Source organism: Pongo pygmaeus, chromosome 17 (assembly GCF_028885625.2).
Source record: "Pongo pygmaeus isolate AG05252 chromosome 17, NHGRI_mPonPyg2-v2.0_pri, whole genome shotgun sequence".
Taxonomy (NCBI): domain Eukaryota; kingdom Metazoa; phylum Chordata; class Mammalia; order Primates; family Hominidae; genus Pongo; species Pongo pygmaeus.
This window is the reverse complement of record NC_072390.2, coordinates 79,615,127-79,687,215: the sequence shown is the minus strand read 5'-3', so window position 1 is coordinate 79,687,215 and position 72,089 is coordinate 79,615,127.

Sequence of the window (72,089 nt, the reverse complement as noted above, 5' to 3'; positions counted from 1 at the left end):
GTCAATCCTTGGTTGGCCTTTCTGTACCTGGCATCTTTTAGAAGCATAGCAAGGCACATTTCCACAGAGTGGAAAGAGAGCCAAATGCATGCTAAGCAAGTCATAAATATAAGACTTACTGTTTCCAGAGTATTGGTGATTTTCTATGACCTGAAAATAAAAATCAAAATAACATTCAAGCATCCTCACTCATTTGAGAGTAACACTTGGGTAGTTTTGATGGAACTGGGTCATTGCCTTTAAGGATTATGATTTCTAAACTGGAAATGATATATATTCAAAGAAGCTGCAAATATCTAGGATTTTGGGGGGGGTGGGCGGAGAAGCATTTCTTCAGTGAAATTGATTCTGTGATAAATATTTTTTTTTATTCTCAGGATTTCTGATCTAAATCCATACATTATAAACTGAGCTCCTCAAAGCTTTAAAAATTGACAAGACTCTAAGAAAATGAATGGACTTGAAAGAAACCATCTCTTTTAAGGCAGGCTTGGACTAGGTGGTAGCAATGAATCTGTAACATCCAAATTTAAATGCTTTCTAGAAAATGTGTAGGACCTACTTTTTATCTTTCTTGTAAACTTGAGGTGCTGTTTAAGAATCTCATTGCCAACAGGATCAAAAGAATTTCTCACCCTTATGTATATTTTACTTTCCTTTCAACTATTTATTTTTCTTAAGAAAATGCCTTAACTTTCTTCAGTGAATATATTCTTGTCTGGCTTTTTTGAACAGCACACTAACAATGAATTTATAATATATGGACAAACTCTAACAACTTCTTTGTTGTTGAAGACTTTAACTAAATTCGTTTCTTTTCAAAAGCCATATTTTTGATAGTAGACTGGGGAAACAGTACTACAGCTTTGGGGAAAAATTATCGACATATATTCACCAAAAAAAGTCTTCTTAATCCTGATCTAAACTACAATAATGTGTCTTATCCGCTGAAGTCCAAACTCATTTTTTCAACTTCCAACTTGAAATATCCACATGGATGAAAGTTATTTTGTTTACAGCAGAACTCCAGACTTCCAAATTCAAACCTGCTCTTTTACCGGCCATTTCCAGCTCAGCAAATGGAACTAGTTTCCGTTGCAAAATGAATTCAGGCAGGAGAATCGCTTGAACCTGGGGGCTGGAGGTTGCAGAGAGCTGAGACTGCACCACTGCACTCCAGCCTGGGCGACAGGGTGAGACTCCATCTCGAATAAATAAATAAATCCTAAGAGCTGTTTTTCATTTCTCTTTTTTCTCTACCTTTTCTCTAATCTACACCTTCACTATGTTTTATCAAGTCTATTTCCAAAGTGCATAGTTTATATTTTTCCCCATTTTTTGCCAAGACCCCAGTTCAAGCCACTTCAAGCCACTATCGTCTATCTCAGGACTATTGTGTTCGTGTTGTCATTGGTTTTTTGACTTCTATTCTTTAAAATCCCTCCTTAGAATGCACTGGTGAGGCAGAAGAGGGACAGTGGGTAGGGGTGGGAGAATGGGGAGGGAGTGGGGCAATTTAGAAATGTAAATCAGATCATTTTAATTTTCACCACTAATTGAAATTTTACACTGTCTTCTTATTTCATTTGGAGTAAAGTCCACTGTCACTAATATGGACCCTGACAATATCTCATAGTTTGCATGCTACCACAATCTCCTTCTCTGCTGTTATTCTAGCTCCACTGAGCACCCTGCTGTTCCTCAATCATACAGTTTTGTTCTTTCCTGAGGGTCTTTGCTGTTGTTGCTGTGTCTGCCTGAGCCCCCTTCTCCCAGTTCTTCCGTGAGAACCACATTTCACATAAAGAATCTCCCACTCATTCCCAGTCCCTGTAAATCACATCATGGCTGTTCCTTAACTCATTTATCAGTCGGTGAAATTATCTGTTTTATGCATGTGCTTACTTGCTGTTTCCCTTCAGACCCTACAATGTAAGTTCCACTAGAGCAGAAACTTTCTCATCCACTATGAAGACCATGAGCCTATCAGAGTGCCTGGCATATATATTAATTAATAAAAACATATTGGTCCAATAAATGATGAACCAATAAGATACCTTGCTATTAGTACCAAGGGTAGTGCCACACATAAGACCCTTACTTAATTTCAGAGTTCACATATCTGGTTTGAATAAATTCATTAACTTATGACTTAATTGTCACTTAGGCTAAGGATAAACATCTTCTCAAACACTTTTTATATATATATATTTTTATTATACTTTAAGTTCTAGGGTACATGTGCACAACGTGCAGGTTAGTTACATATGTATACATGTGCCATGTTGGTGTGCTGCACCCATTAACTCGTCATTTAGCATTAGGTATATCTTCTAATGCTATCCCTCCCCGCTCCCCCCACTCCACAACAGTCCCCAGAGTGTGATGTTCCCCTTCCTGTGTCCATGTGTTCTCATTGTTCAATTCCCACCTATGAGTGAGAACATGCGGTGTTTGGTTTTTTGTCCTTGCGATAGTTTGCTGAGAATGATGGTTTCCAGTTTCATCCATGTCCCTACAAAGGACATGAACTCATCATTTTTTATGGCTGCATAGTATTCCATGGTGTATGTGTGCCACATTTTCTTAATCCAATCTATCATTGTTGGACATTTGGGTTGGTTCTAAGTCTTTGGTATTGTGAGTAGTGCCACAATAAACATACGTGTGCATGTGTCTTTATAGCAGCATGATTTATATTCCTCTGGGTATATACCCAGTAATGGGATGGCTGGGTCAAATGGTATTACTAGTTCTAGATCCCTGAGGAATCGCCACACTGTCTTCCACAATGGTTGAACTAGTTTACAGTCCCACTGACTAAAGAACTTCTGCACAGCAAAAGAAACTACCATTAGAGTGAACAGGCAACCTACAGAATGGGAGAAAATTTTTGCAATCTACTCATCTGACAAACACTCTTAACTGCTGCTTAAAAACACAGATAAGTTCATGTACTTCAACACTCTCCCCCCCCCCCAAAAAAAAAGTTTAAGTAATCAAGTGTTATAACGTTTATTAGTTTTCACAATACAATGCTAAAATCACATCTTGAACTCTGTTTATAAATCAAAAGCTTTAGGTATTTGATTTAATATCCATTTGATTTAATGCCCATAGTTTTCTACTGTTGGTATTTTCAGTTCGTGGAACATCTTTGTTGCTCTGCATGTGTTGTTTATGTCTGGAAGCATGCATGAAGCCTCCACTGGTAGCAAGAGGAGATAAGCTAGTCCACAGCCAGGTGACGAGACATCTAAATATGGCCGCAATAAATCAGGAATAAAATGTAGCTACACCAGCAGAGTTTTGTATTTTCACCCCTGCCAGAAACAACAAAATACATTTTCTTGTCTGAAAACAAGCCTTACATGGAAAATTGATTGCAACAAAGAGAACTGGTTTTAGGTTTGGTTTAAATATTACCAAACAGGTTCTTTAATATAGAAGTCATGATAAATTCCACAAGACAAAAACACCATGGCAATAAAAGGTTAATATCTTATGTTTTATTTTAATCAGAGAATCTACTAAAACAGTACTCACAGATAAAAGTTGGTAAGTTTGTGAATGCATATGAGAATACAAGTCATTCATACTTCAATGGTAACAAATCTACTTTAAAATTAATACCTCTCTGTCACAAATCCAGTGTGGAGATCCTAAATATTTAATTATGATATTATTTTGTTTAACACAAATTTGAATGCTTAGATCAACAGATATAAAATTACATTTCAACTGATATAATAAAACAGGAGCCAAGTGCAGTGGCCCATACTTGTAGTCTCAGCTACTCAGGAGGCTCAGATGGGAGGATCACTTGAGCCCAGGGGTTTGAGGCCAGCCTAGGCAACATAGAGAGACCCCAGCTTTAAACAAACAAGCAAGCAAACAAAAATAATAAAGTAAAAGAAAAAAATTATAAAACTATATATATATAGTTCATTGAAAGTACATATAGGCAATTATATTTAGAATCACTATTAACACTCATAACTTTTTACCACTCCTAAATCAGAATGAAATAAAAAATTATGAGTAAAATAACATGTTTAACACCTATTGTGTGTTTTGAGTGAACATTGTACATATCAATATTATTTTTATAAGTCAGGTTTACTGAGGTATAATTTACGTACAGAAAAACCTACCCCTTTTATGTGTACAGTTCGCTAAGTGTGTAAAATCGTGTAAACAATCAAGATATAGAATATTCCATCATCCCAGAAAGTTCCTTTGTGCCTTCTTGTAATTAGACCCTTACTACTTCTAGCTCTTGAAACCACTGATATGATTTATACTATGATTTTTTTCTTTCCTAAAATTATGTATACATGTAACCATATATGATGTAGCCATTTGCCTCTGGCTTCTTTCACTTAACATAATGTTTTTGACATTTAGCCATATTGTTGATTATATCCATAATTCATTATTTTTCATGGCTGAGTAGTATTTCATTGGTATGGGATATAATAAAATTTTTTCATCCATCCACTAGTGGATAGACATTTGGGATCTCTGGTTGTGAGTAATTATGGATAAAGCTGCTATAAACAGTCATATACTGGTTTTTGCGGAAACATTTTCATATCTCTTGAGTAAATTGCTGGGGTTACCAAGTCTTATGATAAGTATATATTTAACTTTATAAGAAATTGGCAATTTTTCAAAGTAGTTGTATCAGTTTGCATTCTCACCAGCAATATATGAGTTCACTGCTCACCAATACTCGGTATTGACATTTAAAAAACAATTTCAGCCATTTTAATAGGTGTGAAGTGGCATATCATTATGGGTTTAGTTCATATTTCTCAATAACTAATGAAGTTGGGCATCTTGACATGTGTTTATTTGTCATCAGAATCGCTTTAATTAACAATAGTGTTGTTGCTTAATGCATTCACCTTTCCCACTGCCTAGACAGAGCTGATTTATCAAGACAGGGGAATTGCAATGGAGAAAGAGTAATTCATGCAGACCCGGCTGTGTGGAAAACCAGAGTTTTATTATTACCCCAATCAGTCTCCCTGAGAAAACTCAAGGATTGAATCAGAGTTTTTAAAGATAATTTGGTGGGAATGGGCTCAGGAAGTGGGGAATGCTGACTGATGGAGTTGAAGATTAAATCATAGAGGGTCAAAGTGAGTTCTTCTTGCTGTCTTCTGTTCCTGAGTGGATTTGCGGAACTGATTGAGCCAGATTATGGATCTGAGTGGTGTCAGCTGGTGCATCGGGAATGCAGAGTCTGCAAAATATCTCAAACACCAATCTTAGGCTTTACAACAGTGATGATATTCTTAGGAGCAACCTGGGGAGATTCGGCCTCTTGCAGCCAGAGGCCACATGGCCCCTAAACAGTAATTTTTAATCTTGTAGCTAATTTGTTAATCCTACAAAAGCAGACCGGTTCCCAGGCAAGATAGAGTCAGTGAGGTCTTATCTCTTTCACTGTCATAATTGCCTCAGTTATAATTTTCTGCAAGGGTGGTTTCAATATCCTACATTTCCAGATAATTTACAATTCATAAATGTCCCTTTTATACAAGTATATCACTTATATTGACATAAAGCTAAATGCCTCTCTGAAGTAAGTAAGGTAAGGATTATTTGATTTTTAAAACAGTAGTATGAATCTGGAGATTATGTGGATTTTCGTGAGAAGTATTCAAGTGAATCCAGAGGTAAAGGTCTTAGTTTCATGCGCGTCTACGTGAAGAGACTACCAAACAGGCTTTGTGTGAGCAACAAGGCTGTTTATTTCACCTGGGTGCAGGCGAGCTGAGTCCGAAAAGAGAGTCAGCAAAGGGAGATGGGGTGGGGCCGTTTTACAGGATTTGGGTAGGTAAAGGAAAAAGGGGGGTTGTTCTCTGGTGGGCAGGAGTGGGGGTCACAAGGTACTCAGTTGGGGAGCTTTTGAGCCAGGATGAGCCAGGAGAAGGAATTTCACAAGACAATGTCATCAGTTAAGGCAGAAACAGGCCATTTTTACTTCTTTTGTGGTGGAATGTCATCAGTTAAGGCAGGAACTGGCCATCTGGATGTGTATGTGCAGGTCACAGGGGATGATGGCTTAGCTTGGGCTCAGAGGCCTGACATTCCTGTCTTCTTATATTAATAAGAAAAATAAAATGAAATAGTGGTAAAGTGTTGGGACAGTGAAAATTTTTTGGGGGTGGTATGGAGAGATAATGGGCAATGTTTCTCAGGGCTGCTTCCAGTGGGATTAGGGGCAGCGTGGGAACCTAAAGTGGGAGCGATTAAGCTGAAGGAAGATTTTGTGGTAAGGGGTGATACTGTGGGGTTGTTAGAAACATTTGTCATTTAGAATTATTGGTGATGGCCTGGATACAGTTTTGTATGAATTGAAAAACTAAACAGAATAAGAGAAGGAGAAACACAGGTATTAAAGGACTAAGAATTGGGAGGACCTAGGACATCTCATTAGAGAGTGCCTAAGGAGGTTCAGCATAGCCTTGCCAGTAAAGATTATCTATTTACTTTAAGAGTTAAGAGTGGTGGTTTGGGGATAGCACCAGGAGATATCAGCTGTGCTGGCTTGGAGAAACAGTGTAAACTGGCAGTGTAAACAAGAGCAGGGCATGTATGAGTAGTTGAGAATGGTGAATAGGAGTATGACTAGACAGAAGATAGTAGGGATGACAAGTTTTTTGCAGCACAGTCCAAGTTGGTCTGGTGTCTGGAATGAGACTGGGGCCTAATAAAAAGGAGCTCAAATGGGCTGTACCTTGTAGCATTCCAAGGACAGGCCTGAATTCTGAGAAGTGAAAGTGGTAAAAGTATTGTCCAGTCCTTTTTAAGTTGGTGGCTGAGCTTGGTGAGGTGTGTTTTTAAAAGACCTTTAGTCCGTTCTACTTTTCCTGAAAACAGAGGCCCATAAGGGATATAAAGGTTTCACTGAATACTAAGAGCCTGAAAAACTGCTTAGCTGATTTGACTAATAAAGGCTGGTCTGTTACCAGACTGTATTGAGGTGGGAAGGCTAAACTGAGGAATTATGTCTGCCAGAAGGGAAGAAATGACTGCGGTGGCCTTCTCAGACCCTATAGGAAAGACCTTTACTTATTCAGTGAAAGTGTCTACCTAGACCAAGAGGTATTTTAGTTATCTGACTCGGGGCATGTTGAGTAAAGCTAATTTGCCAGTCCTGGGTGGGGGGCAAATCCTCGAGCTTGATGTGTAGGGAAGGGAGGGGGCCTGAATAATCCATGAAGAGTAGTAGAATAGCAGATGGAACACTGAGAAGTTATTTCCTTGAGGATAGATTTCCACGATGGAAAGGAAATGAGAGATACTAAGAGGGGGGCTAGTGGCTTGTACTATAGCATAGCCTACCTTTGCTGGTGTGTGGCGATTAGGCCTGGTGGAACCACCATCAACAAATCAAGAGTGATCAGGGTGAGGAACAGGAAAGAAGGAAATATGGGGAAATGGGGTGAATGTCAGGTGGATCAGAAAGATACAGTCATGGGGGTCAGGTGTGGTATCAGGAATAATGTGGGAGGCCGGATTGAAGTCCAGGCCAGGAACAATGTTAATTGTGGGACTTAACAAAGAGTGAGTGCAGCTGAAGGAGCCAGAGAACAGAAAGTATATGCATCAGGTGTGAGGAAGAAAATAGATTTTGGAAGTTATGAGAAATGTAGGGAGTGAGTTGAGCATAGTTTGTGATTTTGAGGGCCTCTAAAAGTATGAGGGCGGCAGTAGGCACTGCACGGAGACATGATGGCTAGGCCAAAACAGTAAGGTCAAGTTGTTTGGACAGAAAGGCTACAGGGTGTGGTCCTGGCTCTTGTGTAAGAATTCTGACCACACTAACCATGCCTAGGAAGGAAAGTAGTTGTTGTTTTGTAAAGGATTGAGGTTTGGGAGATTAATCGGACACGATCAGCAGGGAAAGCACATGTGTTTTTATGAGAATTATGCCGAGATAGGTAACAGATGAGGATGAAATTTGGGCTGGACTGAAGTAATGGGGGCTGTCTGTGAAGCCTTGCAGTAGTACAGCCCAGGCAATTTGCTGAGCCTAATGGGTGTCAGGGTCAGTCTAAGTGAAAGCAAAGAGGCTGGGACAAGGGGTGCAGGGGAATAGTGAAAAAAGCATCTTTAAGATGGAGAACAGAATAGTGAGTTGTGGAGGAAGGTATTGAGGACAAAAGAGTGTACAAGTTGGGCACCACAGGATGGACAGGCAAAACAATTTGGTTGATAAGGCGCAGATCCTGAACTAATCTGTAAGACTTGTCTGGTTTTTGGACAGGTAAAATGGAATTGTAAGGAGAGTTTATAGGTTCTAGAAGCCCATGCTGTAGCAGGCGAGTGATAACAGGCTTTAATCCTTTTAAAGCATGCTGTGGGATGGGATATTGGCATTGAGCAGGGTAAGGGTGATTAGGTTTTAATGGGATGGTAATGGGCATGTGATCAGTTGCCAGGGAAGGAGTAGAGATGTCCCATACTTGTGGGTTAAGGTGGGGGGATACGAGAGGAAGACGCAAAGGAGGCTTTGGGTTGGGGAGAAGGGCAGCAATGAGATGCAGCTGTAGTCCAGGAATAGTCAGGGAAGCAGATAATTTGTTTAAAGTATCTCAGCCTAATAAGGCAACTGGGCAGGTGGGGATAACTAAAAAAGAGCGCATAAAAGAGTGTTGTCCAAATTGGCACCAGAGTGGGGGAGTTTTCAGGGGTTTAGAAGACTGGCCATCAATACCCACAACAGTTATGGAGGCAAGGGAAACAGGCCCTTGAAAAGAAGGTAATGTGGAGTGGGTAGCCTCCGTATTGACTAAGGGGACGGACTTACCTTCCCCTGTGACAGTTACCTGAAGCTCGGCGTCTGTGATGGTCTACGGGGCTTCCGAGGTGATCGGGCAGCATCAGTCTTCAGCCGCTAAGCCGAGAAGGAGTCAGAGAGCCTTGGGCCAGAGTTCCAGGGGCTCTGGGAGTGGCTGCCAGGTGAGTTGAACAGTCCGATTTCCAGTGGGGTCCTGCACAGATGGGACATGGCTTAGGAGGAATCCTGGGCTGCAGGCATTCCTTGTCCTGGTGGTCAGATTTCTGGCACTCGTAGCAAGCTCCTGGGGGAGGAGGTTCTGGAGGAACGCCTGGCTGCTACCGTTCAGGCATTTGGAAGTTCTTGTGTGCTAGAGATGTGGCTGGGGTTTGTCTCACAGTGAAGGCAAGGAATTGCAACTTTTTTCTATTATTGTACACCTTGAAGGCAAGGTTAATTAAATCCTGTTGTGGGGTTTGAGGGCCGGAATTTAATTTTTGGAGTTTTATTTAATGTCGGGAGCAGATTGGGTAATAAAATGTATTTTGAGAATAAGATGGCCTTTTGACCTTTTAGGGTCTAGGGCTGTGAAGTGTCTCAAGGTTGCTGCCAAACGAGCCATGAACTAGGCTGGGTTTTTTATATTTGATGAAAAAGAGTCTAAACGCTAACTGATTTGGAAGAGGTTGGATAAAGAAAAAGGAGCATTAACCTTGACTACGCCTTTAGCTTCAGCCACCTTTTTAAGAAGAAATTGCTGGGCAGGTGGGGGAGGGCTACTCATGGAATGAAACTGTAAACCCGACCAGGTGTGAGGAGGGGAGGTGATAAAAGGATTATAGGGTAGAGGAGTGGAGGCTGAGGAAGAATTGGGATTAGCTCAGCCTGGCAAGGAGCAGCCTGGGGAGGAGGGGAGAGGTCAGATGAGTCTGTAGAAAAGGAAGATTAGAAAGACTCAGTGACGCTTGGGGTTGGGACAGAGGGGACAGGTGGAAGGGAATGAAGGAAGATTTGGGACGAGTTACACTGGGCACAGAGACTAGGGAGGGACCAATGTGTAAAAGAATGCCTGGAAGTCAGGCACCTCAGACTGTTGGCCCATTTTATGACAAGAATTATTTAGATCTTGCAGGATGGAAAAATTGAAAGTGCCGTTTTCTGGCTATTTGGAAACACTGTCGAGCTTGTATTGGGGTCAAGCGGCATTGCAGAAGAAAATAAGGCATTTAGGTTTTAGGTCAGGTGTGAGTTGAAGAGGTTTTAAGTTCTTGAGAACACAGGCTAAGGGAGAAGGAGGAATGGAGGGTGGAAGGTTGCCTATAGTGAAGGAGGCAAATTTAAAGAAAAGGGAGAGTAGAGACATGGAGGGAAGCAGTTCGGGGGTTCTTACCCTCCAGAAAAGTGGGAAAGGGATTGGGGCGCAGATACAAGGTGGAGGTGTGGAAATAAGTGATCAGGGTGCAGAGATATGAGGTTGGGGTGTGGAAATAAGGGATCGGGGTGCAGAGATATAAGAGGTCAGGGCATGGAAATAAGGGATTGGGGCACAGAGATAGGAGGTTGGGGTACTTGCCCTTCCACCAGAAAAGCGGGACTTGCCGCTAAGGGTGAAGGAGAAGGGGTTGAGGGGGTTCTTGCCTGTCCCCCAGAAAAGCAGAGAAGGGGTAAAGACACAGAAGGGGTTGGGGTATTTGCCCCTTCCCCAGAAAAGTGGGACTTGCCGCTAAGGGTGAAGGACCAAGGCAAGCGTCCCTGCATGGTCTGACACCTCTGAAACCTGGGTAAATAGAGAGGTGTCCCTGCAATGATTAAACACCAAGGGAAGTCTACCTTCCCTAGTCTGTGACCGGCACTGGAGTTTTGGGTTCATGGATAAAACGTGTCTCCTTTGTCTCTACCAGAAAATGAAAGGAATTGAAATTAAGAGAAAGGAGAGATTGAAGTGTGGCGCCAAGATTGAAAGGAGAAAGAGGTTGAGGGATAGTGAGAGAGGTTGGAGAAGAGAGTAAAAAGAGGCCGCTTACTGAATTTGAAATTGGTGAGATGTTCCTTGGGCTGGTGGGTCTGAGAACCTGAGGTCATAGGTGGATCTTTTTCACAGAGCAAAGAACAGGAGAACAGGGGATTGATCTTCCAAGGGAGGTCCCCCGATCCGAGTCATGGCACCAAATTTCATGCGCGTCCATGTGAAGAGATCATCAAACAGGCTTTGTGTGAGCAACATGGCTGTTTATTTCGCCTGGGTGCAGGTGAGCTGAGTCCGAAAAGAGAGTCAGCGATGGGAGATGGGGTGGGGCCGTTTCACAGGATTTGGGTAGGTAAAGGAAAAAGGGGGGTTGTTCTCTGGTGGGCAGGAGTGGGGGTCACAAGGTACTCAGTGGGGGAGCTTTTGAGCCAGGATGAGCCAGGAGAAGGAATTTCACAAGACAATGTCATCAGTTAAGGCAGGAACAGGCCATTTTTACTTCTTTTGTGGTGGAATGTCCTCAGTTAAGGCAGGAACCCGCTATCTGGATGTGTACGTGCAGGTCACAGGGGATATGATGGCTTAGCTTGGGCTCAGAGGCCTGACACTTAGCATTTCCATGAAAGAACAAAAACAGAATAATTTAAAGTAGAACTTAGAATCCTTACTAAACCATAATCCTTAAAAGTCAGGTTCATTTTTCTTTCTTTCTTTCTGTCTCAATATTATTTTGAAGATTTCCATGATCTGTTAGTAATAAAATGTATATACTTTAAAAGAGAAAAACAAATTCAAACAATATGACTTACCACTATAAATCTATTAGTGAGACCCAAATCCGAAGGAGTGCAGACACTAAATGCTGGGGAGGATATGGAGCAACAGGAACTCATTTATTCCTGCTGGGAATGCAAAATGCTGTAGCTACTGAGGAAGAAAATTTCTCAGCTTCTTACAACTAAACATACTCTTACCATATGATCCAGATATTGCACTCCTTGATATTTACCCAAATGAACTAAAAACATGTCCACACAAAAACCTGCAAATGGATGTTTATAACAGCTTTATTCATAATTGTGAACACTTGGAAGCAACCAAATGTCTCTCAGTAGGTGAATGGATAAACTGTAGTACATCCAGGCAGTGGAATATAATATAGTTCTTAAAAAAAAAAAAAAGCTATCAAGCAACAAAAAAACACTGAGGAACTTAAAATGCACATTTACTAAATGAAAGAATTTCCTTTGAAAAGGCTACATACTGTATAATTCCAACTATGACATTATCAAAAGGGCAAAAATATGGAGACATAAAATATATCGGTGAGACCAGAGGTTAGGGGGAGAGGGGGATGAGTAGGTAGAGCACAGATTATTTTTAGGGCAGCAGAACTATTCTTTGTGGTACTGCAATGGTAGATATATGCCATTATACATTTGTCAAAACTTAGATCCACACCACCAGAAGTAAACCTTAATGTAAACTATGAACTTTGGGTGATAATGATGTACTAATATAGATTCACTGCAGTCTGTGGACTGCAGAATGTCCACAGTGGGGAGGTTGTGTATGTATGGGAATCAGAGTGGATATGGGAACACTATATTTACTCAATATTGCTGTGAACCTGAAACTATCCTAAAAACTAGAATCTATTAATAAAATCTTGCCAGTGTGTTCTGATTTGAAGAAACATGTTACAATATCTTGGAAAAAACTACTCTTGCATATATACAAAATGCGTATACACATATCATTTGTGGCAAGCAGAGTTGGCATTTTATTCTAGTATGTTTTTAAATCGATAAGTTGTAAATTATTGACTGTCAACAAAAAGATAGATAAATATAGACATAGAGATACGCTTCTTTCTTTTTTTGTTGTTTTTTTTTTAACTTGTCTTTTATGTTCAGGGGTACAATTGCAGGTTAGTTGCTTAAGTAAACTTGTGTCATAGGGGTTTGTTGTACAGAATATTTCATCACCAGCTATTAAACCCAGTACCCATTAGTTATTTTTTTGTACCCTCTCAGGGGCTGAAGAGACATGCTTATTTCTAATTTTCATTAGGTTTGATTGAGTCTCAGCAGACACATAAATTCTTATAGAACAAAAAGTCAGATTCCAAATTCCGATTAGTACCTACACTTGCTCTCCTTGTCTCAATGTCATTTATACTTGTATTTTACTTTTGGTGATTGTACTTAATTCTGTGTATGCCTCCTAGATTGAACCAAGATATCATCATTGCCTCTTGCTTCTACTATAAAAAGAATAACATTCAGGAAAATATTTTCAATATTTCTTTTTTTTAAATAAGACAGAATATCCCTATGTTTTCATTTTCATGGAAAATTTTCCTCAAGTATGCTTCTTCTAGGATTTCCTGGTTCCGAAATCTCCAATAAGTACTATCTAGTGTAACATTTTCTTTTATTTTATATTAAAGATATGTACCTTATAATGATCTTTTGGCTTACCCATAGAAAGTATTACAGTTTAAGCTGTTAGACAAAAAAGCAGTTTTCAGAAAACATTCATGGGAGAAATATATGTATTTGATGAATAAGGTTTTTCTTAGGATTTTCATACATTTGTAAGGAAACTAAGAGAAAAATAAAGTTTAGTTTTTCTCTAGGAAAAGTTAATAGGTAAAAATATTTCATAAGGAAACAATACATTCAACTTCCATTAATACAACAAAAGAATAAATCTTTACATAAACTATGTTTAATGTTTAAAACTCATTAAATTCATATCATACCTATTATAATCAGGCCAAGAAGGAAACTCACATGTTCCCTTGAGTAGATTGATTTTTCCTATGATATTTAAATGAATGGATGGTGTATTATAGTCATAAATAACATCAAAGTGTACTATTCATGTGCTGGGATTAAAGTTCTGCTGTTACTGTGAAGTTAATCATCTTCACAATTATACAATCAGATGAAGAACTTTGAGTATTTTTTAGAAGGAGAAGAAAAACCCCTAAGGCTCTTTTTCTTCACACTTGCAAAAAGAACTTCTGTGAAGAAAAGAAAAGGAGCTTTTTAACTATCCACCCTTAGGGAAACTTTTGGACACCATGGGCATTTACAAAACACAGCAAAAATGAAGAAATTAAAATACTCTGGATTGCCAGGTTTTTCTCAAGGAAAATAAAACTAAACATAGGTTAAGATGAGTTAGAATAAGGAGTACTTACATTTCAAAAAATAACAATCTCCCATAGAATGTATACTATCATTTTTTTCTGATAAAAGAAAATGATCATCAAAAGGAAAAATAAAGTTTTTGTTTGTTTGTTTTGTCATTTCTGCACCTTTTTGGATGATAAAGGAAAAAAATAAAAGCATAAAGCTAAGTTAAAAGATTATTTCCCATTCATAGCTAATTCATGCATCTGATAAGAAGAAACCTCTTTCATACTCAGTCCATAAAGTAAATGTCCTAGTGATACCAAATTAAGAGGAGGTGTATTAGATACTATGAATTATTCACAGGAAGTTCTAGAGAGCTGAACAACATACTATTAATTCAGCTTTAATATTAAAATCCAATTGCAGTAAACAAGTATGCTTTTTCTAAATATCTACGTGGTCAATATCTTTTCTTTCTCAAAAGAATTTCCTCTTATTCAAAACTATTTTAAAAAAATGGAGGATTAGGCTTTTGACTTCTCTAGACAATGAAAAGAAATCGCCAATCTACTTCAAGTACGTATTGAACTTTCTCTTCAGCTTTATCATGTTTACCATAGAAGGCAACAAATATGGCCTCTTATCAAATCTATAGGTGGAGAATTAGAAGCTTAGAACAATCCGTCATGTCTGCACAAAGCAATATCTCTTGAAATGTTTAATATTCCATGTTTTCATTTTTTAAGCAATATTTGCTCAATTTAAAATGTTTAAAATTAGGTAGCATGAGCAGCTGTGTAAGTAAGTATTCTAAACATTGACTTTGTTGTTGATGGATGGTTATGTTTGGTTAGTTTATTTCAAGCAGGCTAAGCCTAGGATGCCTTCTGCCTGCAGGTGGTCTATTTGCATGCAGTGCTCAATACTTCCTTGCTTTCACCTGACTCTTCCTGTTGCTTTTGCTCCCTAGAGCAAAAGAGCTGCCTTACTAGCTGAGTTGCAGCCCAAAGAGAAGTAGCTAAGTAATGAATTGTGAAGAAATGTCTCACTGGCAACAGGTTAAAGTAACCAGGAAGCAACTAGATATAAAAGCTGCTTGCAAAGGTGACCTTCTATTGAGTGGTGCAGACATCTCACCTTAATGCTTAGTGCCATAACGCTCCTTAACATCAGATAGAAGCATGTCTTCCAGCCTCTGGTGGGGGAAATTGCCCAGTACTTCAAATGAGATCTGCATTTCTAGACTGCAACTACTGGGGCTTTGCCAGAACCAAGTGAGTCCTACTTGGCAATCCTGTTTGAAGACACCAGCGTGGGTGGGTGCTATGCATGTCAATCATATAACAATTACCCTAAAGAACTTCAGCTAAAGAATGTGCTTAAGTTTTACCATGATAAGGAAACATTCTATTATTAAATAAGGCCGGGCGTGGTGGCTCACACCTGTAATCCCAGCACTTTGGGAGGCCGAGGCAGGTGGATCATGAGGTCAGGAGTTCAAGACCAGCCTGGCCAAGATGGTGAAACCCCATCTCTATTAAAATACAAAAAATTAGTCAGGCCTGGTGGCAGGCACCTATAATCCCAGTTACTCGGGAGGCTGAGGCAGAGAATTGCTTGAACCCAGGAGGTGGAGACTGCAGTGAGCTGAGATTGCGCCATTGCACTCCAGCCTGGGGGACAGAGCAAGACTCTGTCTCAAAAAAAAAAACAAACAACAACAAAAAACACAAACAGCAAACCAGAAACTAAAACAATGTATCTTTCTCCTGTATCAGGAAGACATTTTCGTTGTTGTTCATTGGGTCAAAAGATAACTAAATATAGGAAAACAGGAGATAGAACCACACATTAGGATTTTTGCTTTTAATTTCTGTGTAAATTTTTAATATAAATATGAAAGCATGAGGCACTAATGCAAGTCAAAATAGTGAACAAGATTGAGCATTTCAACTTCATGACATAAATAAACCTGTTAATGTTTTTTTTAACATGCCAGCATTGGGATCTTTTAAAGAGACTAAATATCTTCTTGCTAGAAATTAAATGATGTTTGTGGTATTTTATCATATAATAGATTCCATTCATACACTCTATGTTTCTAACTGAATTGTCCTAGACAAATGTACGTGTTTCTGAAGTTGTCTGTCTTCTGTGTTCTTCCATGAAGTTTGTTATTAAAATATATTGAACTAAGAAAACATTTCTTCCATACAAATTTCCTGCTAGGACCATACACAATATACAGTTTTTACACATCATCAGTATCCTCACCTATTCTTGCTCTCCCAATTCTCTGGTTCCCAGATTTATTTCACAGTACATCCACACATGGGAATGGGGAATCTCAACCTGTCTTTCATAATATTGGGAGCTCACTAGATGCACATTGTGCTAAATGTGTAGTTATAACAAAGAAAAAATTATATATGTATATTCAAACAGTTTTAAATGCTGGGCACTCAGCTTAGCACAAGAGTTATCTCTCAAGAGGTTAATTATTTTACTTAGAATGTATTAAGTCAATAGTATATTGTGGCCGGGAGCGGTGGCTCATGCCTGTAATCTCAGCACTTTGGGAGGCTGAGGTGGGCAGATAACTTGAGGTCAGGAGTTCAAGACCAGCCTGGCCAACATGGTGAAACTCCTTCTCTACAGAAAATACAAAATTTAGCCGGATATGGAGGTGGACACCTGTAATCCCAGCTACTGGGGAGGCTGAGGCAGGAGAATCGCTTGAACCCCAGAGGCGGAGGTTGCAGTGAGCTGAGATGACACCATTGCACTGCAACCTGGGAGACAGAGCGAGACTCTGTCTCAAAAAAGAAAACAACAACAAAACCAATAGCATATTGTTAAATTCCAAATGAATTCTACATGGAGGGAATTGAGAAGTGAAAACTCTTTTCCTAGGTAGAATAGAAAAGAACGTGTTTGTTTGTTTTTGTTTTTTTACAGAGACCAAGTATGGGAAATGGTTAAAACCAACTCAGATTAAGGAATTAGAAAGTTGTATTCAAGACAAAGTGTGCTCGCAACTTTTGAGAGAAAGGCCAGCTCATCTTAGGAAACAGTTAAACATTGGTTAATAAAAGGCTTATGCTGTTAACATAATGAAGTATTGATTAAAGGGGAAATTAATGATATGATACTTTAGTATAATGTAAAATCAATTTAAGGAAATTTAATTGTATTTGTATAGCTGTTACTTATATGCTTTCTATTAAGTGAAAGTGAAGTTTTTAAAGGTAGTCTGAGATATTCTACATGGTAAATGATGGGAATGGAATCTCAAACCAGAGAATGCTATGGAGCAATATTTACTTTATTCATGCCTGGGTTTTGGATAAAGTTCTTAATTGCCAGGTTTATCATGGGAAAGATAAAGGAATAATGAAAGAAGCTTTACCAAGAGACAATGGACTGGACTGGAAGACTGGTTATATCTGAGAAACAAAGGAGGAAACTGAGGCAGAGATGGTGCTGAAGTTTCAAATGTGCATGGTGATCTATGGAGAGAGAGTTGTACTGGCAGCTGGGAAGTCATCTGGAAAGTGAACTTAAAAAGGAACAAGATGAATTATGTTGAAGATATGCCTGAACTGAGCAAAGAATTGGAAATCCAAGGGGATCATAGCACAATATTATTTCTGAGTTGAAATGGACTTTAAAAACTATAAGGCTGTGTCTTCATTTGATCTATCGATCCCCTTAAACATCCCTAGCAAATCATCATTCCACCTGTGTTTGACATTTTTTTAATGACAGGAAAATTCCCTGTTTTTCCACGAATTTAATGTTTTTTTTTTTTTTTTTGCCAATTCAATTTTTTATAAATGTTCCTCTTATACTGATCCAAAAGTATGCCTCCTTAAAATTCTAAGCTTTGGTGGTAACTGTTCCCTGTGGAAACACAAAATAAACTTAATCCTTCTTTCACATAACGGCCCTTCAAATAATTGAAGGCACTTTTCATGTCCCATTGAGTCTTCTCTTCTTTAGGTTAAACATCGTTTGATGTGCTTTCAATGCTTTCACTGTGTCTTTCTTTAAAGTGTAGTGCCTAGAACTAAACCGAGATTTAAGAGAAAGAATAGAGCTAAATTTAAAGAAAAAAAATTAAGACATTATTATGAAGATTTCTGAAGCTGTGACCCAGGGAGAATGTTCAAGGGAAAAACAAACACACAGCAGAAAGCAGAACCAAGGACTGAAGATTACACCTCAGCAAATGACACACGAGACTTACAAAGAAAAGAATAAACAATCAAGGCAAGAGATAGATGAGACAGACACAAAGAAAGTGAGCACAGGCCAGGGCCAGCACAGTTAAAGAAAAAGAGGGTTTTATGATGATTACAGCAATACAAATATAAAATGCTACAGAGAAACTGCTATAAAAACACTGAACAAAGGCCATTGGGTCATTTATTAATTATCTTATGGGTTTTAGGAGAATTGGGCTCAAGGAAATCATATTTCAGAAACTTACATTGTTGAATCTAGAAAACATCGACAGTAAAAGGAATGAAAAAAAATGATACAACTACTAGAGTAATCCTGTTTGAACTTAGAGGTCCAGATGAAGGGGCACTTCTTCAAGTAAACTTTACCCCAGACACTTTTCCAAAAGCAACCAGCATCTCTGATTCGTGATTCTGGAACACCTGTGCAATGCCCTGCTGGAGCATTCCTTATCATGATTTGCAGGTCCTCCCCTGTCCCCACCGGATTATACAATTTTGATGACAGAAACTTGTTCTTAACCACCTCTCTGTCCTCAGCATTCAGCCTAATGTCGGAAGAATAGAAGATGGCTGATAAATGTTTGCTGAATCAGAAATGGAATGATCTCTAATGCAAGAAGTTCAAGGCAAGTGCTCCGCCCAGTTCTCGAGTGCAGTGGTGCCATCCTGGCTCACTGCAACCTCTGCCCCCGGGTTCAAGCAGTTCTCCTGCCTCAGCCTCCTGAGTAGCTTAGCTGGTATTACAGGTGCCCACCACTGTGCCTGGCTAATTTTTTGTATTTTTAGTAGAGATGGGGTTTCAGCATTTTGGTCAGGCTGGTCTTGAACTCCTGACCTCAAGTGATCCGCCCACTTCTCAGCCTCCCAAAGTGCTCAGATCTTATTTCCTGTTTCTCTAAGAACTTTTCCCATTTCCTGTGTGCTTTTGCTTCCAATTGCCTGTACCTGACACCACTTTGGATTGCAGTTTTAGGGTTAATGGATCCACTTTGCACATGCTTGGACGGCAGAAGTATTTTGGGTTTCATCCATCCCTCTCAGGTGGTCCATAACATATTATACCTAGGCGCAAGAGCAAGAAAACCCTAAGCCCTGGCCTCTGGAAGAAATCACCCTGTGGCATGAGTTACACTCCAGAGTTGCCTTGAGGGACAAGACCCAAACGATCTTCTTGGGGACTTTTGAATTCACATCCATGCTTGGCCTCTCTTTCTACCGCAATTTCTTATCAGTTTGTCCTCTGAGTACCTTCTTGATAAATCACTAGCACACCAATGCCTTATCCCTGGATCTGCTTCTAGTAAACCTGATTTATAATGAAACTCCTCTTAATATGGGTAATAACTAATAATATTGAAATGCAGAGAAGATGGGTCAGTCAGAAAGATGTTTCAATTAAATATATTATTGTCTAGCTAAGGATTTATACCCTTTGAATGCCATCTCCGTGTCTCTCTCACTCCCCAGCCTCTGGTAACCACACCATTCTACTTGCTGCTTTTTTTTGTTTAATTGTTTTAGATTCCACATATAAGTAAGAACACTTGGTACTTATCTTTCTGTTTGTGTTATTTCACTTAGCATAATGTTCTCCAATCTCATCCATGTTGCACAAAGGACAGAATTTCTTCTTGTTTTAAGGCCGAATGGCATTCCATTGTGTACATGTAACCACATTTTCTATATCCATTCATCCCTGGACGCTTATTTAGACAGGAGAAAGATTGTTTTTTTTTTCCAGATCAATTGCACAGCATGGAGAATATAACAAATAACTGAATTCTCTGCATTTCAATATCACTAAAAATATAAAGATCTAATGCCCTCAGTACAAAAAAGTGTTAAATATTTGAGGTATAGAAACTTTAGTTAGCTTAATTTATTATTTCTAAATTATATTCAAAAAATCATAACATCCCCTTTACCTCATAAATATATGCAACTATAATTTGTCATTACATAATAAAATTTGAAATTAAAACTTAAAAATATGTCATTGTGTAAACTTTACATTACAGAAAATTGATGCAATAGCTGAGTACAAGGTCAAATCTTGGGGGAAAAGGCTTGCCACTAAACATTCTAAGCTTTGACCTGGAGAAGAAAGAAAAAGGAACATTTTGATTGAGTAGGAATATATCCTCTCATTCTTTGAAAATCCTGAAGAATTTGCCAATTCCTTAGGATGAAAAATAAATTTCAGTTACGTAAATATAGACCTGAGTACAGATATAAAGCTTGACATGATGATGGAACTGAAAATCTGAAATAGATCTAGGCCAGGTACAGTGGCTCACGCCTGTAATCCCAGCACTTTGGGAGGCCAAAGTGGATGGATCACTTGAGGTCAGAAGTTCGAGACCAGCCTGGCCAACATGGTGAAACCCCGTCTCTCCCAAAAATACAAAAAAATTAGCCAGGCATGGTGGCACACACCTGTAGTAGTGCCAGCTACTCAGGAGGCTAAGGCATGAGAATCGCTTGAACCCGGGAGGTAGAGGTTGCAGGGAGCCGAGATTGTGTCACTACATTCCAGGCTGGGCAACAGAGTGAGACCCTGCCACAAGAAAAAAAAAAAATTGAATAAGTACATACAGAATATAATAAATTTTTTTTAAAAATAGTCCTTTAAGTTTCAAATTCCAGTTGTTTTGAGGAGTTTCTAAATCCCACACTGAGTGACAAAAGGCAATGTGACATATATTAATATTATGCTCCAAAGCTCAGTGAGATACATAGCATTAAAGACCCTATGATACTTTAACAAACACTTCAAAGTCATTCATTGAACATTTTTGTCAGATTCTTGTTTATGGCATGGATACCAAACTAAGTTAAATCTAGGCTTGTACCATGTTAGCCTATGGCCAAGAGCAAGGAATTATTTAAGTACATTGAATTATAAGAAGAAGTTTATCTTATTGTGTCCGGAATTTATTCCTTCCGGTGGGTTCTTGGTCTCGCTGACTTCAGGAATGACATCACAGACCTTCGCATTGAGTGTTACAGGTGTGTCCGGAGTTTGTTCCTTTAGATGTTCAGATGTGTCTGGAGTTTCTCCCTTCCAGTGGGTTTGTGGTCTCGCTGACTTCAGGAGTGAAGCTGCGAAGGCGAGTGTTACACCTCTTAAAGTGGTGAGGACCCAAAGAGTGAGCAGCAGTAAGATTTATTGTGAAGAGCCCACATCCTGCTGATTGGTCCATTTCACGGAGCGCTGAATGGTCCATTTTACAGAGTGCTGATTGGTCCATTTTACAGAGTGCTAATTGGTGCATTTACAATCCTTTAGCTAGACACAGAGTGCTGATTGGTGCATTTTTACAGAGTGCTGGTTGGAGCATTTACAATCCTTTAGTTAGACACAAAGTGCTGATTGGTGTGTTTTTACAGAGTGCTGATTGGTGTGTTTACAATCCTTTAGCTAGACACAGAGTGCTGATTGGTGCATTTTTACAGAGTGCTGGTTGGAGCATTTACAATCCTTTAGTTAGACACAAAGTGCTGATTGGTGCGTTTTTACAGAGTGCTGATTGGTGTGTTTACAATCCTTTAGCTAGACACAGAGTGCTGATTGGTGGGTTTTTACAGAGTGCTGATTGGTGTGTTTACAATCCTTTAGCGAGACACAGAGCACCGATTGGTGCGTTTACAATCCTTTAGCTAGACAGAAAAGTTCTCCAAGTCCCCACTTGACCCAGGAAGTCCAGCTGGCTTCACCTCTCATTATGAGATATATAAACAGTAAAATTAATGCACAGTGAATTAAAAGTATAGGTTTGCAATTTCATGATAAAGCAAGAGAAAGACTTCAACATCTGCAGAGTTGACTGTGCCTTGTTTAAATATACCACACATGTAAAGGATGTTTCAATCAGAATGGGAATGGTCAGCTGTGAAGTTACTGGAAATGTTAGTTAAAAGGTAAATCTGGGCTGGACCGTGTGAATGCTGCCAGAGGAGAAAAACTTATCCACGTATCCACATACTTTGGCATTCCAGAGTCTTGTGTGTGGTCCTTTATTCCTCTGTGGGATGGACACAGTGTGCTTATTCTGGCGCTATGAACACTTACATCATCTGCCTTTGTTCTTCTCCTAGGCTAACCAGACATACATTTATTTAGTCATCCCTACAAAATGGTGAGCAGGGGAATGAGTATTCCATTCCATGTGATAGTTATGGGTGTCATTCTAAATTCAAAACCAATGTTGTCATTCTCCCTTCATCAACTGCATGTGAAACCATCTATTTCTAGATGCTTTGGTCTTCTTTTGAGGTACTAATAAAACTATCAAATTCACCAAGAGCCATTGAAGCTCCTTGGGTGACAGCCAGTCGATGCCCTTTGCCATCAACAACAATGTCTTCTACTTGTACAAAGCAGCCCTCCAGTATCCATTCTTCCTTCTTCCAGATATTCTTCCTCTCACCCGCCTCAACAATTAGAACCAAATCAGATACAAATCCTGAAAATAAAACTGTAGTCAGATGCATTTACTAACCTTCCTAACTAACCTTTTTTTAATATCACATTCTTCCTGGTTCATTCTCTCATACCACATTGGTCCTATTTATAATTGTTGTCCTTCTGTCCCTCCCTCCCTCACTCCTTCCCTTCCTACTTTGTTTGCTTCTTTCTTCCTTCCTCCCTTTTTTCCTTGCTTATTTTCTTCCTTCCTCTGTCCTTCCTGTTTTTACATTAGATTTAGCACTACTTGAAGTTGATTTTTGTGTAACTTTTAAGCATCATTTTTTTTCTATGTTTTATGGATTTTAATTTGTTGGAAACCACAGTAAAGACAATCTTTCCCACTGTTCTATTTGAAACTACTGTGGCACATTTGTTGTAAATGACTATGTATATATGGGCCTGTGTCTAGACTAGTGTATTTTATCTTTCATTTAAGTCGCTTATTTAATTACTATAGCTTTTTAACAATTTTTAATATCTGGCTGTTGAAAAATTTGTCTGTTTTTTTTTTGTTTTTTTTTTTCTTTTCAGAGTATCTTAGCTATTTTTCGGTCATTTGTAAGTCCATATAAATTTCAGTCATGTTTTCAAGTTCCATAAAGGAAAAGTAGAAAAAAATCTGTTGAAAATTTGAGTGAGTGTTCACGGAATCTATAAGCGTTATTGACTCTTGAACAATGTGGGGGTTAGGAGTGCTGACTCTTCACACAGTAGAAAATTATCCTATAACTTTTGACTCCCCAAAAACTTAACTAATTACAGCCTACTGTTGAGCAGAATCCTTACCAATAATATAAGAAGTTGATGAAGTTGATTAACACATATTTGGTTTGCTATATGTATTATATACTACATTCTTACAACAAAATAAGCTGTGGGAAAAATGTTATTAGGTCAGGAATTTGAGACCAGCCTGGCCAACATGGTGAAACCCCTTCTCTACTAAAAATACAAAAATTAGCTGGGCATAGTGGCGGGCATCTGTAGTTCCAGCTACTCAGGAGGCTGAGGTAGGAGAATCACTTAAACCCAGGAAGTTTAAGTGAGAATGAGCAGTGAGCTGAGATGGCTCCACTGCACTCCAGCATGGGTGACAGAGCGAGACTCTGTCTCAAAAAAAAAGTCATAAGAAAAAATATATTTACTATTCATTAAGTGGAAATGGATCATCATAAAGCTATTTGTCCTTATCATCTTCACTCTGAGTTGGCTGAGGAGGAGAGAGAGGAGAGGTTGGTCTTGTTGTCTCAGGTGTGGCAACAATTTTCAGAGGAAGAAGAAAATCTGTGTATACATGGACCTGCAGTTCAAATCTCTGTTGTTCAAGGGTCAAGTGTACTTTTAAATTTTATTTCGTAAAGATCAGTTAGTAGTGAACCTTTTCCTCTTTTATCTAAAAATGCATATAATCACTTTTGTTCTTTTATAACATGTTTTCTGCATTTACAATTAAAGGTGACCTTTTGATTTTAAACGTTGGAAGATATTTCCCTGTTTTCTGGCTTCTCTTTTTCTTAGAAATCACCTGGAATTCTAATGATTACTTACTAGGTAGTACATTCACTTACATGGTCAGCTCCTGGCACACTGGGCCTATGTGCTGTGCACTTCTTTTCTCTGAATTATCCAGATAGACTATTTGCAAGATTACAAAGATTCAGGAGTCAATTTCCATACTCCATAGACATCAGCTCTAAAGGTTTCTCCTGATATTACCAATGAGTCAGCACCAGATCTAAGCAAGAGGAGTGTTTTCTTTCCCTAAGGTGTTGCCTTAGGGGAAACATGTAAATAGTAAATAGTAAATAGTATGATCTCATGTAAATAGTATGATTGCACTCTCTCCTGGGATGGAAGTCCACTTAGTGGTCTCTTCCATTTGCTAACTTCCAATCCCATTGTTATGTATTAACTGTTTTGACCCATACCCTTTTCCCAGTAGTTGAGATTACCAGCTCAGATCTACTGCTTCACCAAAGTGCCAGTAATCACTACAGTCTTAATAATGTTTCTTCTTAGCTCCATCTCCACCCTTCCAGTAGAGTCCTCCCTTTAGCAATCTGAAGGCACACATTTAATTCTTTAAAAATTTATTTTTACCAGATGCTTTGACTGTCAGGTGTTTAGATGGTCCACTGTACTTGGAGGGGAATGAGGAATGAGACAAGGTTATGTGGCACTATGTCTCTTTGTTCATTTCTGCATACTAGCTGCAGTAAAATGCCCAACTTGCTCACAAGTAGTATGTCCAGATTTTTTGAATGATAGATAATTCACTGTTCCAAACCACTCATTGTGTCCTCCACAGTTGCCTGTGTTACAGGATAAGTGAATCCAAGAGCATAATAGGTGTCAATCCTAGTTAACACTCAACTGTAGCTTCCTGGGGTCCCTGGTAAAGGCCTAATATGATCCACTTGCGAGCTTTGTGCAGGCTCTTGTCTTTGGGGAATTTTACTCACAGCCATTTCCAAGTGATTTCCTTTCTATTGCCATTTGATGCAGTTTCTTATCACTTCAGCCATTTTGTCAGGTACGACAAAAATGTGCTATGATTCTGCTTATTTAGTGCATGGCCAAGCACACACAAAGCCTGTTTATTTAATAAAATCAATTAACTGGCTCCAGTGATCTGACTGAGGTATCTTCCCTAGCATTCTTGTTCCTTGAGCCATCTGGCATGCATATTTTGTGTACATCTACATGGCCCACTTTCATTCTTCCTCTAAATTCACAGGTATTTCCATAAATAAGGACCTCATTCAAGGGTGATCTTTTTTGTCCGTGTATTTAGGGTCCATTTGCCTGACAATGTAGCACGGCAATGGTGAACAGTTAGGGTTTCTATGAGAAATATTACCTTCCAGACTGTGAGCATCTTGCTTTTGGACAGGGTCTGTATATATAACAATTTATTTTTCACCTTTCGAGAAATGCTCTTGGTTGTAGGAGCCCACGTAAGTCTCGGAAATTTCCAAGGTTGAACTCAGTTTTGGATTTTAGCTGGATTTATCTATCAGACTTCCTTTGTCATGTGAGTGACTATGTTCTTAACTACTTTGCCCTTCTTCCTTTGAGAATGCAATCTTCATGATATCATCAATATAGTTCACTATGTTGCTCATGATTATTCAGTGCAAGTCTCCTCTCAATAAACTGGTGAATTAAAATATTAATGTGGCAAAACAGCAAATGTATACTAGATCCCATTATGTGAGAATGCACATTATCCTAGTTTGATTTCAAAATTGGGACTGAAAAGAACTCATTTGGCGGCTAATTCTATAATAGTATACAACACCTATTTGGCCTATTGTACTTCTTGTATACTCTTTCTCATATCAGGGACAGCTCTAGTAATCAGTGACACCATGGAGCATAATTATGAAGTGTGTACTGCTAACTTCTAGGAATTGCATCTCAGGTACTGGGCAGATAAGAAAAAATAGATTACAGACCTGTTGCTTAATATTTTACTTTGTGACGGTGAAATTACATCCTCGCATTCATTGAATTGGAGATTAAGTGTTCATATTCAAATTGTTGATATCAAACCTAGTATTATATTGACAACATCAGGCTTTCTCATCACATGTTAGAAAGATTCTAAAAATACTGTCTTCATAAAAATAATATGGTACTATTAATTGGAAAAAAAAAAGGCCTTTTTCCCCTTCATTACATGCTTTCTAAATGTAATGAGGCAGCGTCTGTGTAGCCGGGAATAGCCTATCAGTCTATTTTATTATGAAGGAATTTGTAATCTATATTCTCTCACCAAACTATTATCTCTGTTTAGGCTAAATATAAGTTTAAATTATCTTCACATTTTTAGAGTTTACATCAGCAAATTTAATGCTGAAAAATAAAGCATTTCATTTTATTATGTTTTTTAAATCCTACTTAAAATATAGTTTGATAAATAGTACACATTTCTTGGCTCTACCAAAGAACAAAGACCAACTCTCAAAAGCAAATGCTTTATTTTCTAGCAGAAAAAAAAGAAGTGTACTTTCCTATCCAAACAGACTTGTTGTGGCAATTTTAGGAGACTAATGTGATCTAGTATTCTAGGCCCCTTGCAGCTTAATGAATTGACTAAAGACAAAAACCTGACACCAGATCTTTACTACTCCAGGTGCCCCCAAAGTATTTCAGGGCCAGATGTTTGTAAGTAATGTGATTTTCTAGTTATTATCGCTGGGGCTGGGAAACAGGTAAATTCAGTTTGGTTCATTTTTGTTTCAATGTTCTTTTACTTTTCATTCTCCACAGTGTCAATATAGTTCACACTTCTTAAGAAGTGGTAAAATAATATCTCATTAAGTTAGAGTCTGGCTTCTGCAGACTTTTTATAGATCTCTTTCTGTTGTTTCAACTCGGAAGGTATTAAATTTAAAGATGAGTACTCTATTGCATGATAAATAAAACAGTCAGGTGGGAGAGCCCACTTAAGTATCCATGCTGTCAGGCCATTTTCCTATAAAGAAATCACAGGAGAAAGTTAGACATTTGTTTGGCATAACTAATTTTATCTTCAAGTGGAAGGTTGGAATGTTCCCAAGTATATTTGCATTTGATTCTTCATAAGCAATGTACTGCTATCCCCTTTCATTCGATGCTGTTATTTCCTTGTGATCAGTTCATAATTGTTCTCATAGAATAATTAGAGTTTTGGTCATAGAACGGGTGAAGATCACTTTCACTAAAAATGTTATTTAATTTTTTATTGTCTTTTTATATTTTACTTTAGGCTTTGTTCTAAAATGTAATCCTTTGTTGAATGTCAGGATATTACAATAAAAAATATATTTTTGTATATACATATATTTTACAATATATATTATTACATTTTTGTATATATATTTATTATAAAATATACATCAAATGTGTATATATTAAAAGAAAGTATTTTATTTCAAAAATACTGAGAGAATTTTTCCAAACTACCTAAATATCCTGAGAATAAAGACTTTATTTTTTAAATATTATTTAAACTTCTTTAGGGACATGAATGCACTAGAAGAAAAGATGTTGCTGTGGTTGGGTGTGGCTGCTTCACTCTGATGTCTGCATTTGAAAGCACACATATGTGTGTACAGAGATAGGAGCATTTTGCTCTTATCTGGTAATCTCTAGGGTTCAGAGGCAAGAGCCACACTTGCATTAGATGGAAAATCTGAGGCATGTGTGATTTAGATAATGAATTTGGAACCTTGACGAATATTGTCACAGTGCTTCAGTGATTTGATGCCCTTGGTGTAGCCGACAAGCTGAACTTTACTAGTTTTTGTTGTAAGCAGTAGAAAGCAAATTATGTCTACTCTAGTTTGGGTTTCTTGATACAGAGAAAACAGTGTCTGGAAATACAAATTAGGCAACCAACATAAAACTTCCCATTATATTATAGAATAGTATTTATCCCTATATTTCTATATAATTTACACCAAAATTGCCTTTTTTAATTGTTTTCTTGGTTTAAATAATAAAATTGTCAAGGACAATTTAGGCCTTTATGGGCAGTTTTAGTCTAAGTTTTGTCTTGTATATCAAATATTGTTGCTGAAATAAACTTAAAATAATGTAGAAATGTGTGCCCATCTCATGTTCTTTAAGAGGAACTTTAGTTTCTAGGGTGTAGATATTTTTTGATGATATACATATGCCGTGAAGTCAAAATCAAAATACACTTATTAAACATGTAACTAAGTTGGAAGAAGTTATATGACCATGTATTAAACTATTTCAACTATTCAAATAGCATAGTTTTCTTTAATAATGGAATTCTTGATGTGACAGAGTACATTAAGATGATCCAATTTATGAAATAGCTTATTTAATTATTGTACCTGTCTGACAGAATAATTATACCATTTGATTCACCGCCAAAATGTTAGTTTTTTTAACACATAGTTTTTGCTTAAAAAACAAAATTGCTTTCTTATACTCTAAGATGCCTAAGCATTCTTTGCCTAAATAGTAGGATGTTTTGCTGTGCTCTGATGTTCAGAAAATAGTATCATTAAAGTACTTTTGGTTTTCATTGGGTGATTGAAATAATGACTCTTGTAAGTTAAAGTCAGACAAAAGTATTAACAGTTCAGAACTGATCATTATATAAGTTTAGAAAAATGTGCTGAACACTGATAAATATTTCCTAAAATCTTAGATTCTACTTATCATCCATCCATATTTCACCCGGGTCATGAAACTTATCTACTGTGAATTGCAAGGAGGACTTCCAAATACTTGAACTTGTGTTCTCAAATCTTTTCAGGATAAACAGAAATTAAAATGAAATAACAAACTCAGAAAAACCCTGCCTTACTATTTTATTCCCTAACTAAGAAAATTTTCTAATGATGTGGTAAAGAAATGTCATTCTCTTAGATGCGAATAGGATTTAGACTTCTGAATCATAGAGTTTGCCCCACTGTCTGATCTTCTGACACTTTGAGAGGTCCTTTTTTTATCTATACTAGTCTAGGACTTTCATATACTTACCTCTAAACAAGAGGAAAAGTTCTTTTCCATTAAAAGGCCAATTTCTCTTTGAAGTACAGCTCCAGTCAAACCATGTATATTTCAAAAACACATCAAAGCATCAGCCAGGATTAATATGGAACTGATAGTTTGATATTGGAAAGTTACTATGAATTAAAAATTACAGATAACAGAAAATGTGTGTTTAATTACATTTGTATTTTAAGTAATATGAATACATATAAAGAACATAGATATATATTTCTCTATATAATATTTTCAAACACTAATATATGTGAATAAATAGTGTTTTTAAACCTAAAATTAACATCTTCATATGCTTTTCTTTGTTTTCAGCTTTTCACTAATACGGTTTTGTGAGAATGCAATTTCAATAGCCTTCAATTTTCCCTTTTTTTCTAGCCCAGCTTTATACTTGCATCTCTATACCACCGACCAATTTATTACTAGTAAGATAAATAATTATTATAGTATTAAGACAATTAGAAAAGTAAATTGATCAGTTAAGTTTTATGCTTTGTTTGCAAAGCTAGGCTTATGCAAAAAAAGTTTTGTTTTATTCAAACATGGTATATTCAATTTCTTGCTCCTTGTTTTTGGCTTCAGTGATAACATAATATTGTAGTTATTCTCTTAACTCTTAATTCTCTTTCCCCTCCTTATTCTCCGCTTGACCTCTAAATGTCAGGATTCCTTGAGGCTACATTCTAAGATATCACTTTTATGGGTAAAACTTTGTCCTAAATTAACTCATTCATTCGCCTGGCCATAATGGAATCTGTACGTCAAGGACACAAAAACTAATCTGTAGTCCAGTTGCCTTCTTTGAGTTTCAGAGTCACATGTTCAGCTTCCTATGGGAATTATTCTCTTCAGTAGCTAACAAGAGAATTAAAAAAAAGAGGGGGGGAAAGCAGAAAAAATAAAGCAAATAGGCAAACAAACAAAACGAAACATCCCAAGCTGACTAATTGAGCTTCTTGGATAAATCTCTCCATAGTTTTTGTTATCTCAATAAATGGTAACAGTATCTAATTAGTTAATGTAGCATTTGAAAGTTATTCCTAATTTTTCTCTTTTCTTTACCATCTCAATAATCTGCCACCAAGTTCTGGCAAACCACCTCTACAAATGCACTCATATCAATGTTTCTACCTCCAGTACCCTGATGTGAACGACCATTGTCTCTCACTGGGCTGCAGCATTACCTTTTTGTCTCCCTACTTCTACTCTTGCTTACTCTCAGTTCACTATCCCCTGAACGATCTTTTAAAAAGCATCATGCCATTACTTGTATAAAGACTTGACCATTAGTCTTAGGAAAAGAATGCTATAATACTCCTGTTTGATCTGGCCCTTGCTAACCTCCCTGCCTCTCCTTACCGTCTTCTGTTGCTTCTACACCATGCTCTGGTTACACCAATCATCTTTCCATTCCTCAATTTCAGCACGTACTTTCTTCTTTTTTTTTTATTTTTTATTTTTATTTTTATTTTTTATTATTATTACTATTATTATTATTATACTTTAGGCTCTATGGTACATGTCAGCACGTACTTTCTTACTGCAAAGGCTTTAATTCCTTATTCCCATGCATGAATTCCTGAAATACAATTCCTGGCATCTGTCAGCCAAAGAACTAAAACTCCTACTCAACTCTCAGCTCTCACCTTAAAAATCACATTGTCAAAAGCACTTTCAAGATAACATACAGTTAAGATGGGTCTTCTTATTCTTTTAAAAATGAATTTCCTCATCTATCTTTATATCTATTACCTTTCTGCCTAAAACTATCTATCCTTTGCCTCATTATAACTTCAACACACAATCTTCTTCTCTCCTTCTAGCAGAGCAGAGAGGCAAAGACCTTTGTTCCCTAAAGATGTATACTTCCTCGTTGTAGAAGATAACCTCCTGTGAGGAAAAAAAATCAGAATTGGAAGACGTTTCCAATAGTTTATATTATTCATAAGAGAACAAGGCAGAAGCAATTCTTTTCGACAATAACCACTGAAAGAGGTGAGCTTAATCTAGTGGGAGCCCTGCACTAGAGAAATTTCATCCGAGTCTAGTCCATTTCAGAACAGGAATGGCCTTGTGTAATTCCCATCACCAACACTATTATTTTCAACTTTAAGAGCCAAAGCACTTTATATTTCTCTGCTATCAATTCATTTTCTTGTTAAATAATATATAAAGCAAATAATGAAGTAAATATATACCTTGATAGTTAAGAAAAGGAACAAAATTTACACAGAAAAGAAATAATAAAGGTGGAATTAATGAAAATTAAAAGTCAAATTAAGTAATAAAAGTGTTGGTACAGTGGAAAAATTCAATATAAGAACACTGACAAGGTGATTAAGTAAAATTACAAAACGAAAAGGAGGTATGGCAAATTACCCAGAAGTTTTTTGTTTGCAAATAGTATTAAAAAGAGCTAATCTGAATGCAGGCTTTCTCAACCTCAGAACTGTTAACATTTTGAGTTGAAAAGTTATCTGTACTTGGAGTGGCAGAGGACAGTAGGATTGCCTTGTGTATTCTAGGATATCTAGCAGCATCCCTAGGCTTTACCCATTAGATATCAATATCAATCCTCCCCTAGGTTGTGACAAACAAAATTGTCTCCAGATATTGCAAATATCTCAAGGACAGCTACCTTACTCTTCCCATTGAAAACCACTGGATTCATGTAAAGGGAACAGAATTTTGCATGAAAAGATCCATTTTTAAGTCTTAGTAACAGTGAAAAATTAAAATAGTTGTTTAATCAACTGTATTAGTCAGAGTTCTCTAGAGGGACAGAAATAATAGGATAGATGTATATATAAAGAGGAGTTTATTAAGGAGTATTGACTCACAGGATCACAAGGTGAGGTCCCACAATAGATCATATGCAAGTTGAGGAGCAAGGAAGCCAGTCTGAGTCCCAAAATCATAAAAGTAGGGAAGCTGACAGTGCAGCCTTCAGTCTGTGGTTGAAGGTCCAAGATTCCCAAAGGTGAAGAACTTGGAATCAGATGTTTGAGGGCAGAAACCATCCAGCGTGGGAGAAAGTTGTATGCTGGGAGACTAAGCCAGTCTGGTCTTTTCGTGTTCTTATGCCTACTTTTATTCTAGTGGCACTGGCAGCTGATTAGATGGTACCCACCCAGATTGAGGGTGGGTCTGCCTTTGCCAATCCACTGACTCAAATATCAGTCTTTTCTGGCAAAACCCTTACAGACATATCCAGGAACAATATTTTGCATCCTTCAACCCACTAAAGTTGACATTCAGTTTTAACCATCACACCAACAAATCTCTAAACTTTTCCTCAGGAAAATGCAGATATCTACACTGTGGACTTCATCAGTTATATGATATAAACACTTTCAAGAAAATACAAAATAGGAAAGAAAAATTAGAACCAAGGAATAGAAGACGTCATAAATTCAGATTCTAACCAAACTGTTATATTGCAGTTACAAATTTTTTTCTCTGATCTTTTTTAGCAGCCAAAGTAAGAAGACAGATGATTATTTGCATAATTATTTAACTAACAGGAGGCAGAAAGCCAGTTCCTCAAGGGAAGCATGAGCTCTGTTAGCCTGTTTCTACAAGAGACATCCTGACGTTACAAAGAAGACATAAACGACAGGGAAGGACAGTGTCCACACAGCTTTATGGCAAGTACATTAGTGATTTTGATACAATCATTTTGATCTAGTGCTTGCCAATAAAATTTCAGGGAATAACATTTAAAATGAATCTAGTGAAGGCAACTCTGTGGTCAACTAAGGTATGAAGTGAAGTTCAGCTTGATGAAAGGCTATGATTTTGTGTATCAAGATTGGTGGTTTCGCTGTATAACCTTTGAGATCTTTTAGTATTACTTCCTTCTCTTTGGCTTTCTACAAGAGACTGATATCAATTATTTTGAGATTATATTTGGGGATGAACACTTACTACATAGATAAACTGCATAACAGGACAATTAAAAGGACTACTTTTTTTTTCTGTTTTTTACTCTAGTAGACAAGCCTTTGCCATCTGAAGTCCAAGGCCTTTTCCATAATTAGTGCGTGTTGTCTACCTGCCTGAGCTGAGCAAGGGAGTTAGGTTCGTAGTAAGAAAAGTAGTGAGAAAAAGAAACAAAGATTCCCACCAACAATCCAGACTATTAAATTGAGAGATGATTTGATAAATCATTTTAGCACCCTCCATTATTGTAACATTTCATTGATGAAATTTACAAGGCCCAGACCTGTAGGAACATAATATAATAGTATTTTAGCCTTTCATGATTGTGGAATTTCTGACACTTGATGCTCAGGGAGAATAAAGACGTGATGAAAATAAAGTGAAGAAAAATCTTGCTTCTTTTCTCTCCCAATGAGAAGCGTTAAAGGAAAAATGAGGAAGAGTGTGAAGAAAATAAAGCTATTAGATTTGGCTAGAAATGGGAAATTGCATTAGGTCAGAGAAGATAAAACCAATGAAAGTGTTGTTTTCAACCAACCCAGGAGAAAGCAACATCATATACTCTAGGGTCTGAGCTTTATTAGCCAAAGAGAGGTTTTGAGACAGAGCTTCCTCAAACCTCTGGGGCGTACATGTTGATTGAAGGGCCCATGAATATGCTTTAGATACCAGTTTGGCAAGATTTATTTCCTTACAAGAGGATTTAGAATATAATAGGGAATGGGATGGGCTGAGAGGAAGCCAGGTTTCATCTAGGTAAGATAATCAGGCCCTAAATAAACTAAGACAGACAAAATAATGAGCTCCGTCCTCAGGGGTTATCCAGGCGTGCAGCTGGCAGGTGGCAAATGTCTTTATGCTATATACTGGTGACAACAGGAGACATTACCCACAGGAATGCTGGATCTCCTTCAACATGCCAGTGGTTTGTCTAGTTGCTCTGTTCAGCCTTGCTCTGCCCATCTCTTAAACACAGACAGCTACATCTGCCATGATCTCTTGTTTGCTTGCCTGATGGGTAATTTCAGACAAAAGGAAGTGCTGTGATACATTTGGGGACAATGTAGTGGAGTTTTTTGTTTTGTTTTGTTTATTCCTCTCCTAACTATAAAAAGAATTGCCAGCAGGATTGCCTCTTGCCTTAAATTTCTTTAATATTTTACCAAATGACGACTGTAATTCTCTGTTGTAATTTAGTAGGCAAATGTATTAGAGACTGATAACAAAGATATCTGAGAATAGACCCCCCAGAGTGGTACAGATTATGTTCATGTAGCACTTTTGTCCATACGAAGAAAAGTTCCATTCTGCATCAGTGTGTAATTTTCATTGTGGGGAAGTTACACAATAAATAAAAGGATGATGAGATTGAATTGAGTAACATAATATTTGAATTATAAATTAACATTAGTTTTCCAAGATGATTAGCATATTTCTAATTGTTGTCCCTAAGATTATTATACATACCTATTTTTCACCCAATGTAATTAAGCAGCTAATAAAGTGTGGAAATGTTCATTTGAACATATGACTCTGATTTAAGCTGTTCAGTCCATGGATTTTATATTTTTACACTTTTCCTAAAATGTGTATCAGCCAATCTTAAAATTGATTGTGCTGCAAAATGCTAGAGGAGGGACATATTTTCTTAAGGATTAAACTCAGATATATGTGTATGTATGTGTATATATATATATATATATATGAATCTCTCTAAAATATATATAAACAAATAATAAATGCAAAGGAGTTCTAGACATAGAGTTATACATCTATAAAATTCTATTTATGTATTTTTATATAGAGAGACTCAGATATATATATAAAGAACAATGTCCAAATTAAAGTTTAGAAATCACTAAAACTATGAAAAGTTGCACAAATTGATAAGTTAATGTAAAGTGAACACAACCACGTAATTGATCAATACATAAAACATTGCCAGCATCTTAGACGGCTTCCTGTATCCCCTCCCAAATATCCTCAATTGTTTGCCTGACTTCTGACACCATAAATACATTTTAGAACATTATATAAATGGATTCTTTCAAGGGGTTTGTTACTTTGGATCTGTTTTCCTTGGCTCAACAATACTTTTGTAAAATCTGTCCCTGTTTTTGATGGTAGAAGTAACTTGTCCATTTTTATTACTGTATAGTATTCTGCTATCTCAATATATTGCAATGTATTTATTCATTATTTTGTTGGTGGATATTTTGGGGTTTTTCATCCTTTGGATGCTTCAGTCAATATTGATGGTTACTTTGTCAACATAATTACACTTCCGCATGCTCTTACTCAATCTGTGTAACACACGCATAGATATCAAACATGTGCGAAAATTTTCTTTTTGTTTTAAAATAGTACTTTTAGTTATTTTTATGTGTGAGTCTGCTGGTGAAAAATATTCTCAGTTTTTTTTTCCCCCCCAGAAAGGCCTTTATTGCCTTATGGTGACACTTACATGTTTTTGAAAGTATAATTAATTCCATTGTATTCTAATTTCCATATTTTCTGTTGATTAATCAGACCTGAGTTTTACTGCCATCTTTTTTTTTTTTTTTCCCTCTGCATGGCTTTTCAAACTTTTCCTGTTTTTAATTTTCCGCACTTTATTTATTTATTTATTTATTTATTTATTTATTTATTTATTTATTTTTGAGACGGAGTCTCACTCTGTCACCCAGGCTGGAGTGCAGTGGCGCCATCTCAGCTCACTGCAAGCTTCGCCTCCCGGGTTCATGCCATACTCTTGCCCCAGCCTCCCGAGCAGCTGGGACTATAGGTGCCTGCCACCATGCCCAGCTAATTTTTTGTATTTTTAATAGAGAAGGGGTTTCACCATGTTAGCCAGGCTGGTCTCGATCTCTTGACATTTTGATCCACCTGCCTTGGCCTCCCAAAGTGCTAGGATTACAGGCGTGAGCCACCGCGCCTGGCCAATTTTCTGTACTTTTTTTTATATACCCTAGTTATAGATTTGCTTTTTTAAAATTTTGTTATTGTTGTTACATTGTTGTTATTTTGTATTCTTTCTCTTGGGGTTTTTAGCCATTTTTTAATATGTGGCTAGAAATTCATTGCCAATTTTAAAAATTTCTAATTTAGTACCTCTTTATGTTTAGTTTTTGTCCTATTTTCTCTTTCCTCCTGTTCAAGGATTCAAATTACAAACATGTAGAACTTTCTACTCTGTGCCATACAGTTCTTTTAATTTTCCCCTATATTTTTATCTTTTAAATTTTTGAATTTTATCCTGAATTTACATCTTTCAATTTCATCCTAGATATTTTTCTCTAAGCTTCCTTTCAATTTACTAATTATCTTCTCAGCTATGTCTAAATTGAGTTCATTTAGTTCATTATATTTTTAATCAATATTTCCATTTAATTACTTTCTAGTTCTTAGTTCACCATAAAAATATCTGTTAATATTTCTTTTGATAGAGTAATTGTAATTATATGTGTGTGCAAAAAACTCTATGTCTAGAACTCCTTTGCATTTATTATTTGTTTTATCTTAGCTTTTGCTTAAAGCTTGCCTTATTATATATCTGCATATATTTAGTTCACTATATATTACATATGAAAAGCCATATAGATAATCTGAGGATTAAATACTATTATATTCATCCAAAGACACCAACTTATGCTCATATAAAGTAGGTAGACTAGGGGCAGAGCTCCTCACCCTAATTAGTGACTGGCTGATTTGCAGGTGTGCTTTAGTCTGTGCAAGGGTCGTTTTATGTGGCATGTACACCAGAAATGTAATTGTCTGCAACTCCTCCAAAAAACTGGTGTGTACATCAAGATCTCTCTCTTGTTATTCAATTCTGTCTTATTTTTGTGCCCAGCTCTGTGGCTACATTGAAAACTGTGCTCAGATTCTGAGCTTTTCATGGACTTCCTTTGCTTCTTGTCTCACTACCACTCCCAACACAAATTAGGCAGATAGAGTCAGTGATCATCCCCTGTGTACACACATCAGAAAGTGTGTCTATAGCCGAGAAAATATAGTGTATAAGTAAGAAACCTAGAAATTGGTTCCAACTCAATTTACGGCCATAGAAGACTCTTCTAACACTGTCATATAAAAAGTGGTATTGTGAAAACACTAAAAATTTGTTCTGAAGATTTGATCTTGAGTTTCTCCGTAAGAATAAAAGCAAATATTCCTTGAGTATTATGCCCCAATCACTGTTTTTTTAAAAAACATTAAAAAATTTATCAATCTCTCAACAATCATAAAAGGTAGTTACATTGTTACCTCAACTTCATAAATGAAGAAATTATGGCACAGACAGGTTAAGAAACTTGCTCAGATTTCACAATCAGGAAGTCAAGGAGCTTGAATTTATACCTAAGTTTTGACTCCAGAAACCATTGTCTTAATCTGCTAGGTCAGATCAACTCTCTCATACTTTGCAGTAAAGTGGGTCCTTGTCTATTAATCATGGTCTTAGTAATAGATTGGGCACTTTCCAACAAGCTCAAATCCTATGCTAATAAAGCACAGTTTGTAACCACAAACTTTGTAAATTTAGCAAACCTCTTTAATATAATTTATTAGAACTTTTTTAGAAGTTCTAATTTACAAGTTATTTTTTAGAAGCTTTTTATTAAGGAGAAACTTGGCTGGATGTGGTGGCTCACGCTTCTAATCCCAGTACTTTGGGAGGCCAAGGTGAGTGGATCACGAGGTCAGGAGTTTGAGACCAGCCTAGCCAAGATGGCGAAACCCTGTCTCTACCAAAAATACAAAAATTAGCCAGGTGCAGTGGCAGATGCCTGTAATCCCAGCTACTTGGGAGGCTGAGGCAGGAGGATCACTTGAACCCAGGAGGCGGAGGTTGCAGTGAGCCGAGATCGTGCCACTGCACTCTAGCCTGGGTGACAGAGTGAGACTCCGTCTCAAAAAACAAACAAACAAAAAATGAGAAACTTTCTCTCCATATCCATTTAAAACAGTTAAGAGAAAGGGAAAATAACTTTCTCTGCAAATAAAATTATAGACATTTCTGAGCTTTTCTTTGTTTTCTTGACAGAGATTTCTGAGCTCTAGAACTATAAGACAGTGAGCTGGTAAATGAAGATGGTTCCAGAAAATATAAATAGCTTAGGGATTGAAGAAAGATTTTCAGTGAGAAATACGTTCTTAGGTAGAAAGTCTACAAAGTGTTAAGAACATCTACATGTATATTTAACAGTGGTTTGTGTTGTCTGGGTTTTGTCTACGGTGTACTGTTATTCCCCTCCATTTCTACTGAACCTCGAGTTACTTCAGTTGCACTCAGCCTGTCATAGGAAACGGCCTTTTGGAGCTGTGCTGAAGGAATGAAGGGGAGGGGGAAAAAACTATTGGAAATTGACATTTTTAAACGTTGTGGAGATCTAAGGTAAAAACCAAAGTATAGAATTATTTACATTATTCGTTTAAAATATTTAAAATTATAACATTTAAAAGAACAAGCCCAGAGCTGGCAAGCAGTAATGGGAAGGCCATGCCCAGCATCTCCTTCCATGTTCATCACTGTTGTGAAAGGGGAGTCCAGATAGTTCACCAATTGCCCTGCACCAGACTTGTGTTGGGATACATAAGATAACACGACATAGATGTGAGAGAAACAGGTTATATTGTGGAAGGGGAAAACTTACACATCCGAGGTCAGACAGAGAAGATAAATCAAGACCCCGCTAGCTTCCTATCATCCCATACAGCTGTGTGCCAGGGCCAGTAAACACTGCTGGACAAGAAAACTACTCCCACAGCCCAGTGTAGGGTACCCACTTCTCTCTCGTTGCTCTTGTTTTTTACAGGACAAAGTGAGAACAAAGTTATCAATAGTAGGGCACATAGACTGTTTGAATGACAGTCAGTTTGGATTTGGGGTACCGCTTTCTATAGCTGCCTACTACCTGAAAATTTCACAGGCAAAGGAATTTGCAGTCTCCTTGCCAGGAACTGGGGGAGTGGTCATTCCTGCAGTGGTCAGCTGAGGTCACATGCAGCCCTATCAGCTGGTAGGAGGTAAGGGCTCTTGCCCTATCACTAGAGCGGCTAAGTCATTGTCTAAGCAACTCAGACGAAACTCTTAGAATAATAATTCTAAGAGTTTATTCTTAAAATAAACTATTATTCTAATTATTATTCTGCTTTCAATTCTTTCAATTATATACCAAAAGTGACATTCCTGGCTCATGTGGTAATTTTGTGATACAAAATATTTTTAAATAAACTTGCACCAATAAAATGCTTTATAAAATATGTTAATGTCTCAGAGATTAGGATTACGTGATCCTGAATATTTATATCAGGGACTCCCAAGTTTTTTAACTTATAGCTGAGCAAAAGAACCTATTAATAATTTCTCTTCTCTTACTAGGAAATTTAGTGTTTTTCAGCTTCAATTGTGAGAGCAAACTAAACCTATGGCTCTGAAGTCAAAGTCAGTCTTTGGCAAGGATGGTGTGAGCTTCACTAAACACTCAGCCATATAGCCTTTGGAAAGGCCAGTGTTTAAGAAAGGATAGGGTTTAACTTTTAGAAGATTTCAGTTCTTTGACTAATTATTTATGTTGTCCTGTTTTCCTTTCCTTATACCCAAAACACTGTGTCTCTTCTGCACTCATTTTTGTTCTCTGCCAGCTAGAGTTCTGCAGTCATGCACTCTAGTAAAAAGCACTTCAATGTACATTCACTATGATAGAAATTTTGATACATAGTAAGATACAATTCAAATATTTTCTAGGCTATTAATACCTCATTTTGGCTATTTCTTATATCCGATGTTGCTATTTTCTTATTTTGATAAGATAAGCCTTAAAATCATGAAGACCCAATTTTCATGAGAGAATCACCGGAAGCCAATATTAACATTATTATCCCAATCATCTCCACCACCCTTAACCTCTGGTAGTATTTATAGACAATCTGTTAACTTGCATTTTCATCTTTAAAGGACTGACATTTTGACAGATACTACTTTAATGAATGAATTATCTGACACTGAATCTCAGAGGGATTAAGGATTGTCTAACAAGACTTCTGGCCTGAAACTTATACTTTCCCATACCTTGATGCCATCTGACAAAAAAGAAAAATAATTAAGAAACTGTGGAATTTAAGTAGAGTAGCATTTAATGATGTTGTATGTGGAAAAGGTCATTTTGCTGAAACAGTGGATACATATGTTCTAATCCCAGATAATTTTGGCATAATCTTAAGTAAGCTTCATTTTTCTTAGCTCTAGCATTGCTTCATCTGACTCAGAATGATCGTAAAAAGTTAGATAATAAATTTGAGAGATTTTAAAATATTCTTAAAGTGTAACAAAATATATCACATAGTTTCCTTCATTTTAACACTCAGTCTTTAAAACACGCAGTGGCAGAGGCCACCACATTACATGCACCAACTGCTATATTTAGAACAAAATTGTATTGTGTGACTTCAATTTAAATATTTTGCAGATAATATAAATAAATGAAATATATTCTAGGCCATCCAAATCTGGCAAAAATGTTACTTTAAAAATATCTCTAGGTGTATATAGAAGTAAGAAACCAGTTTCCTGGACAAAAATATTTCTAGGTGTAAGAACAAATATATACAAATTAGGATAATAAAATTAGTCATTTTTCAGAGAAAAAAATAATGCCTCAGTGCGGAGTGTCAAGAATTTAAAAGTGGTGCAATGTGATTGCTGGAACCAAGACTCAAAAAATGCTGCTTTGCATTACCAGTGAAAACACATTATTTTCCCACAGGAAGTGGTCTACATGAATTTTGGTATGTCGAATGTAGATCTGAATAGGATCCGTGAAGTGATTATAACTCCCACTTAGCATCAGTAAATAGGTAGATCATAAGTCTGTGTTTGAAAATATACTAATTGAAAGGATATTAGCATACATTGTCATTCTACTTTAAGAATCAATTTTATATGTTGATAATAGGTAAAACTGTTTATTCTGCTTTTTTACTACAAAAATGGAAAAATCCTATTGGTTGTACCATAAATATATACTTACAATGATGGAATAACATATGATAAAAGCCTATTACATTGCCTATTATAAAGAAAGCATGCCGACTGAAAAAATATGGTGGTTCCTAGTGCTTTATCTTTCATTGGGCTCATTGCTATCCTCATTGCCTTCAAAACCTCTTAGAAATCTTGCCTTTGAACCGCCACGTCTTTCATCTGGTAATTTGATCCAGTATCTTTTATATAGGATACAGTAAGATAAGAAACACAGTACAAACATGTACCAGAATAGGAAAGATTTAGTGAGGAAAGTACAACATTTCTATGAAGTATCACTCCAGACCCAGTCTGGAAGAGGTGTGTGTGTGCATGCGTGTTTGTGTGTGTGGTATGTGTTCCTGAGGCAAACATCACTAAGCAGAAATAAATAGTTAAACAGAGAAAAGCTGAGCGATTTTCTGTTGAAAAATGAAGGAGTTGGCCAGGCGCAGTGGCTCATGCCTGTAATCCCAGCACTTTGGGAGGCCAAGGCAGGCGGATCACGAGGTCAGGAGATCGAGACCAGCCTGGCTAACACGGGGCAACCCCGTCTCTACTAAAAATACAAAAACAAAATCAACCGGGCATGGTGGCGGGTGTCTGTAGTCCCAGTAGGCTGAGGCAGGAGAATGGCATGAACCCAGGAGGCGAAGCTTGCAGTGAGCCGAGATGGCGCCACTGCACTCCAGCCTGGACAACACAGTGAGACTCCGTCTCAAAAAAAAAAGAAAAAGGAAAATGAGGGAGTAAGAGTTGTTCAGATGAAATTCGGTGAGTAGGATGAGGCCATAGCAAGGAAAGCTGTGGGTGGCAGGATGTGGAATTAGGCATCCTCTTGCAGGCACTGTGGGTCACTGGGTATTGCACAGGACCTAGGAGGCCTTGTTGGTCCAACCCCCTCCTTATACTGGGAGCTCCCTCTTCTGGATTTACCTGTGATTATGAATGGCATGCTTAGAAGGAAAGTATCAAATAGAAGTTGCAATGGAAACAAAATATTGGAATAAAATATTCAAGAATCATTGTTGATTACTCCTTAGACAATCAATAGACTAATCGAACTTCAGGGGCCTCCTGCGTCCTGTAATGGACTTTTTGTGCCTGACATTTATCTCAACATTGAAGCTCTGAGAAAATAAATCAATTCATATTAAACATAAAATATTCACAAACAAAGGGAGTTGTATAATTTATTCATTCTTTTAAATCCGTTCACAAGACACAAACCTTAAAAATCACTATTCGAAAACATTGGAAAAATAAAGAATACTGAAATACTTGATTGAAATCATGTTCAAATTGTGACCACAGAAGATATAAATAATGGCAACCGAAATGCCTAGTTGGAGTCTGACACTGAGCTTGAGGGTTCATATGTATTCTTAAGCTGTTTTATGGCCTAATTTGTATCCAGAAATAGATAGATGTCCAAATTTGTTTTCTAGAATTCTTTAAAAATGAATGCTAGCAATTTTCAGGGTTATAGGAGGATGAAATTAGTGATCCAATTTTTTAAAAAGTTAACCATATTTATTAGACACTTTCATGTATGAGACATTTTTCTCTCCTTAGGATAGGATAAGAGAATAAGTTCCAATGATGAAATAGAAAGTAAATGTTCAACTCTAGTAGGCAGTTAACATGGTAAATATTTCAGGAAAAGGGCTAGAGATTCTAGTTTCAGCCCTAGTATTTAGGAGCTGTGTGACCTTGGATAAATTGCTTAAATCTTTGCAAACCTCAGTTTCTTGACAGCATAAGAAAAGGGGAGATTTGATAAATGAGAACTAAAGACATTTGTAAGTCTGCAATTTTATGCTGTGATGTATTCTTCTGTGAGTTATTAAAATTCAACATGTCCATAGCATTCTGTTAGGGCTGCAAAATCACAAGGCAGGCATCTAATTATGTTAAATTTCTGAATTCTACTCTCTGCATAAGATAGCTCCTAAGTGCCTCTTTAGGTCAAACCAGCTCTAGCATGCTATTTAATCACTCTTAACTTATCACACTAATCTGGATGCAGCGTTTAAGCCTTTTACGTGTCAGCCTCACATGTAGGATATGGTATTTAACTTCTGCATCCAAATCCAAAATGTGCTTCGAACATCAACTCCAAGATACAATCTAATATTTCAGTAGGATTGACAAAATACGAGCAAAGAAGTGCTAAAGTCTGTATAATTCTGTGTGTGTATTTCTCTGTATGTATGCAAATTCATTAAAACACATGGACGTTTCTATCATGTAAGAATGTCAGTTGATTTCATGACCAGTAATCTGAGCGCAAGTAGCAGCTGAAGAGAGGCCTGAGGATGCTTTATGATAGAGAAGAGCCAATAATTATTCTAGAATCATTGTCTGTGAATAAGGAGAAATTATCTTCAAATTAATAATCTTTACTCTGCAGCTAGCTCTTTCCTATATAGGTAAATTATCTAGAACACGAACTGTCAGTAGAGGTTAGGAAGTAACATATCTTTTTTTCTTTGTTTGTCAGAAGAAGCTACTTGCTAACTCTTCAAAATGTTCAGATCTCCAATATAGTGGTTAGAGGACAGTAAAGAGTGTTGCCAATGACGTCTTAGAGAGAAGCAGGAAAATATGGGACTTTCAGCTACTTCAAATTCTAGTAATCCAAGAAGCAGAGCGTAAATATAGCAACAACATTGGAGTCCTGTCGGGAAAGATTTCCAGGTTTATTCTGTAGAGATTCATCATAAATTATTAACAATAAATCCCATACTGTCTGTTTATGAATTTTTCTCATTTTATTAATCTCATAGCTTCTGTATTCTTTATGAATATAATTACATTATTTTTAATTACTGCATTTCTCAATGCTTAATCTTCTGGAGTTAATCTAATGATTTCGGTAAAACAATTAACAAACTGGAAAAGGTATGCCTTTGTGCTGAGTTTTGAATTAGCAATAAGCCCTTTGTCCAGTGACTTCCTATCTATAGTAAACAACAAAGTTCAGTCTACTGAAAAGCAGGGACATATTTCTTTTATTTAGTAAATAGATGTTTTTATTCAGCAATTTTTGATTTCCACTGTTAATGAAATTATTAAAATTATTTTGCCTTCTGGGCCATTAGCTGTGTAGGTACACATCGGAGGCAGTGCTTATTCACAGAGGGGAGCCCACTCACTCTTGAAATAAGATGGTTTCTTCCTTCTCTCCAAAACATCCATTGGTAAACATAATGTAGTCCGTCTTCCAGATAGAGATTCTCAAAGACCCTATATGGATGTTATAAAGACAATGTATCTTGGCATATCATAAAAGGGAGCAAAAGGAATAGGTCAAGAATAAAAGAATTTCCTGAGAATATAATGCATTGCACATAACTGAGGATCATCAAGTAATATTAAGTAAAGGAGAAGAATAACATGTGGTAGTGAGAGGTGAAGCCAGCTGGACTTCCTGGGTCGAGTGGGGACTCGGAGAACTTTTCTGTCTAGCTAAAGCTTTGTAAAGGCACCAATCAGCACTCTGTAAAATGGACCAATCAGCGCTCTGTAAAATGGACCAATCAGCAGGATGTAGGCAGGGCCAAATAAGAGAATAAAAGCTGGACACCTGAGCCAGCAGAGGCAACCTGCTCAGGTCCCCTTCCATGCTGTGGAAGGTTTGTTCTTTTGCTCTTCACAATAAATCTTGCTGCTGCTCACTCTTTGGGTCCACACTACCTTTATGAGCTGTAACACTGAGGAGGTCTGCGACTTCACTCCTGAAGTCAGCGAGACCACGAACCCCCCAGGAGGAACAAACAACTCCCTACGTGCCACCTTTAAGAGCTGTAACACTCACTGCGAACGTCTGCGGCTTCACTCCTGAAGTCAGCAAGACCACGAACTGACCAGAAGGAAGAAACTCCAGACACATCTGAACATCTGAAGGAACAAACTCCGGACACAACATCTTTAAGAACTGTAACACTCACCGCAAGGGTCCACAGCTTCATTCTTGAAGTCAGCAAGACCAAGAACCCACTGGAAGGAATAAATTCCAGACACAGTAGGTTGGTTATTAGCCAGAGAGAAATGTATTCACAATTAGGGAGTCAGTAACCACCTGAGTAAGGGGATTGACAGAAGTTATTTAATTATCTGAGGAGAAAAAAACATGGTATAATGCATTTGTTTCAGAGTAATATAATTATTATTTTTGTTCTCTTAAACACTTGAGGAAAACTAATATTGCATAACTTTTAAAGTTTTCTGTACAATTTTTCCTCCCTAATGGACATGTAATTCTCATTTGTTATCTGGTAGTCTGATTACTTACATAATTTCATGTGGAATTTAAGATGGTGGTCAGAAATCTCAGTGGCAAAGTTTGGTAAAAGAAGGCAAGGAAGTTGAAAAACAAAAAGTTTCCAACATTTGGGTTTCTGATGTTATAAAGGCTGATGTGGTCGGCTTGCCACATTTGTGAGCAAATCAGTTGGTAATTGCTAACACTTCAACAAATTAAAGAGGGGTAAGTGGTGCAATGGGAGTTCTGACATAAAGGCAGGAGCTCTGCCATGCCCACTAAGTGAAAACTCAGAAGTCCAACTCAGTCTACACACAATGAGGGCAATTTACTGGGAAATTTAGGAAAGAGGGCAATTCTATCAGCCCTTCTCAAATCAGGAAATAAGATGCTTCTATGAACTCTAGGAGCATATGTTTGTTATTTTCTTGTTCAAGGTCCGATCAACTCTACCACTTGAAAAGGAAGTTTGAGGAGGGGCTAGACTGTCAGATGCCTATTAGTTTATTAATACTAAATGAGTGGCGTCTCCATAGTACAGAAGCAAAAATACAATAATAAATTCACAGTAGAAAAAAAATCTTTAATTCTCCAAAATAATATTAATAAGTTCAAGATAAGAGTCATACATTCAGAGATCCTTTTGCCAATTGGCCAGTTTTCCCATGAGAAAAAAGGAAACTTAGGCCACATATGTGCACCAAGTCATACCTACAGGTGGCTGTGATGGGGTTAGGTTTGTCATTTTCCAGTTCATGCCTTTTTCCACTCAATCTTTACATAGCACCATGGCCTTCATGCTCTCACTCCCTGGCCTCTTCCTACTCCAGGCACCCACTCTGGGGCAATGCAAAGTTGTGGCCTAGCCTGGGTGCTACTGCAACCTGGCTGGGTGTGCACACACTTGGGAGTAACACCAACACACAAGCCTCCTGACGCTTTGGGCCGCTCCAGACTTTGGACACTGATAAGCACAAGAGGGAGATGGAGGGGGTGCTGAGGGCTGCTTGGCACAGGACTGGAGGTGCCCCTCAGCACAAACAGCCTGGGTGCCATGGATGGTATGTTGAAGGCAGGAGGCAGACAGTCTCCTGGGTGGAAAGGGTCAGGTCCCCGGTGAAACCCCACCTTCAAGCCAGGGATGGACAGAAGCCTCGGGATCAGACTTCTAGTTCTGGGTGGAGTCTGTGACCCAGAGTGAGAACTTATGGTGCTTTTTCCCATGCCCGCCTGTAAACCAATCAGTACACACTTCCTCCCTTCTAAGCCCATAAAACCCCCAGACTCAGCCAGACTCACACAGACATTGGGAGTACCAACTGCAGGAAGGAGCTACCCACTTCAGGTGTCCTCAGCTTGTCCAGATGACCTGCCTACAGAACAGAGCTGTCCACTATGGGTCTCCTCTCCCCTGAGGTAGGAGCTGTCCACTATGGGTCTCCTCTCCACTGGGAGCTGGACACTCCTCAGATGACCTGCTTGCAGAAAGAACCTACCTACTTTGGGTCTCCTGAGAGCTGTTCTGTCACTTAATGAAGCTTCTCTATGCCTTGTTCACCCTCTGTTGTCCATGTACTTCATTCTTCCTGGATACAGGATAAGAACTCAGGACCTGCCAGATGGCAGGACTGAAACAGCTGTAACACCGACAGGGTTTAAACATGCCCCACTGCTTGCCACAGTTGTGGATAATGAGAAGGAGAGAACAGCTGTGACCTTCTAGGAAGCCCAGACTAGGGGCTCCCTGAGCCAGGGCTGTGACACCCTCCTTGGGGCTCTGTAGTTCTTGACATCTCCAAGCTTCCAGGTGCCACCATGTTTCTCTCATCCAAATGCAGGTGCCCACAATAGAAGCCACATGAGGTACATCTGGTCTAGCCACAGCCTCACCCAGAGCCAGCACCTGTGCCAGAGCCTGGAGCTGCCTGCCCTGCCACAGCCAGTGTGCCTGGCTGTGCACAATGGCTGGACCCTGCACTCACCCACATACCCCTCACTGCTCCACACCTGGCTCACCCTTGGCAGGTGTGGGACTTGGGGTGGTAGCACAAGCTGAGTGCAGCCTGCTAGGTTGAGTGGGCAGAATGAGCCTAGTGGGTGCGAGCAATACTCAGGCAGAAGGCGCTGCTGGCCACAGAGCTTTCCAGCTGGTGAAGTGACACCCCAGGGATCCCATGACATAAATATACATGTATAAACCATTTTATTTCCCTAAATTGTTATGAAAATGTAGACACAAATTAGCATTAGAGTACTAAGTGTTACTGTGATCACTTGTTGAGAATTATAAAGGAAGGCTATGCCAGAGGTACAATAGGAATGTAGTACTCTTACTTTATTGTAAATCCATTCAGATTTATTTTTCAAAACCAAATTTGCAAATTAATGTAGTAAATAGCAAAATGCAAACACCAACATTTAGGGTTATAATCTAACTAATGCTCTATTTTAATTTTTATTTCACATTTAGGCTCTTTAAAAGAAAAAACAAAAAACAATGAAGTTTAATTGGTTTCACATTTTCACTATATAAAAAGAGAAAACTTACTATTACGATTTGACTTAAGATACATTTCAAATATTGTTAAGATCAGTATTTTTCACACTTGGCTGTGTATTGGAATTGCTTGAGGAGTTTTAAAAATACTGTGTTATATCCTGAAGGATACTATTTTGAATTAGTATGGGATGTGACCTGGGCATCAGTATTGTGAAAAGTTCTCCAGAGTAATTTTAATGTGTAGCCTACTTTGAGAACCACTCTTCTAGGACACAGTATCTTCTGGCATCTGGCTACCTTTGTGAAAATAATGGAGCTTGTTCAAAACAATTGACAAAGGGCATTCCAGGTCCAGAAACTTGATTTTGTAAGTCCCATTGGGGTGGTCCGCCCAGAAAAAATTACAACAGGTCTGTCAATTTACTTTCCTCCACATAGGTCACTCTCTGTGTTGAGACATATCCAGTCTGGAGACCATATTGCAGATGAAAATTGGCTTGGAAAGCAGGCAATTTAGAAAGCAAATATTTTCTGTAGCAGGGCTGTGATTATCTGGTAACATGGAGGAAGGCCTCTTTCCACTGTAAGGACATTTTAGTCTAAATAAATGTTTGCTTCCTCTAGTCATAAAGAATCTGAGAATCAGCTCTTAAAAGTGTAATTTAAATGCTACTACATCCATGCTCTGTGTTTACCGATTCCTAGACTCTGCTGACTATTGCAGGGTTGGCTACAAAAGAATTCAGACAATCTTGGCTGGGCGCAGTGGCTCACGCCTGTAATCCCAGCACTTTGGAAGGCCAAGGTGGGTAGATCACTTGAGGTCAGGAGTTTGAGACCAGCCTGGCCAATATGATGAAACCCCATCTCTACCAAAAATACAAAAAAAAAAAAAAAAAAGCCAGAAATCACTTGAACTGGGGAGGTGCAGGTTGCAGTGAGCTGAGATCGTGCCACTGTGCTCCAGCCTGGGTAACAGCACGAGATTCCATCTCAGAAAAAGAAAAAAAAAGTTCAGAGAATCTTGTTGAAGCTCCAAACTCTCACCTCCCTCTACTCTGTCTGGTTGTGAGTCCACACAGGATGCCTGACCATTTTTACTTTATGTTTCTTTGACATACTGGCTGAAAGCATATGCTCTGAAATCTAGTTGCCTAGGTCTACATTTTAATCCCACCATTCCCCAGCTTGGTTAATTAATTCTCTAATCTTCAGTTTTCTCATCTGCAAAATGTAAACAGTAATAGCTATCTCATATATCACCTGTAAGGACTCAATAATGCATTTGATGGAAGTAGCGTGTTTGACACTGTTAATGGAACTATTAATTACGATTATCAATTATTTTACTAAATCAGCAGCAGCAACATATTTTTTTTCCACTCCCACCACCTGTTCCTTAAGTAGAAGAGTGAGAGTAGCGTATTTTAGGAGGGGCAGTGGGTAAAGGACAGAAGTGCCTCTGAAAGGCATCTCTAGCCACAGAACTAGAAAATTCACCCAAAGGGGCTTTTTCCTTGTGGGCCAGATTCTCTTCCAATTAAGGTTAAAACATATTTATTTATAGTTTACTGTGTCTTTCCTATTAAATGATATAGCTCTCTTTTTTTTTTAGTATCAAATAACTGGGGTGTTTTATGCCTAGAAACTATTAAAAGAATTTTAAAGCATGTAATCCAAAGGAGCAGAACATTTATTTTTGAAAACAGAGGTCTCTCAAATAGTCACCAACTAGAGCATATATAAAAATAACATGATACTGACAAAACATTAGCAGAAATAAGCAAAGATCAAAAATCATCAGTGTGGGCCAGGTGCAGTGGCTCATGCTTGTAATCCCAGCACTTCGGGAGGCTGAGGCAGGCAGGTCACTTGAGGTCAGGAGTTCGAGGCCAGCCCAGCCAACATGGTGAAACTCCGTCTCTACTAAAAATACAAAAATTAGCTGAGGGTAATGCCGGGCATCGGTTATCCCAGCTACTTAGGAAGCTGAGGCACACGAGCCACTTGAATCCAGGAGGTGGAGGTTGCAGTGAGCTGAGAAGGCACAATTGCACTCCAGCCTGGGCAACAGAGTGAGACTCCATCTCAAAAAAAAAAAAAATTATTGTGATGTGCATATTGAGAAATAAATTGTGTTATATATGATCCTGTAAAATGTCTTTAATTTTACAATACAGTAACAAACTGCAAACTATTGTAGAATAGAAATATATCTGACAAAACCATCTGCTCCTCAGCAAAGAGGAAGGTTCGACATGGTTTTGATCAGAGGTATCATTAATGAAAGAACAATCACCTGAAAGATTAATAACAACTGAAAGGGAAGCATTTCCTTTTATCTCCTTTTGCTTTCCTATTCTTTAATGTAGATGTTAATGAGTATTGAAATCGACAAAAGGCAAAAAATAATAATTATAATGAGGCACAGGATAAAAGGGCACATTGGATTTTCATCCTTGAATAATCTGACTTGGTTGGCGTGACCTTCCCCATTTGAGCACCTCTGAAAACAGTCTGTGACGGGAATTTTTCGTGTCTATTTTTGCACAGAAAGTAAATATTCATAGGATAAGAAAAATATTGCTTAGGCATTTTCTAAGATGATCTCTAGGAAAAGTCAGAATTCTTATGCATCATATTTTGTGAGAGATGAAAAAGTGGTATCTTCTTCAGTCAATTAAACATCACTTTGTAGCAAATCCATTTCTGTTCTTTATTCTCTAACCACTCCCCATCTCCTACCCTTCAATTTTCGGAAGAAGCACGTCCTCATTCAGAATTTTTTTTTTTCGGGGGTAGGAGGCCCTAATCTAAAATTAAATGTCTGTTTAGGGTCTGTAAATTTGCTGAATTTGCTAAGATAACACCCCCTCCCCTCCTCACTGTGTGAACAGATTCTCTGAGACGCTTAAACAGTAAAACAGGGATGTGACTAATATACAAGGAACAAATAGCCTGGCCACAATTGGTGTAGCATTGCCTAATAACAATCCCTTTTTATGTGTTCATTAAGCAGAAAACTAATATTTACATAAGACTAAATATTTTTAATTGTTTAATGGTTTTCTCTTGTGGAACTGCACATGTTCCTTCTCTGGAATTGATTTCTTTTTAGCTATGTGTGGTCAACGTCAAGGTCTTGGTTCTGCTTCGGGTTCTCTTGACCTCCAGGTCAGTCCTGCCAGGCAGGTGAAAGGGGTTCCCTCAGTCTTTCCAGTAGCTCCATGCCTGTGCTGCTTGGGCTTGCTGGCCTGAAGTGCCGAAGAGCACGCAGAGACCCCTGCTGCTGCTCCTGTGGGTGCACTCACTTCTTCTTGTCTCTTTGACAATGTTATGCTGTTATTTTAGCTCTTGCTGGTTCCCTATGTTGTTGTCTCAGAAATGTGCAAGACTGTATGTTTTCTCTGGCCACCCAGCTGTCTGAGGACAAATTTCACTTTTTCTAGGCCTCTGTTTTACCTTTTTTGGGGGTGGGGAGGATGAAGTCTCACTCTGTAGCCCGGGCTGGAATACATTGGCGTGATCTCAGGTCACTGCAACCTCCGCCTCCCAAGTTCAAGTGATTCTCCTGCCTCAGCCTCCTGAATAGCTGGGACTACAGTCGCGCTCTGCCACGCCTGGCTGATTTTTGTATTTTTAGTAGAGATGGGGTTTTACCATGTTGGCCAGGCTGGTTTCAAACTCCTGACCTCAGGTGATCAGCCCACCTCAGCCTCCCAAAGTGCTTCTGTTTTACCTTAATTGCATTCTATGGCAATAAAAATTACCAGTCTGCTTGATATTATTCTTGGTCTTGTGAGCAGCCCATTTCGTGCCATGACCACAACATCAGTATCTCAGTGGCTCCATCCTTCCTTTGTCATGTGCCAGCCACTTTGACTACATGAGCTAACTAGTGGCCAGTTGCAGCAATTCAGGCCCCATCGTTCTGGATGATGCTAGTCATGCAATTATCTCATTAAAATCTACTCTTGGAGCATTTGATGGTGCTCTTTATTGACTCTGTGATTTCATGTAGGGAGGAAATAGATTTTCCAGCTAAATGGCACTGGAAATACTGAGATTAGGATTGATAAGACAGCAAAACCAAAGCTCAGGGGTGTGTTCCATCTGGGTTTGACTTTCAGGTTTTCTAATGTATAAAGTTGGACAGTTATGGACCTCACTGGACCTCAGTTTCCTTGATGGTGAAGTGCAGATAATGGATGGTGACTTTACTAAGCTTCTGTGAAGGTTAAATGAATAAGGGTCATACAGTGCCTTGTTAGTGCCTAAACCTATGATGGGTGCTGAATAAATGTTAGTGATGAATGGCAGCATCTTTTATTAAAATTCCTCTTTCCTTTACTGTGACCTCTGGATTTTTCATCTTCCTACTAAAAGTGAAGTTATGAGCATTATTTGTCTGTTTACTTTTTATTTTATCAAAACTGCCATTTGAATACCCTGCTTAGTGATGGCAATGATGTCATATGCTGTCAAGAAAATCAATGCTCATTAAGAAAAAATAGGTTTAATTCTATCTTGTTTATATTTGTATTTCACTAGTGGAAATAAATGAATACCTAAATGTAAATGAATAGAAAACAAATTATGTTAAGCATTCTCAGTTCCATATTGGCCCCTTTAAATCTACACCATATAAGCTGGAGTGAGATAAAACTAAATATATTTTCAAATCATGTTTAAATTAAGACATCAGAAGACACATTTCACATTCTCAGATGGAATTTCATTGCCCTCAGAAGAGTCAGAATATATATTACTATAATTTTCAATTATGCAACATGAAATTGAAATATTTATAAGCAATCATAATTAAACTAAGGGCCCAACCTAACTTTTTAAACTACATTAAAAACAAAAAAACCTCATGTCTATAAATAATCCCTTTCATCCCCTTCCCTCAAAAAAAGACATAAAATGAACACAGCATGCCTCAAACATTTTGCACCTCTTAAATTTCACAAAGTCCTGGTTAATCCATATTCCGGCACAAATTTCCAAAGAATCACCTAACTTTGGAGACAACCCAGGATTTGGAAGAAGATAAGTAGTAAAGATATGGACGTGTCTCACTCAGTTAAGGGATAAGTCTCCCTGGGGACTAAGCTGTCTTGTTAAGAAAAACTGTTAGACGCATACAATTTGATTATATCTGTGGTAGTTAATACTGGTGTTTTTTAAATACTCTTGTCTCTCTACATTCCTGGCCCCCTGTGGATACGTGAATCCTGTGGCTTATTTAGCCCGGTGAGTTGTTAGCCAAATGGGAATGTGTTTTAAGGCCAATATGTGCAATTGTTAATGCAAAGCCTATAGAGATTTCCCTTTGGAAATGTGACTTTGTGAAGGCTGCTCCTTGAGCCTGGATCCCTGAATGTCTGCATGGAGCAACTCTACCATCTGCTCATTAGCAGTGGCCATATGAGAGGATAAGATATATATATATAGATAGATAGATAGATATAGATATACACACACACACACATATATATCTATATACACACAAGCAAAATAAATATATGTGCTAAACGTTAGCATAGCTAAGTATGCCTAAATAGGTAACCAGCACTTTTGGGAGGGGGCCTAGACATAGGGCTATCTATTCAGAGTAGAATATGCAACTGAACAAGTAGGGAAGCTGTCTGTTCTAGTCATGAACTGAGGATTTGGGAGAACCAATCCCCTTCTGCCCATCACTCATCCTCCACCCTTCTCAGTAGACTGTTACCAAGGAAATGAAGAGATCTGGTTCTGGGACACATTCCTAAGAATTTGTCAGAGACACTGCAGAGGTACAAGAAATTACATGGGCAGATATAAAAATAGCAGAATTCCCAGAAATAAATGCCAGAAAAAGACTCACTAGAACAGGGAAGACATGGAACAAGCTACAACTTTATTTGAGGAGAGAAAACATTTAGAACGTATTTCACTCAATAGCATGTTAGTTTTAAAAGTTATAAAACGGCCAGGTGTGGTGGCTCACACCAGTAATCCCAGCAGTTTGGGAGGCTGAGGCAGGCGGATCACGAGGTCAGGAGATTGAGACCATCCTGGCTAACATGGTGAAACCCCTTCTCTACTAAAAATACAAAAAAAAAAAAAAAAAAAAAAATTAGCCGGGCGTGTGGACCAACGCTCCTGGCCATTGGTACAGTTTTCTCTTGCAACTATTCAGCTCTACTGCTGTCGTCTGAAAACAGCTGTAATACATAAACTGAATGTCCATGGTTGTGTTCCAGTCGAACTTAATTTATGGACACTGAAATTTTAATGTCATGTGATTTTCATATGTCATAAAATATTACTCTTTTTAAAATTATTTTCAATCAATTAAATGTGTTTTAAAAATTCTTAGCCCCTGGGCTGTGCCAAAACTATAAAATGCAACTATATGAAAATATTTATTTTAAAAAACTATAAACGAAAGTATTTAAAATTTGAATATTAATTTTGTTTTGAAGAGTATTTTAAATATTAAAATTATTAAAATTAAATGGTAAAAATAAAAATTATCTTAATGTATATCAAAATCTATATCAGAAATTCTAATCTGTCTGAAAAGTTGTTTCTCTTAAATTTAATCATTATGATAAATACTTCCATTAAAACGAAACTGTCTTCACTAAATGCACAATTCTAGTATTTAATATCCATATAGGTGTCAAGACATTCAGTACCATGTTTTCAGTCACATCAAATCTGAACTTTTATATAAAGTAACATAAAATATTTTATGTTTCCAACAGTCCTCAGCATCCATGTTCAATTTGTTTAATTAGATCTAATCATTCGAACCTCCAAAATGAACTAGAGCACAAAGAGATGCAAGTAAATGGAGCCCAGAGTGATTTCCAATTACTGAAAATTCAGCTGCTTTCCTGCTATTAAAGAGAATACTTTGTGCAGTTAAATAATGTTTCTTTCCTTGTACTTAAATATATCAGCCACAAGAGTCCTTCCCTTGCTCTGAATCAGCGTCTCTGAAAAATTGGCAGCAGCATCTATCCTCAAACCTAATGGCATTCCTCCTCAGTCACCGTTTATAAGAACAGGGCAAGCTGGAACTTGAACAGTGTCAGTAATGAGAGTGGAGGGTTCAGTTGAGTTTGGTGAGAGGGGTGTCTCTATATTTCATAGCAAATTTGCCTTTGCTGTCATTGGCTTATGGGGCATGGTCTTTGCTTGAGTCCAAGGGTGTTACAGCTGTTTGAATTTTGTTAGGGCCAGAGGGAACACAAAACTGGGCCTTGTCCTCCACTTCTCCATTGAATGGGGGTGGTACCACTGATGGCACAAGCTCTAAACATTCCTATTCTCGTTTAGTACTATATCCTAGGAAGCTTTCCTTTGGCTCCTTGATGATGACTGCTTTTAAGTTTGGGGTGAGCACAGTCAATATTTCCCAGTGAGGCACTTCCCATGGAAAGTGGCTTTTACCCTTCAAAAGATGGGATTATGCCATGCAGTATCCCCAGTTGCTTAGTATCTGGCATTCCCTGCAACTCCTGTAAACAGCTGGTCCTCAAATGTAGACTGTAGTGCAATGAAGTTACTGTACAGGGTTTGTTCTATTGAAACAAAACAAAACCAAAAAAAAAAAACAAAACAAAAAACCTTTATGTTATGGGCTGAATTGCATCTCCTTCCTCTGCCACAAATTCACTGGTGGAATCTTAACCCCCAGAACCTCAAAAGTGATTAAATTTGGAGACAGGTTCTTTGCAGAGGTAATCAAGTTAAACTGAGGTCATTAGAGTAAGGCCTAATCCAATATGACTGGCATCCACATAAGAAGATAATTTTTTTCTATTTTAATATTTAGTGACGTTTTGTTATTATTTTAAAATGTTTTCTCAATTGCAGTTTTTCCTTCTTTATTTTTAAATTTGTGTACATTTAAGGTGTACAAGTGAAGTTTTGTTATATGGATATACTGCTCTGTAGTGAAGCTCTGTGTGAAACCATCACCTACATAATGTACATAGTATCCGTTAACAGAAGAGGAGATTTGGACATAGAAATGAACACAGAAAAGATGATGTGAAGTTACAGGGAGACGGCAGCCATTTATAAGCCAAAGAAAGAGTTAGAACAAATCTTTCCTTACAACCCTTGGAAAGAAACAAACCTGTCCGGGTGAGGTGGCTCACGCCTGTAATCCCAGCACTTTGAGAGGCCCAGGCAGGTGGATCACGAGGTCAAGAGTTAGAGGCCATCCTGGCCAACATGGTGAAACCCCATCTCTATTAAAAATACAAAAATTATCTGGGCATGGTGGCGTGCACCTGTAATCCCAGCTACTCTGGGGCTGAGGTAGGAGAGTCGCTTGAACCCGGGAGGCAGAGGTTGCAGTGAGCCAAGATCATGCCACTGCACTCAAGCCTGGCAACAGAGCGAAACTCCATCAAAAAAAAAAAAAACACTTGGTTAGGCTGTCAGGTTTTGTGGACCAGAAGTTGGGAAGAAGTAAAATGTCAATAGTTTGTCTCTATTCAATGGTGTCTGAGGCTCTAGCTAGGAATACTCTAAAGGCTGGGGGAGTGGCCAGGAAACTTTAGGGGACCGGGAGTATCTCAAACTGGAGGGAAAAAAAAGGCTTGCTTGGTAGAATCTGGTCTTTTGAAGTCAGAAAGCAAGAGTTTGATCTCAAATTCACAATTCATTTTCTTGTGTAACCTTCTGCAGTTCACAAAGTGTCTCAGCTTCATTTCATCACTATAAAAAGACTATGGTAACACTTACCTTTCAGTAACATCCATAAGAATTTAAAACTATGAACAAAATTCTCTAATACGGTGTCTGGTAAAGAGTAGATTGTTTTCTCTAACAGCTTTATTGAGGTATAATTGACATAAAAGAAACAGCACATATTTGAAGTATATACTTTGATAAGTTTTACCAATGTATATATGCAATAAGCCATGATCTCAACTATATTAGAGAATATGTCAATCACACCCAAGGATTCCTTGTGTCCCTCTGTACTTCCTTTCTCCTGCCCTTCCTCAGTTGTCCCACCCAACCAACCCAAGGCAGTCAATGACCTGTGTACTGCCACTATGGAGTTCTATATATTTGGAATCACTCAGCATGTACTGTTTTCCTGGTTTCTTTTGCTACAAGATAATTGTTGTTAGACACGTGTGTGGTTTCTTAATCATGATTTGTTTATCCTTTCAGCTGTTGATAGACATCTTGGTTGTTTCTAGTCTGGGTGGGACTATAACAAATTATAAACATTTTTGTACAAGTTTTTGTATAAACGTAAGATTTCACTTATCTTTGGTAAATACCTAGAAGTGGAATGGCAGAATCATGAACTATATTTACATTTTAAGAAACTGAAAACTGCATTTCTATTCCCCGAAGCCATGCGTGAGAGTCCCAGTTCCTCCACAACCTCACTAACACTCGGCATGATAGGTCTTTAATTTCAGTAATTCTGGTAGATTGCCAGCTGATTTAGAATATCGTTTGAATTTACATTTCCCTCATGTTAATGACATTGAGTATTTTTTATTAGCTTATTTGCATCCATATAAATTCTTTAGAAGTGTTTTTTTCTTAATATATTGCCCTTGTTTTCAATCATTGTGTTTGATTCTTAGGGAATTTTCGAAGTTCTTTATATACTCTGGATATAAGTCCCTTTTCAGATATATGCTTTGCAAATATTTTCTCCCAATTTGTGGCTTGTTTGTTTCATTCTCTTAATAATATATTTCTGAGATCAAGGATTTGCATATTTGATGAAGTCCAATTTATTCTTTTTATGAATTATGATTGTTATTGTGTTCTAGGAATTTTGCTTCACTCAAGGTCAAAATATTTCTTCCTGCATTTTATTCCAGAAGTTGTATAGTTTCGGCTTTTATATTTAGGTCTATTATCCATATGGTATTATATGTTGTGTATTATTTGAAGTATGGATCAATTATATTTTTGCTTTTGGATACCAAATACACAAGCACAACTTCTTGAATAGAATTTGTTTCAGAATTGCCTTTTTGTCCTAGTTAAAAATTAATTGCTCATATATATGTCAGCGTATTTTCTGAACACTGTTTTCCATTAAGATATTTATCTATCTCCATGCTTATAACATTTTGTTTTTTAACCACAGCTTTATAATAATTCTTAAGTAGTTTTCATTCACAAATTTTGTTCTTTTTCTAAGTTTTTTTAAGAATGTATAAGTCTTTGGCATTTTTGTATCTATTTTTACAATTCAAGTGTATATTTTTCCTAAACAGTAAAAAAAAAAATTCTGCTGAAATTTTGACTAAAATTGTAATGAATGTGGAGTAAATTTCATTTGTTCTTATTTTTGTTCTTTTTCTTTGTGTTTGCTTACTGTTTTTGGAACAGTTTTAGGTTAACAGCAAAGTTAAGAAGCTACTGAGTTTCCCATACACCTGCTGCTTCAACACACGCATTAGCTTACCTCATCCTCAACTTCCCCCATCATAGTGGTGCGTCTTTTACAATTCATGAAACTGCATTGACACACCATTATCTCCCAAAGTCCATAGTTCATATTAGGGCTCACTCTTGGTGTTGTACATTCTATGGCTTTGGACAGATTTATGACATGCATTCTCCATTGTAGTATCATGCGGAGTAGTTTTACCAACCTTAAAGTCTTCTGAGCTCTGCCAATTCATCATTTCCTCTCCCCAGGAAATGGACTTTTTGACTACACTGCATCTTCCTTTCTATTCATTCCCCTCTCCATTTATTTAGGTCTTCTATTATTTCATTAAACAATGCTTTGTACTTTTCAGCTTAGATCTGCTGCACATCTTGGAAAAATAAAATACCTTTAAGCATGTTCAATATCGTGACTCTATTGTTAATGGTATCATCTCCTTGAATTTTAATGTCTTACTGTTCTTTGCTAGCATATAAAAAATTGACTTGTGAACATTTGAACATTTATATTTTATTCTGAAACAGTGCTAAAATTATCTATTATTTCTGGTAGCTTTTTTTTTTTTTTTTTTTTTGCAGATTTCTTCAGATTTTCTGCATAGATGTTCAAGTCATCTGTAAATAAGACAGTTTTACTACTTCTCTTCCAATCTGGGTATCTTTTATTTCTTTTATTGGTTTCTTGCACTGGGTAGAAGCTACAGTTTGAATACAAGTGAGAGTAAAGATCCTTGCCATATTCCTGATCTTAAAGACAGTTTTTCACTATCAAACGTAATGAAGTTGTAAGTTTTACATAGATTTGCTTTATCAGATTGAGGAAGTTATCTTCTAGTCCTAGTTTTATAAGGACTTAGTTCTCTAATTCTACTTTGATGAAATTTTATTGGGAAGTGATTTGAATGTTGTAAATTCCTTTTTCTGTATCTATTGATGAAGTCATAAAGTTTCTATTCTTGTAGTTAATATTGTATATTACATTTTATACATTTCAGTTGTTAATGCAGCCTTACATACTTGAGATAAAATTCATGTTATGATTTTTATAATGTATTGTTGGATTCCATTTGATAAAATTTTGTGAAGAATGTTTGCATTTATATTCATGATTGATGTCAGTTTGTAGTTTTCTTTCTGTTGAAATGCGTTTGTTGTGTTGTAGTATCCGAATTGTGGTACCAGAATTGGCACTGTAAACTGAAGTAGTAAAGACCAGATTTTTTGGTTTTCTTTTCTTTTCTTTTTGTTATAGGGGTTTTTTAAACTACAAGTACAATTTTTAAAATAGATATAGAGATATTAAGGTTATCTATTTCTTCTTGAGTGAGCTTTACTAGTTGGGGTGGAAGAGCACAGGAAAGGGTAAGAGGGTGTCTCTAAGACATTGCAGGCAAAATATTGTCATGTCACAACATTAAGGATGCAAAAGACTTTGTATTCAGTTTAGAATTGTGGTTCTTTTTTTTTTGGTGGGGCAGGGGGTAGTGATAGAAATATTGTAATCTTGACTTTTGGTGGTTACATGACTACATAAGTTTATCAAAATGCATGGAAATGTAAATCTAAAAGAGTATATTTTATTATATGCAAATTATATGTCTCAATACATGTAGGAGAAAATAGAGCCCAAAGCACTACAAAAAAGTGCTCTGGAAGGAGAATGATAAGACAGTTGCATAAATAGTTTTGGATTTTTTTTTCTCAGCATCACCTTTCGCATCAAGTTTATTCTCTTTGATACAGCCAATCCCACAATTATAGATACAAAGCACAGAATCCTCTAAGGTTTTCACTGAGAAGGGCTCTGGAAAGAGAATTTCCATGTGGTAACAGTGGGAGAAAGAACCCTACTGGCAAGATGAAAATCAGTGGAAAACATCTGGGCTCTTCCTATCTAGGGTCTTTTTCCCAACTTATTTTCCATTGAAACTTTGAGTTTTATTAATAACAGACTCCGTTGACCCATAGAATTATACCCAAACACAAACTTGGCTCCAGGGAGAGATAATCAATTTAGTTCTTACCAATTCCTATTTTGCCTTAGAGAAAAAGAGTGGAAATGAGTTTATTAGATCCTGTACACTGATTAAGGCATGTCTTGCTTGGAATGCATGGAGAGTAGGACTATTTTCTTAAAAATAATGAAAGAAGAGCTTTAGCTTCGTGAGGTCTAAGCAAGGATAGGACACATAACTATCAGGCTTTGGCCAACCAGGGAATAGCATGAAGGACCTGAGCACATGGGGGAGAGACAAATATGGGTGATAAGCAAGAAGAAGTGAAATTGAGACTGGAAATGTACTAAGACTAACATGATAGCATCTTAATCATTATTGAATCTCTTACAGTACCAAGCACACATAGTATTTCAGAGAGATATATATATATTTTATTATTATTATTATTATACTTTAAGTTCCAGGGTACATGTACACAACGTGCAGGTTTGTTACATATGTATACATGTGCCATGTTGGTGTGCTGCACCCAGTAACTCATCATTTACATTAGGTGTATCTCCTTATGCAATCCCTCCCCGCTCCCTCCACCCCATGACAGGCCCCGGTGTGTGATGTTCCCCTTCCTGTGTCCATGTGTTCTCATTGTTCAATTCCCACCTACGAGTGAGAACATGCAGTGTTTGGTTTTTTGTCCTTGCGATAGTTTGTTGAGAATGATGGTTTCCAGCTTCATTCATGTCCCTACAAAGGACATGAACTCATCCTTTTTTTTATGGCTGCTTAGTATTCCATTGTGTATATGTGCCACATTTTCTTAATCCAGTCTATCATTGATGGACATTTGGGTTGGTTCAAGTCTTTGCTATTGTGAGTAGTGCCGCAATAAACATACGTGTGTATGTGTCTTTATAGCAGCATGATTTATAATCCTTTGGGTATATACCCAATAATGGGATGGCTGGGTCAAATGGTATTTCTAGTTCTAGATCCTTGAGGAACTGCCACACTGTCTTCCACAATGATTGAACTAGCTTACAGTCCCACCAACAGTGTAAAAGTGTTCCTATTTCTCCACATCCTCTCCAGCACCTGTTGTTTCCTGACTTTTTAATGATCGCCATTCTAACTAGCATGAGATGGTATCTCATTGTGGTTTTGATTTGCATTTCTCTGATGACCAGTGATGATGAGCATTTTTTCATGTGTCTGTTGGCTGCATAAATGTCTTCTTTTGAGAAGTGTCTGTTCATATCCTTTGCCCACTTTTTGATGGGGTTGTTTGTTTTTTTCTTGTAAATTTGTTTGAGTTCTTTGTAGATTCTGGATATTAGCCCTTTGTCAGATGAGTGGATTGCAAAAAATTTCTCCCATTTTGTAGGTTGCTTGTTCACTATGATGGTAGTTTCTCTTCCTGTGCAGAAGCTCTTTAGTTTAATTAGATCCCATTTATCAATTTTGGCTTTTATTGGCATTGCTTTTGGCGTTTTAGACATTGAAGTCCTTGCCCATGCCTATGTCCTGAATGGTATTGCCTCTGTTTTCTTCTAGAGTTTTTATGGAATTGTGGTTCTTAAATGGAGTTGCCATTGCCTTTTGCCTCAGTAAATGTCTAGGAGTGATTTTGTTTCTGACAACTGGTAGGCGCTATTGTTATCTAGTGGGTGGAGGGCAGCAGAGGTGCTAACAACAGACAGTTCACACAACAATCCCCTCAAACCAAGAATTATCTGAAGCAAATTATCAACAGTGCTGAGACTAAGAAACACTGTATTAGGAGATTGCCAGCAGTTCAGCATGGCAGGACACTAGGCACATGTGAAAGATGGTAGGGACACAGAGCTGAAAAGCTGGGTAAAATTTAAATGGCCAAGGGTCTGGCATCTTCTGCAAAGGAATTGTTTGTGCAGCCAACAGACACATGAAAAAAATGCTCACCATCACTGGCCATCAGAAAAATGGAAATCAAAACCACAATGAGATACCATCTCACACTAGTTAGAATGGTGATCATCAAAAAGTCAGGAAACAACAGGTGCTGGAGAGGATGTGGAGAAATAGGAACACTTTTACACTGTTGGTGGGACTGTTAACTAGTTCAACCATTGTGAAAGTCAGTGTGGCAATTCCTCAAGGATCTAGAACTAGAAATACCATTAGACCCAGCCATCCCATTACTGGGTATATACCCAAAGGATTATAAATCATGCTGCTATAAAGACACATGCACACATATGTTTATTGTGGCACTATTCACAATAGCAAAGACTTGGAACCAACCCGAATGTCCATCAATGATAGAATGAATTAAGAAAATGTGCACATATACACCATGGACTACTATGCAGCCATAAAAAAGATGAGTTCGTGACCTTTGTAGGGACATGGATGAAGCAGGAAACCATCATTCTGAGCAAACTATTGCAAGGACAAAAAACCAAACACCGCATGTTCTCACTCATAGGTGGGAATTGAACAATGAGAACACTTGGACACAGGAAGGGAAACATCACACACTGGGGCCTGTCATGGGGTGGGTGGAGGGGGGAGGGACAGCATTAGGAGATATACCTAATGTAAATGACGAGTTAATGGGTGCAGCACACCAACATGGTGCTTGTATACATATGTAACATACCTGCATGTTGTGCACATGTACCATAGAACTTAAAGTATTTAAAAAAAAAAAACAAAAAACAAAAAACACAAAAAGGAATTGTTCAGAGAAGAGGTGGAAAAGGCTGAGTCCTACATGGTGAGGAAACTAACACTGCAGATAGGTCAGAACATCAAATACTATTTAATCTCTATCTAAAGTTATTTCTTCTTCAATTATATTTTAGTTTTTGTAATTATCTTAGAGTGCATGTTTTAGTTTGTGGATAACATGCATTTTAACACTTCCCTGGAATTTGCTATTTTTTTAAAAAAATGAGCAATCTCCATATTCTCTGTCATCCAAAAAGGCATTTTCAGCTATAATTTATAATATTGTCAAATTTTCAGTGATTTTCTTTTAATCATTGCTTATTGTTCATGTAAGGGATGATGTTTTCCTACCTATAAATTATAGAAATTTTTATTTTAAATAAATTTAAGTTAAAGAGGAGAGTGGCTCTAAAGTAAAACATTCAGTAAAACAGTCGTAGAGATGATAGGATACAAAGTTATGGCAAGAGCTAAACCTGATGTAAAAACAACAGGTTTTTGAAAAGTACCATCTAGATCATTTTAAATACCTTAAAAATGAATCATGAATATGATTAACTGTCGTTTTAGAGAAATTACCTTGAACATGGAGTGAACTATCAGTGAACAAGAGGAGTGGGAAACAGAGGCAAGGAGATATACTACAATTTGTGAAAGAAACCTGAAAATGCACACGCTTAATGTAATTTAGGAGGTAGAAAAGATAATGCATCATTCCTCAGAGGGTATAAAAAAGAGAAAGTGGCTGGGCACAGTGGCTCACGCCTGTAATCCCAAGCACTTTGGGAGGCCGAGGTGGGTGGATCACCTGAGGTCAGGACTTTGAGACCAGCCTGGCCAACATGGTGAAAACCCATCTCTACTAAAATACAAAAATTAGCCGGGCATTCTCATGATCTCCCAGCTACTCAGGAGGCTGAGGCAGGAGAATCCCTTGAACATGAGAGGTGGAGGTTCCAGTGAGCCAAGATTGCACCACTGCACTCCAGCCTGGGCGACAAAGTGAGACTTTCTCTCAAAAAAAAGGAAATTTATTTGAGGGAAAGAAGGGAAATCACTGCCTGAAAATATTAATTATGAATGGAATTATTTGAATAGAAGTAGCATGGCCACCTGTGAGTGATGGTATCAGACTTCTGAGTTAAAGAAGGCTGCATACACGTTTTCAAATACACATTCTTTGATGACTTAAATGCTCAATTCTTTTACTCATTTAATAATACCTTTGGAACACCTCCTATATATTACACTCTGTGTCATATGGATGGCAATGAAGAAGAGTGGTAGAAAATCCACTCTTTCCTAGCTGTATTAGGCCATTCTGGCATTGCTATAGGGAAATATCTGAGACTGGGTAATTTATAAAAAAAGAGGTTTAATTGGCTCACAGTTCTGCAGGCTTTACAGGAAGCATGGTGCTGGGCATCTGCTTGACTTCTGGGGAGGCCTGAGGAAACTTAAAATCATGGTGGAAGGAAAAGTGGGAGCAGGTGCATCTTATGCAGCCAGTGCAGGAACAAGAGAGAGTGGGTGGGGGGAGGTGCTACACACTTTTAATTAACCAGATCTCCTGAGAACTCACAATCATGAGAACCGCACCATGGGGATGGTGCTAAACCATTATGGGGAACTACCCCCATGATCCAATCACCTCCCGCCCAGCCCCACATCCGACATTGGGAATTACAATTGAACATGGATTTGAGTGGATATATAGATCCAAACCCTATCACTAGCCAAAAAGACAGACTATTTGGTGGATAATTAGAACCGTGTGTCATAAAGCTCATTATTGTAAGGAAGCATGAGGTCGCAACACAGGAGTCAGGCCAGGGCAGGCAGGAAAGTGGGAAAGTCCAGAAGCTGGGGAGGGAAGGAGAGGTGGAAGCTGAATTGTGAAGCAAAAGAGAGTGAATTGTTATTCCAGGCAGAGGAAATTAAATGGGCAAAGGTTCTGAGGCAGAGAATGGCTCTTTGAGTGAGATAAGGGAGAATTAGAATGGTTTCAGATGGTAAGAAGATGTTAGAAAAGCTTGAGAGTTGAACAGAGAGGCTCTGGACAGGTCAAGAAATTTCTTGTCAAGAGTTTTGGACATCAACTTAAAAATGAGAGGAAATCATTCAAATTGTCGGTCAGCAAGTGTTCACTTTTTTACATTTTACATGTTCATCTATAGCTGCATAATAACGGTGTTAAACACTATTTATTATTTGGTTATTTTGAAATTCATCACAAAATTTTCTACCTTTCAAAGTTCTAGTTCTAAATGATGAAACATCCAATACTTATCACTTCTCAACTTATCTAATTTTAACTACAAATAACATTGATATTTATAGATTCAAAAAAATTTATATGGAGTTCTTGAATTCATGAATAATAGCTGTGAGTTTATAATACAAATAAGCATCTATCTATATTCTTAAAAACATTTTTGAATGGAACTCCAGTTTCTTATACACAGCCATTTCACATGGGCTTGGTTGAATTTGAATAAAATTTCACCGTTATTTTTTTTCTTTGTGGGATAAGAAAAAGTAATATTCTATTGAATTTTGCCTTTTCTTAGGATATGGGAAAAATTCAATCTATTGAATTCATTGTATTGCTATGGTTTCAGAATATAGCCAGTATGTAGTTTTTTTTAAAACTTTTTCCTGACATGCCTTTGTTCATGTATGTTTTAAGTTGCATCGAGTGTATTGCAACTCATTCTTATTCTTTAAAACCTTTATTCAACACTCGAGACTGCAGAGTTAATTTGTGAACATCTAATCCAACAAACTAATCACATCTCTAGGTTATTCAATTTACCTCTGTCCTCCCTGTTTAATTTTCAGTAGATGCTCTGGTATTTTGCATCTTGTCTATCAAGACAGAAACCATCTCTCTAAATAATTGCTGTGAACTTGAAGATGACAGAGTAGATAGAGTGACCACTGAGTGTTAAATCTTCAATAGCAACATAAAAATTGGCTTCAAAATGAGTTACTGTTTCCCAACAGTTTCATAGCTTTCAATTGTTACTCCTGCTATCTCCATAATGGTATAGCATTGTCTCTTTAAGAATTATTTCAGCTAATTTCAACTTGAAATTTCTGGGGAAAAAAAAAAAAAAAACTTGTTCACAGAAGACGTTAAAAAACAAAAAACCTTCAACTTCTCAGGTGAAGCACAGACACCAGTTTCCAAAACATAGTTCTAAAATAAATAAATGAAACAAAAATAGAGCCGGCATTACTGATTCTAAGTTTTTGTATCTCTTTGTTAACTTCCAATCCATTTCCCCATCACTTCTGTTTTTATAATGTTCTGTTACTTCATCTTCCTTATTTTAGCATTCCAGGGACTTGGCGTCCCATCTCCGCTAATAATAACAAATGATATCCCAGACAATGTTAGCAAGGGATTTATTTTTACCACTTTGCCTATCAAAACAGTAATGTAATTTTTAACAAGTGCTAGGCAGAAGCGTGTGTCATGTCTTCCAATTGAAAAAACAAATCCAGACCACAATTGATAACCAATTAAAAATAAGTCATTTCAATAAATTTTTATTTAAATTGTATGAAACATAGTATTATTTAAAAGGTTAGCCCAGGTACAATTAGGTTCATTTTGTGGTGATTCTCAAGCATTTCTAGGCCTCAGGATAATCTCTCTTGATAGACTCTAGGGGGAAAAAGCAAGGAGGGAGGGAGGGAGGGATGGAAGGCAGGCAGGCAGGCAGGCAGGCCGGCAAGCAGACATGAGGGAGACAGACATCCAACTAACAAGCCATAGGTCATGAATAAGCACCAAGTGAAGCTATTGATGAAACTGGATCAAGTGGTAATTGATTTAAGAAATATATTCTAGATGCCAACCATGGTCAATGCTATAAATTCCTCACACAGAAAGCTAAAGAATCTGATAGTATAATTAGGGAGATATGGTATAGACATAACATTAGGCAAAGCTGTGCTTCTCAATGGTAGTCAGTGAACTAGCTACATCAGAATAAAAAGGGTTCCTTGTCTCAAATGCAAACCAGGTCCCCAGTGCCTACTGCAGACCCACTGTAAATATGCATTTTACTATCTCTAGTTTTAAAATCTCTAGTTATTGCAGATGACCGGCATCATAATCTGAGAAGTCCTGAGGAGGAACATATGCATAAGAAAAGCACAGGAAAAAATGCTTCAGAGATCAAAGAAAACAAATGACCCCAACAAAAAATCCCCAAAGTTTCTAAATCTGCAGGAGTTACATGGAGGAGTCATGAATTGGAATTACAATAATTAGATTTGATAATAGTAAAATTTCAAATTAAGAAAAGATTTAAAGTAAAACATCACTAGGCCTACCTGAACTCAAACTGATAAAATATTGCTTATTTGATGGACTCACCATTCAATTTTATCAAAGGATAAAAAATAAAAAAAAAGATGACCAATGAAAATCTTCCCACAGTGTGTAATTCTACATGTTCCAGAGACCCTCTTTGTGTTACAACTTGGGGAGAAGGTTGGATATATCATCTGAAATTATTAAACACTGTAAATTATTATCAGAACATATTAAGGGAATAGAGGAATATTTTGCGAAATACTTATTTAGATGCTTTATGCTTGATATCTACAGATGTGCCTGAAACCTAGACTAGTAATAAAACCTACCTACACAGTGAAAGGCCGTATTGAGTCCCGTAATTCACAAACAGTATCTTCTGGGGATTGAGACTACAAATATGTTCTCAAAATATGTTTCTTTTTATATTCATAGCCAGTAGTACAGAATTGAACAAGATTGCATTGGTCCTATAGAGGAAAGTATTATTTTTTTAAGGTGACTGATACTAATCACCAAACAATAATTATTTATCTAGAGTAAATGATCTATTGCCCTATCTCTAACCAAAAAAAAAGCATATTAAGAGTTCAAGAAGGCTAGCTACATGAAGTGAAAGGTTGATCCAATTGACATCTCAAATAATACTGCAAATCAAAGAATGTTTATTCCTCTGGTGGTACACTTCTAGGAGCAATGGCTGACCTGTGTACATTAACAGACAAATAAATCCTACTTGTCTCCACAAATGGGATAGCAATGTCAAGCTTTATCTCGTACTTATTTGAAAATAATTGATTTGTTTCCTTAAAGACTGGCTCTCTGGCCCTCCAAGTCAAAAGAATTTCCCAGGCCTTTAACGTTTTGATTACAGAAGTCTTTTATGCACACATCCTGGGAGAATACCAATTGCTCATTATGGTTCACACTCTCAATAAAACAATGCCAGTAACAGCAGGCATAGAGCTTCTTGACTATCCAAACAAACAAGCAAACAAAGGTTTATGTGAAAACTAGTGAACCTGATACCACTCAGGTAGTTTTCCACTGTTATTGAAGCCAATTTCAATGACACGTAAGACCAAAAACCCAGCATCTTAGAACTTCTCTTCTTTGTGACTGAGAAGAGGTTCCTGTAGATGACTCCCCTCCAAAATTTATCTCTTGAAACATTATGGGTCAGATATGTAAAGATGAAAAGAAATCTTGTTTTGTGTTTTGAACTTCTACAACTCTCATGTCTTCTCCTAGGAAGGTGTGTTGAGTGAGTGCATTGATTACTCCAAGGGCAGAAAAAGGTAACCTCTACTAATGGCTTTACTGTAATCTTTTTTTCCCCAAAATAATGTATGCACTAGTTATTCAAAATATCTTTAGTTTTCTGGACTTCTTAATTTAAAATATCTCCCTAAAATCTAGTACACCCAAATCACACAAATCACAAATGTAATGCTAAAAGAAGCAATAATTTTAAATCCAAGTAATTATCAAAATCTATATATTCCTATTAACTTATTCTAAAAGATTAATCAAAATCATTAACCATTAAAATTAATCAATAATTTTAATTAGCAGTGTGGTGATTAAATTAACAACTAAAAATTCGATTGATAGTTAAAAATTGATAAAAATGATCCCTAAACACTCTTCATTATTAATCTTTTGGAGTCATTATTTTTCATTAGAAAGAAGATAAGAAATAAGGCAATTATTTTCATTTAAACAAAAAAGCTATTAATATATTCTATATCTCATAGTTTACTTTTTTCAAAAGTCTTCAATAAAATAAACTATATTTCCAATAGTGGGGAAATGCTTACATACATTAAATATTCATAAACTTGAATATTTGGATTTATGTTTAGCTTTACAAATAATTGTAATTACTTGGGTAAATGTTTACAAAATAATGTAAATATAAACTACATTGTGTCATGCATATGTTTATTCTACATATGGAGAAATAAAAAATCTAGAAGCAGATGCTAGAAGCACTGTAGATATGTTTATTCTACATATGGAGAAAAAGAGGATGAGCAAGAAGTAGGGAGAAAGATGAGAGAAAAAACTACTCATAAAGTCGTTTCTTTTAGGACATTTATTTAACAATGATGAGAATTGTCTATGCTTAGATTTTAGTTATTGTGCAAATCCAACATACCAAAAACTACTGAATTGTACAATTTAAACATGTGAATATTACAATATGTGAATTATATGGCAGTAAAGGTATCAAAAATGTCAGATACAAATATTTTATATAGTTATTAAAGTATAATTTACATAAAATGACTATTTTATGTATATAGTTGATACATTAAAAAAATGTTTACACCAACAAAATCTAACAAGATAGAACATTTCTTCTAGTTCAATATATTGTCTTACACGTTTTTCTGTCAGTCTCTTCTTTGGCCCTCAGCTTCACGAGAGCATTGATCAGATTTTTGTCACTGTGGATTAAATCATTTTCTACAGTTTTACATAATTGGAATCACACATGATGCACTCTTGTCTGGCTCCACATTATGTTTTTGAAATTGCATGTATCAGTTGTTTGTTTCTTTATGTTGATAATTGATATTCCTTCCATCTTTTGATAAATTTGGGGGACATCAGTTATGAAGCAGAGGATGTGCTTTGAAACTAGAGAACCAGTGAGTCTGTTTGGTGAGATTCAATAATTTCTAAGATTTGGCTATTATGAAGAAAGCTACTATAAACATTTATGCACACTTGTATGGCCACATATTTTTATTTCTCTTGGATACATAATAAAGAGTGGAATTGGCAGACCATAAGGTAGTTTTTTAAAACTTTTTAAGAAACTATCAAACTATTTTCCGAAGTAGTTGTATAATGTTAAATCTCAGCAGTATATGAGTATTCTTGTGGCCCCACATTTTTTACAACTATTGAAATTTGTCCCTATTTGTAATATTAGACAGGTAGCTGTGTAATAACATTTCTTTTTGGCTTTAATTTTACTGATGTCTAATGATATATGCAAATATACTCTATCATATCACATGTACAAATTATCATCCCTGGACATTCATGTATTTTTTGTGAAGTGTTTTTTCAAATCTTCCATGGTTTTGTTTATTTTTGGATCAGGCCTTCTTTGTATTCGGTTAGGAATTGCTGCTCGGCCATGAGGTATGTAAACATGTAAGCAGCAGACAGTCTGCAAATACCAACAACTTCAGGGTCTGCCTTAGCTGCAGAGAGCCACCCACCCAAGGACACACCATTTCTTAGGAAGTTCATATGCAATGCCCAAATACGGTAAAGGTGTAAGGGCCTGGCCCTATTAGCGGTTTGTTGTTCTTTAGTTTTTAATGTAGCTTGAGCTTCAACTCTGCCCGGTACCTATGCTTAGACCTTATCTTCAAGGATGCTCCTCCTTCAGCTGACCCAGGCTAGCTGAAGTTTTGCTAGCCCTGTATTGAAATTTGCCTTCTCTTTCTTTACAAATCATGCTTTTTCCCTCTCCTTTCAAAAGAATTGATCCCGGATTAACATCTTACATCCTGAACCTCATCTTAGCATCTGCTTCTAGAGAAGCCAACATTCACCATGGCCTAAATGTTCTTCTTTTTATTCAGTTTGCTTGTATTTCTTTAAAACATAAAAACTTTCATTTATGGCTGCATGGGTGACAAATAACAAAATTACGTGTTGTATTTCTTTGCAACTGGTTCTAACAGTGGAAAAACATAAACCACCAAGAGCTTTAGGTAACCTTGGTATGCCAGAACTGAAAATATGTCCTTTATTCATAAGTAATAAAATATATTTAGCCATTATGAACTTTGCTTGTTTAAGATTCAAGTTTTCAAAACAGCGATAACCCTTTGAAACAGTTTGAAAACTCTGGTCGTTTTTCTCTTTTGAGTACTACTCAGAGAATTTCATTGCTACTGCCTGTTGGTTAACCTAGCAAGTGAGTAAATTGAGGCTTTAATTAAAAAAAAAAATGGTTGTTGTTCTTTGATATATATTTTGACATAGCTCAAGCTTCAACCCTGCCCAGTTCCTATGCTCAGATCCCATCTTCAATGATGTTCCTCCTGCCTAACTCCTATCTCGGAATATTGTTTTTTTCCTTTCCTGTTTAATCCCCAGGCTCAGCTCCTGGGACCAGTCCTGGTTCAGGCTCCTGTTGCCTGCCTCATCCCACAGCCGTCCATAATTGGTGGTTACATCATGCACCTGAAGTGGCAGTAAGCATTTATAGTAATAAAAATTATAGTCTCACACTGCCATTTTCAGTCACACTGATATACAGAAAGAACATTTGAAAAGCTTAGTTGATGAAGATTCTACATAGTATATGTAGAAAAACTCTATGTTAATTAAGCAAATGTTCTTCTACTTGGAACATTATTGAATCTCACCAAACAGACTCACTGGTTCTCTAGTTTCAAAGCACATCCTCTGCTTCATAATTGATGTCTGAGCTCCCAATCGCAGCTAAATCCAGATCCTAAAACCACAGAAAACAAGGGAAATGAAGGTCAGAGGAGACTCCAAGGCCCAAGAAACAATAAAGAAGGAATATAAGACAATTATCAGAATCCCAACCACTGTAAACCAAAAATAAAGACAAACGGAAGCTCCTTAAGTACCCCTAAGCTCTCTAATCACAGGTATGCACACAAATACATTCACATAAACACACAGGTACACATGAACACTAGACAAGCACACATAATAAACACCTTCTCCGTATGTCTTTAAGATCAATGAAACAAGT